Source organism: Clinocottus analis, unplaced genomic scaffold (genome assembly GCF_023055335.1).
Source record: "Clinocottus analis isolate CAN_PGR_092001 unplaced genomic scaffold, fCliAna1.0.p SCAF_7, whole genome shotgun sequence".
In the NCBI taxonomy this organism is placed as follows: Eukaryota; Metazoa; Chordata; class Actinopteri; order Perciformes; family Cottidae; genus Clinocottus; species Clinocottus analis.
The window spans coordinates 21,784,091-21,855,057 of record NW_027176229.1 but is presented as its reverse complement, the minus strand read 5'-3'; the positions used below and the strand labels follow the sequence as shown (position 1 = coordinate 21,855,057).

Genomic DNA, 70,967 nt, shown 5'->3' with positions numbered 1-70,967 from the left:
AACTCCATGACTTTTCCAGGTTTTCCATGACCGTAAGAACCTTGTATTTCCGGGTGTTGAGACGTCTTCTCGTTAGCTAAAAAGTGCCTTTAGGGTTTGCGTCCAAGTGGAAACATAAATTGCGATACAGAAGACATAGGTAAATATTAAAGATAGACGTTTAAAGTGTATAATATTATATATATCATGTTGCCGTGCCCTAACCTAAAGCACTACAATGACTTATGAATGTCTGCTGCACGAGCCCAACTCAACAATAGCGTTCATCTCAAATTCTCCTGTTTCTAAAGTCAACAGGAAAGTGCTCCAACACATACAGAGACACATCTGCTTCTCTCTTCATTCGTCTTCTCTTTGTTTCGTGCTTTCCTTTTTAAAATCCAGTGCTACTTTTGGACACTGCAGTCAAAGCTTGAGTTACGTTTAATTCCTCCTAAAACACAACAACGTTGGGTTGCGAGGACTTAACATTTTTTTGTCGTACGTAACTTTTGCTTTGGATGGATCACAACAAGTTTCAAATGAATGCGTGGACGTGTGCCATGGGAGCCAAGCGCTTAACATAACCGAGTACTTTTGTCGCGTTATATAACCAATTCTATAATTAGTATAAATTCAGGTTCTTTCCACTAAACTCCGCGAGGGGCAGCCAAACGATTATTTAAGGATTTAGGGCCCGTGATGAGCGGATGCCCTCGCTGCCCTCACAATTGCCGCTTCCCCAAGGAAAAAAAAAAAAAAAGCATGTCTTTGTGGAACACGGTGTTGGTATTAAAAGATTAACAGTAAATCCTCATTTCACATCCATGTGTCCTTGATGGAAAGTGAAGTTCCCTTTGAGGTGGGATCTGTCTGCGGCCGCAGTGAGTTTGATCTACTGTGCAAGTGATTTACAATCTTCCTGAATCAAACCATGTGACTTCAAAGCCAAATACCTTTTCTTATGGACGCCGCGTGGATTTGGCTCGGCAGCGCCGCGTCTCCGACCTGGACAGAAACCTGGAGAGACTATTTCCCTGTGTCATGTCCTTGTAAAAAGACCAATGTACCTTCTCAGGTTTTCGCCCCCAAACAAACGTCAACGTGTTCATGTTTACAAAACCCTGCCGAGACCCACGTGCCGATGAGCGTCGACCCCAAACAATAGTAAGTGTTTCTGGTTTCCTGCTTTCATCATGAAGCTGCTTATCGCATTACGCACGCTAAATAGGAGCCTTAATCAGCGCAGGAGACTGCTCGAGTTCAAACCTGCTATGTAAATAAGTGACTAGCCTTAAATTAACTACAGCTTGCCATAGAAGGCTGATAGTGCTGGTATAATACAGCCACACCCACGTGGGTAAGTCAGGTCAAAGCCGTGTCAGCGCTACACACTCACTGACACATCTTACAACTTATTCAGCCGCTTTCTCATGCCCGCACTGTGTTTGTGACGGTAAAGCTGGTTTCAATCAGTAGTTGAAATTAAGCTAAATCAAGGGACCTGCTCCAGAAATTCCCCCTGGACGCAGACTCAGACGTATCCTTCTATAACATGTGAGAATTACATAAATCCTATTCACAGCAGATTACAGTTTTTTTTCTTTCTTTCAGCTAGACGGACATTTCGATGCATTCCTCACTCCTCGCCCGGCTTGTTCCCATGAGAAAGTCTCAGCCTATGCTTCTGACACTATAAAACAGAAGAACAGCTCTGACCAGCATCAGATTGCGTGTGTGCGTGTGTGTGTGTGTGTGTGTGTGTGTGTGTGTGTTTATTGGAAAAGAGTGAATGTGTTTCTGAGAAAGTGACTACAGTGATGTCCTCTGTGATACTGTGGGAGCGATTAGGGAAGTGTTAACGCTGAGCAAGATTTAGCCAGAACCATGACAGTGCTTGTGTACATAATGTGCTTTCTTTAAAAAGTGAAGCAATTGCTGATTCATTTTCAAGTTTCAGTAACAAATCAGTATTTTCTTCCTCAGTGTACTACAGTGTTCTGCGACCTCGTCTAACTTCTGGCTCATTATTGACATTTAACATTTCCAAGCAAAAGGTCCCGGCGATTACGAGACATTCATCCCACCAGAGATATGGCTGGGAACTGATGCTCGCAGCTGACTGGGTCAACTGGGTTTACCACATGGCCAGCTCTTCCACCATTGGCTCACCAGTCTCTCCAGTTGTGTTGCTACAGCAGGAAGTGGGATGCTCAGCCAGGCAGAGATCCAGCAGCGTAGGTGCAGTATGTCAACGACCCGGCGTTCTAACCCTGACCCGTTCGGCTCTTTCTGTTTCATAGAATCCACACATTTTACGCCCAGAAAATCCAGCTATTTATCAAAGTGAGAACAACTGTTCAATACATGCAAACTCACAGACCATAAATGAGCTTTGTGGCAATAACCTTGACTCTCGAATCCTGAAAGTAGTCCAAACAGGGTCGTTGCAAAGTGTCGTCAATTGTACAAAAATTGTAAAAGATAAGGACCAAAGAAGGTAAAAGTCAGAGATCTTTTCATGCTTCTTAATTGTTATTGTAAATTATAGATTTAGTAAGACTTCTTTAGTTGGGAATCAAAGTTAAAGTTTAAGAAATTGTCATATTTGTTGAAGATATCATTGATTTCCAATAAACCAATAAATCAAATGCTCTGACATTTTATCGGAAATAAAATCTGGTGTCCTTTGGTATTGCAGGACTGTAAAAAAAGGCCGTCTAATAATAGAAAATATTTTTGTTTAAGTTCACAATGACATTTCTGTTGGCGTGGCTTTGGATGGAAGCCTGAAAGGACCATCTGTCCGCGTTGTCGACTTTCTTGCTAGATTTAGCGACCTTTGGAGATCGTGCTGTTAGCTAAAAGAGTTGTCAAGACGTCGAGTCCTAGCTTGAACTCTTATTCTCAACAAGTGTTTTATGACAATTATTTCTGGCCCTCTTTTGTTATCTGAATAAACAAACAAAAAGAAAAGTCTGTAATATATTTTTCTGTTTGTTCCCATGTCAAAAATATCAATAAAATCTAAACAAAATGGGAAATACATCTTCTATATCTTTCTACAAGCAAAGTTGTATACATTTTCAATATGAATATATCTTTAATTAAAACCTCATAATCTTTATTGTTATGAATCAAATTATGGTTTGATTTATATAAGTTGTTTGTTTCTGAGGACCTCTGCCAGGGTAACCTCTGATTATGGACTCGACCTCAGGATCTTTCCCCTGGAAGTCGTTAAAAATGAGTTGACAACTCAAACAACAGCTGAGACCCCGAGGCTGCCGGCCCGTCACAACATCATACGGCACAGCAAAGTTAACACGAAAGGAAACACATGTGACACCATAACAGTGGTGTCAAGTTCTGACGTGTGGACCAATGGGAGCTGATGGTACTCGTGGAAAATTGCCCCGGCCTCAAATGCACAGGAACCAGGTGACCGGTGTAAGTTTAGCCCGCTGTAAACAAACATGACGTGTGTAGAGTCAAAACATATATAACAAAGACCTCAAAGCATGTGACGTCTGATTGGATAATCATTTTGACAGACTAGTTTATGATTTATTGATCGTAATGCTCGACGTGGTCCCCCCGCATGCGAACACTGTTAAGTCCTTTCCGTTTGACGTCATGGTACCTCCCAAATATATAACGGTGAGCATTGTGAAAGGGCACGACAATAAATTAGACGGGGAGATATTTGGAAACGATGTAGAACCGGGAGGTGCGAACATGAAGCTTGTTGTAGCTTGTCAACATCTGGAAGCTAATTTCACATTTAAAATGCCAGCTGGTTTCAGGGGTAGGTCAGTCCAACACTTCGATCCAAAGCTAAAATATCAAAGCAACCACGGGTCGCAATTTGCTACAGATGTCACGTTTTGTCTCGTCACCCGCTAGTCACGTGACTCGTTTGTAACTAATGTCACGTGACTAGCGGGTGACGAGACAAAATAGCAACATCTCCTATTAATTTTGCACTCATTTGTAATTTTCAAGTCATGTGACTCGTTTTTAACTTGCGAGTCACTCGACTCGTTTGTAACGTTACTCTTTGTAACTTGCGAGTCACGTGACTCGCTTGTAACTTGCGAGTCACGTCACTCGCTTGTAACTTGCGAGTCACGTGACTCGTTTGTAACTTGAGAGTCACTGTACACTTTGTAACTTCGAAGTCACTTGACTCGTTTGTAACTTGGGAGTCACTGTACACTTTGTAACTTGGAAGTCACTTGACTCGTTTGTAACTTGGAAGTCACGTGACTTGTTTGTAACTTGGGAGTCACGTGACTCGCTTGTAACTTGGGAGTCACTGTACACTTTGTAACTTGGAAGTCACTTGACTCGTTTGTAACTTGGAAGTCACGTGACTTGTTTGTAACTTGGAAGTCACGTGACTTGTTTGTAACTTGGAAGTCACGTGACTTGTTTGTAACTTGGATGTCACGTGACTTGTTTGTAACTTGGATGTCACGTGACTTGTTTGTAACTTGGAAGTCACGGTACACTTTGTAACTTGGAAGTCACTTGACTCGTTTGTAACTTGGAAGTCATGTGACTCGTTTGTAACTTGGAAGTCATGTGACTCGTTGGTAACTTGGAAGTCACTTGACTCGTTTGTAACTTGGAAGTCACGTGACTCTTTGTAAATTATACCTAAACTTCCTGTGGTCCAAAACTGACGCTAGATGGGTACGTAGAGCGAAATAAGTATGTTTAAATATTGTGTTGCAGTCGTTTGTGTGCACTAAAAGCAATACAGGAAGTTGTTAAGAGTTAAAACAAAGCTAAACAAAAACACACTGTCTCACGCTGTAGGGTCTTAGTCTTGACTAATTGGGAGAATAAAATCAGCTTTTCATCTCTTGATCCATCACAAGAAGAAGTAAAGCTGCCATATCTGTCTGCCAATCTGCCCTCGAGACAAGATAATCACAGACTCATCCTGACAGTTCCGTTTCTTTACAAACTGTATGCTTTCTCCGGGTAAAAACGTGTTAAAAGAATGGTTTTATGGCCGACTTATTCTGTGTAATCCTCCACAAAGGCCAACCTTTTACTATCACAACAGTCTTCAGCAAAAAAACTTTGATTCTCAGATCAAATAGCCAACGGATTATTTGTTCAAACACTCCCATGTGAGAGCGTAGTCCTCTGAAAACAAAAGAACAGGTCCACAGCCGTCCTACTCCTCGCCTTTAAAATTCCTGGAAGATTTGGAGGACGTCTTACTTGGAAACACTGAGCGGTCCATGTGACCGTAAAAGCTTCTCGACTCTCGCCAGACTCTCTCTGACTGGCATGCCACAATCACTCAGCCGGCATCACATGAGAACTGCACGGGGTCAAAAGGCGGGAGTTGTTTTTTCCCCGCTGTGACGAGTAGCATCCTTCGAGGGGTTCGTCTCTTTCGTGACTTATGCCGTTGTGTGCGTGGACTGCTGCGACCATGTGAGCCGACCTCCTCCCGCTCTCTGCCGTTGGTCGAGACCCGGTGGGTCAGCTCGAGCCAACGTCCCAATGTGTGCGCCGCCGTCCTTTAATCTGTGAGGGCGCGTGGCACCCGCGGGGGTCACCGGCGACGCGGAGCCGCTCGCGGGCGGACAAGATAACGACGCTGCGAGGGGGACCTCGGAGAATATAATCTTAATCATAATCTTTGTGCAGTGTTACTCTGTGGGATGATGGGAAGGCACCAAACAATGCACTTTAAAAAACTCAGGGAGCAATCGAGGAATCATTTTTTGGGGGAATCTTGCTCAGACTCTTGACTTTTGATCATATTTATGCTGAAAATGAGTTTGAACATAACGGCAAGTAGTTGCGGATTCGTTAGAGATCAAGGACAATAGGTGCTGGTATTTATATCAAGTTCATATGAGCTGTCGAATAGGGCACCCGAGGGTGCAACAGGTTTCTCTGTAGGTGGAATCATTCACACTTACATGTACAAATAAAGCTTACTTACTTACATGTTGGGTTCTAGGTAGTACCTTTTCAAAGGTAAAGGTTCCACTAGGAACCAAAAAGTGTTGCCGACAAGGACAAGCCGAAGGTGTTATTTGCCACAGTGCTACTCTGCTACTAATGCAGCGCTAACTAGCTTGGCCTACTGGTGGGTTGCCATGAAGAAGTACCAGTCAAGAGACCTAAAAGACTCTTTCCTCGACTGAAAGAGGTCGTGGTTTGTTGTAAGTGGGTGGCCGATGCCATCGGGGGTGGGAGGCGGGTTAAGATGGCCATGAAACTGAAGTCAGTCACCAAACCAACACTGGGTGGTGTGTTTGTTAGTGTGGGAGGATGTGGGGGAGGGGGAGGGGGTGCAGCAGCTCCAGCAAGAGACAGACCGGTGGGGTTACTCTCGGTCTGTGTGTTGGAAGATATTTACAACCAGAGAGCATACCGAAGGGAAAAAATGTGAGGGGCAAAAAGCTGAAGGTGTGAGTCATTACAGCCTCCAGCTGCCAATACTATAACTCATATAACTCACCTGAGGTTCAACGGATAACTCTTCAGACACACCTCTTACTAATTGTGCAGGTATTTCAGTGTTGCATGATGGGGCAGAGGATGGTGCGACCGGAAATATTTGAGTTTCTGTGTTTCAGTTTTTCAGGTATGAAGCTCAAGTTCGCGCTGGCGAACGGCAAATTCCTCGTGTGGTTTTGTGACACACAAAAGGTTTTTACTGCACGCTGAAAGATGGTATTACTTTGGAATGATGCAAATACCATGCAAAGTTGTAAAGCGAAGGCTGGAAGGGAAACAAAAACCAGCAGATTTCTTGGTGAGACGAGGGCCACGTCGCAGGGAAGCTCACACCATTTCAAAATAGAAAACCCAAACTGATGAAGGGAAAAAAGGTTTAATGCCTTTTAAAAGTGTCATCATTGGTTCATCAAGTAGTTGAGAGATCGCTGAGGCTGGAACATGTTCCTCGGGTCGAATGAGCTTTTGAGACAAAGATTTGGATCACATTTACATAGTTTTATAGAATGGTTGCGCGCAAGAGTTGAAATAACCAGTAAAGCTCGTTTGAAGCCGATCAGTCGGTTTAAAAAAAAAATTAAAAAAATCCAAGTGTTGCTTGTTTTGACCTTTATTTCTAAACCAGGTAAATTCAATTGAGAACTTATTCTCATTTACAGTGAGGAGCTGGCCAAGAGGCAGCAGCTCAGTCAACACAACACAAACACAATATGACAAAATGGCTAAAAACACTGGCAAATTTAACGCCCTGTACAAACAAAGGGCGGATATGTTCCTTGATGAATGGAGACAGAGGAGTGACGGCTGGTCAGCTGTCAACTTGTCGCAGCTTTTGTTTTGAACATGTTGAGAGACGTGAGAGCTGTTTAAGTGTTTTGTAGTGACTTCCAGTCATTTTCAGCGGCTGACAGTACGAATTTGTGAAACGATGAACCCACTTGTTGCTCTGGTGATGAAGTGGTGGCGATTGCGGGTTTTTTTTTTTTTTGAAGACTCGTCTTTTTGCATGTTGCAGAGAAAACTCCTGCAGGGTTTCTCATGCGACCGTGCACGTTGGCACGCCAAGTCGCTGCTTTTAGTGAAGTGTCAAAACAGACAGCGGCTCACAGAAAGAAAAGATTATAAATACCAAAAAAACACAACGGTTTTCTACAAATAACAGGTAAATTTATTGTTTTTCCAAAAAAAAGTTATTTACATTATATACACAAATACAACCCCGGAAATAAGCCACAAACAGTAACACTATGCACGCAACCTCAGAAAAAGGTCGTGTGCAATGAGATCAGGTGTCTGTCAGTTATACAGTGTATCAGTAATCTCTCAGCAGAAAGGCACACTTCTGGGTCACAGACAAACACAACACACACGCACATAAACACCATACAGTACATGCACACACACAAAAATACTGCATCTAGGAGAAATGCATTCAACATATGCTTCATTATGGGATGTGCTCAGATAAATAACGTTGGTCTTTGCAGTGCTTGCATTTTCCTCATAAATAAAAAATATTTTAAAAATGTACAGTACAGCGACTACAACGGCTGGCGCATGTCCACTGGCACCGATCTGTATTCTACGTCACTAGTCCACACACACACGGGAACGTTCTGCAACTCCTTCGGGTCGTCTTTTAACACATTTCACGACAAGCCCCCCCTCCTCCTCGTCGCTTTACAGCCTGCACAGTATTTTATATTTTATTTCCCCCCCCCGCCTGCCATCCCGGCTGGACGAGTCTTCGTCTCCAGACACCAAAAATCGGAAGAAAAGAAAAAAACCTTCTAGGTGCATTTTTGGAGTCCAGTTGAGCTCCTCTCTCCCTGTGCGCCGCTCAATCTTCCTCCTACGAAAAAAAAAGTGCTCATATAAAAAAAAGAGACGGCGCCGGTGCCTCTCCGTGATCCACGTCGGGTCCCCCATGGCGATGATGGTGCGTCGGTTGTTACATGGCCAGCCTGTCGAGCAAACACAGGTTTCATTTAGTCACACACACCTTCTATCTTTCCTTACAAAAAAAAAAAAAAGACAAAGCGCGTTGTCCTCCGACAAGAGACGTCGGGTTTCGTACCGTTTTCTTGGCTTCACTTCCCAGCCGTCGCGGCATTTCACGAACGTTAAGGAGTCCCCGGGGGAGATTTCAGTCGTTGAAGGATCTTGGGCACAGAACGTAAACCTGCGACAATGTCAAGAAAAAAAAAAAAAAGAAGCACATCTCTGTTAATGTTTGTCAAGGATAAATAAACCCTGGTGGTGGTGTGTAGACGACGTCTCACCCCTCCCCCAACCCTCTACTCACTTCTTCTGAGTTTCCCCGGCTTTCACGCGAATCCGCCGGACGGCCAGCACGGGTTTGGTGGGCTTTGCGTTCCAGGTCCAGAAGTTCTTCTTCATGCTCTTCCACACGGAGTTCCAGGATTCGGACTCCCCTTCCCAGCTCAGACGGATCTTCAGCAGGTCGCCGATGTCCTTCTCGGTGAACACCAGGAAGGTGTTGGTGAGGTTCAGACCGATGGTCTCATCATGGCTGAAAAAAATAAAAATATATAAATAAAAGAGAACTTGCCCTCAGTCCGGTGCTTTGACACAAAAAAAAAGGTCATGCAAAGCATTTAAAAACGAGGCCTTGAGGGCCGAGCGCAGACGGAAAGCTCAACAATCTGCAAAGCCTCGCTAACTTATTGCCGCGTCATGCCTTGAAGGTAAAAGGGTAGCGACAAAGAGACACACTGAAAGGGGACAGGAGTTCCTCCTCCAGTGACAGCTTGTGGAAAGGTCAGTCCCCACAAAGTTCCAAATTTACATCACCAGGCGAGCCGCGTGCTTCTAAATATCTCGGCCAGCGTCGCTGCACAGATACGGTAGACAAGCGCTTCTCTTTTTTAACAACGGGTCGTGCCAACGTGTCAAAAAAAACAAACTTACACGTCGACAAAGATGTTGGCCGTGTCGTTGTGGGCGCCGTACAGCTTGACGTGGAAGGTGGGATCGGCGTTGTCCGCCTGTTTCCTGTTGAACACGTGCATCTTCATCTGGTAGTGGTAGCCTGGAGGGGAGGAGAGTTAATGATTGATGTGGGAAGGAGAATCGTGTGCAGTAGTAGTACAGTAGTAGTTTGCACCGACAGCCAAAGTGCGGAGAGGGTAAAAGATAAGAAACGCTGCGATTGCGCTATCGCGGAGTTACTCGAGGAAGTAAACACTGTAGTGGCGAGTGCGAGAAAGAGCGATAAGCCTCACCTCCGAAGGGCATGTCGGCACGCGTCTTCAGATACATTTTGGTGTTGCGCCTCTTGCGCATCTTCCGGGTGTTGTAGCCGATGTTGTTGCAGCGGTTCTTGCGGCAGCTGAGGCAGATGCCCTTCTTGAAGCGGTCGGGCCCCGTGCACTGGTAGGCGAAGCTCATGTGGTCCTTGCTCATCAAGGAGTCGACGAACAGGTGCACGGCGCGCTCGTGCTCGCACTTCATCACCTCCATGAAGTCTAGAGGGGGAGAGAGGCAGGTTAGACCTGGGATGCAGTTGAATTGGACGAGCCTCATAAACTAACTGGTCTTGTTGTGTGTGGACAGCTGGGGGTCCTCAAACAAAGGGCCGCTTCTTCAGCACTTACTTCCAGCCACCGCCAGCACGTCTCCCAGCGCGCACCCGGGCTGCACCTCTCCGCCGTTGGGGTAGATGTCGATGTCTCCGATCGGCTGCTGGATCCCGATGCTCACGCCCAGCGCCTCGCGAGTGTACGTGTGCAGGACGTCCACGAAGTCGGCGTCGTCGGGCGAGAGGCGCTTACGCTCCTCCACGCCCTCGAACATCGGCCCAGCCGGGTCCAGGCCTGTGGACGAAATAAAGTGGGGACGATGAGGCGTCTGCAGCGTTTAAGAGAGGGTTTTTTTTTACAGAGTCGTGAAGAAATACGCACCGGTGATTCTGCCGATGGTCCCGCGCACAAACGTCCCGGCGTAGCCCGCCACGTGGGCGCCGAGACTGTAGCCGATCAGGTGCACCTTCTCCAGAGGCAGCTGCTGCTCGTCCTGTTGGGGAAAGGAGGGAAATTATACATTTTTAAAAAAAAGAGTTGCAACTCTCCCATCAGCAGCTGCCTCCATGAACACTGAACAACTCCTGGATTTCAGCCAGTTTTGAACGGTCGTGCCTGCAGCTGAGCCAAAGCTCAAGTTAACCCGGACAGAGGACTACTGGCGGTCGCTTTTCATGCAACAGCGCCTCCACCATCTGTCCCTCTGAAATACTCTTTGTCCATGTTGCAACCGAGTGGCAGGGTGCCTGAGTCGCTGCTCAATTGTGGTTCAATTATGCGACTGTGCTGCTGAAACGGAGGAGAGAAGAGAAAAAAAAAAAAAAAAAGGACACAAAATGTTGCCTTTGCCTCAGAAGGTACCAAAGAGACGCCGATCCTTTAACAAAAAGGTAAATATCCTGGAGGTGTGACGACGTACCAGGAATTAAAAGCGAGTTGCCGTCTCGGGAGTCTGCAAGCTGACATTTAGGTTGCATGGATGTATAGAACAACTTTTCATTGCCTCAAAAAACATGTTTTGGCAGTTCTGTCACGCTCTGTGTGATCCCTTGAATCACTCAGCCGGCAAGACAAGAAAGAAGAAGAAGAGGGGGGGGGGGGCAGCTGATTTTAATGGATCTGCAGGTGTTCAGCTGCTCTTCTGTCATGCAACATCATGGCGGATGTGGCGGCCTCAGGTGACGCAGCACACCCAAATATACAACATGGGTTATACGTTTTGACAGATTTCCATGACCAAACATTTAGTGAAATGTTGACTATTTAAACTAACACTGAGATGCCTGCTTATATTTTGAGCGTCTTTCTTTTAAAAGCGCATTTCAAGGACTTTTTCAGGGCTGGAAACATTCATTTTTAAAATCCCATGACCGTACATACCCTGCAATAAAAAACACACACACACACACTCTTCCAGGATTTATGAGACCCTGCACACTGAAAGACAAAGTCAGGAGAGCGAGCTGCAGCGTGGTACACACCTGGAGCCAGTCCAGCATGCCGGCGATGTTGAGGCCGACGTCATGCGTGTGGTTGACCGCGTCCGGGTACAGCTGCTGAGCCATCGCTATCCAGTCCACCACCACCACGTTGGCCTCGCTCTCACGCTGCATCAACGCAGACACCAGCTTGTGCATCCAGCTCTCGAACATCCCACTCATCTGAGAGAAGGGAAGAAAGAAAAACAAACAAAAAGTCAGCTTTTGACCCCCGGTGACCTCTCACTCTCTCACAACCGTGCGCCTCTTCTCGTGCACGTACGGTCCAGCCGTGGATGATGAAGATGGTCTTGGCTGTGGCGTTGAAGCCACACTCCTCCAGACACTCCTTCTTGCCGGCCTGCAGGTAGCAGCCCTCCTGGTCCAGGTCTAAACTCTTCCTCATGTTGTACCTGACGCCGCCCTGCAGGGCCACGCCGTCTGTTGGCAGTTCAGAGCCACCTTCTGCACCTGTGAGGGGGCAAAAAAAATAAATCTATTATACTGCATGTCAGGTTTACTTTAATTCCCTTTACTGCATTTATGATGCATGCAATATATTAAAGGAAAAACAGAACTTTACATTTCAACAGCAGCCATTTAAAAGCATGCATTCTTGGTTGTGGGTGCAGAGCCAATGCACTTTGCTTTTGGCAGCCAATAACGCAGAAGGCTGGCGCAAGTATAACCCGGAGCAGCAGGAGACGCAGGCGCAGAGTGGAGCCCCTGCGCCGCCCTTCTCCTCCTTTTATCCCTCACACACAGCTGCAGCCAGCTCGTGTAATTACATCCGACTCCAACACTCAGGCCCGAGGGTCAAAACGGCTCAATTGATGCGTGTGACTGCTGCAAAGACGCCGGTGGGAGCGACGCGCAGCGGGACGCCGACACGAAAGTCCCAAATGTTTGGCAATGAAGCCCCAAAAAATGTTGGGCCTCGTTGAGTTTGATTGGCGGTTAATTTAAAAACCCAGTCAGGGGTTAATTCATCAATCAATTAATTAATTAATTAATTAAAATTAACTCCACACGTTTGTTTTTGGTATAATGGGCCACACAATGAGCTACAAAAACGCGGATTCGTGGCGGGTGTGTGTGTCTAAGAGAGATAGGGTGTGTGTGTGTGAGAGATTGAAAGGGTGTGTGTGTGTGTGTTCGCCGCATTTTTGCGTCAAGACTCCCGCGGCTCCCAAAAAAGGACACGTCGCAAAGTCTTGTGGCATAAATCCATCCCGGTTCTTCTGGCAAACTCTTCCCCCCAACACACTTGTTCGATTTAGTGATATTCCCCTAAAATATATAATATATATATATGAATAATGTAGATTACTCGATGGTTGGTTTAGAAAAGAAAGGAAGTAGTGAGGTTCTTGTCTCTCCATTCATACTGTTCCCACTAGCGCAAGCTCAGCCCTACTTTCCCCCCACACCTGGTGTTAAGAGTCTGACACTTTTGAGGCAAAGAAATGACAAAAATATACACAAATTAAATACAAATTAATGAACAATGGAGGCTCACCTTTCAGAGGGGCTGTGGGCGAGACGAGCGCGGCGGCACACTGGAGGAAAATCCACAGCAAAAGGGCTTCGTGACTCATTTCTCCGCCACAGGCGAGTGTGGAGGAATTGAACGCGTCCTGCCTCTGTGTGTGTGCGTGTGTGTGTTTGTGTGAGTGTGTGTGTGTTGTTGCCGGGGGGGAGCAGCGCGTGGAGAGGGCGCGCGAGAGGGGTTTTTCTTTTTAGGTCCAAGCGGGTGGCGCGAGAGCGAGGAGACGAGGAGCCGAGGAGACGAGGAGCCGGCGGGTGCGCGTCCGTTGGAAGCGCGCGCGAGAATAGTATAAACTTGCGAGCGAGTGTCTCATTAGAGTTTTAAATAGTTTCCCCCTTTCCAGTCAGCTGATCATCGGCTGATATGCCGCGCGTCTCATTGGTCAAGCCCCCGTTTGTTTACGTTGAGGGGCGTGGCCAAAGCTGAATGAAGTCGTAGTAGGCTTCTCACGCTGCGCGTGCTCTGGAAACCCTTGTGGGGCGTGACGCGCGCGCGCGAGAGAGAGAGAGCGAGAGAGAGAGAGAGAGAGAGAGAGAGAGAGAGAGAGACGGGTCCAGTGAAGTATATCAATGAGCTCTCACTCAAGTTATTGATTATTATTATTATTATTATTATTATTATTATTATTATTATTATTATAAACAACAACAATATCTGACACTTGGGGAACCCACTGACCCCCCCTTCTACGAGTTGATGGGATAATTGTGTGCATCCGTGTCTGTGTGAGGGTGTAGATGTTAGTTTTTGTGTGTATGTGTGTGCATATGTATGTATATACATGTGTGTGTAGGTGTTAGTGCATGTGCGTGTTTGTGTATAAGTGTTAGTGTGTTTTGGTGTGTATAAGTGTGTGTATGGGTGTGTGTGTTGGGTGGATGGCGCTTTGCCAGATAGCATCAGCTTAGCTTCATCGGCCGGCTTCAATTGATGAGGCATAGAATGGGCGCACTCACGCAGGCTCTCCGCCACAATAACGCCTGTGTTGTGTGAACATGTACATCAGTGCCCGCTTCCCTTTTCCTGGAAGAGTGATTGACATTTAATAAACGCCTAAAACAAACATGTTCACTGACACAAAAACACATACTTATACACACACACACACACACACACACACACATACATCTACACGTACACAGAAAGATCCATTTATTTTAGATATTAGAATAAATTTAACGTGTTTTGTGAAGCATAGAATATTGGCGGGTCCGGCGGTGTCAGAGGGCCGGTTGGTGATGGAGGTGAGTCGGTATTGGACCGGCCCAACACCATCGGCCCTCGCTATCCCCTATGGCGGGTCCGCCCCTGCACACACACACACAGGGTACACATGGGTGCACATGGGTGTACACAGGGTGCCTTAAATCAGACCTCTCACCAGCTTCACCGTGACTAGGCAGGAAATTATAGAACGTTTTCAGAAAACATCATAAAAATAAAAGGAGGGTGAGACCGCGGCTTCCAAAATATCTCATCCTATTTTTACCGCCTGCATGTATTAATAACCACACTGTATGGTTTACTGGTTTGCTTTATTCAAACAGAGCAGATGGTGGATCTGCAGAGGGCACTAGAGTTCAAGAGAGGAGCTGATGCAATGCAGCGGCATGCAAGGAGAACATGACATGCACTGTACCTGGTGCACGAGCACACACACACACACACGAGGACTCTATAAACTTCTCATTTCAATAATATCAAGTCCCGCCTGCCACTGGCAATAAACCAACAGTAGCAACATTTAGCTTAGCGAGGGTCCCACTGCATCCTCTGAGTCTGATCCTGGTCCTGACGTCAGAGTCTAAAGAGCTACAGAGTTCCTAGAAAAGAACTCAACGACTTCTCAGAATTAGTCTGTTGGACTGTCACGACACTGGCGGTAATATTTACTCCAGCGTTAATGTTGCTTCTCGTGCGGTTGTTGCTATTCTTTCCATCGAGCCGCGCCACCTGACGTCAGGCGGCCATGTTTAATCCTGCACGATGCTGACCTCATGGAAGGCCTGATTCATATAGCCGATACTCTGAGCGTAACATGACATTTAGGACGGATATATTTGTCTTATGAGCTGTGTTTTTATCTGAATTCTATATTTAAAATGTTTTATTTTAATGCTGCCTCCCAGTCAGTCTCCTACAGATATGGCAACACCTGGGCTAATAAGGCCTCGTTTACAGAAATAGACCATCACTTGACAGGGGTTTCCATCTAAGTAGGCCATAAGGTGAACTCTGTTATCGTTTCATCCCGCTCCACAGTTGTGCATCTACACAATCTTTAGCTCATCAAAAAGAACAAGTTGTGCTAAGCTACAAAAAACTCGATGTGTCAATGTTTTATGCAGAACTAATCTCGTCAGAGCGTAATAGGATCTTGTAAAGCACCTGTTCACAGGGATGGAACATTAACTTTTAATGAATACACCTGGATTCAAAGGGACCCGTTTCAAGGTCCCCGGGGGAGTCACCTCTCTGCCTCCCATACACACGTCTCAGCGCCAAAGATGAGACAACAGCGCCCCCGTGTGTTCGGCGGGAGAAGTGCAGCGGACAGTGACACAGCAGGAGGCGGCGGACGGGAGGGGGCGGGGGGGGAGGCGGTGGTGAGCCAGACCGGATCCTTCATGAGGGAAGAGGCCAGGGACAGCCAACCAACCCCGGCTTCTCTTCTCTTCACTAATAGTATTATTTGCGAGCCAGGGAACCCGAGCCAGGGGCTGCGCTAGTATCCGTAGGATGTCCCGTCATGAAGGTAAGTACGCACGGGCGGCGCGAGCAAGCAAAGGACATTTTGAAGCTAAGAAAACACAAACCGTTGACATAGCACCGCCTGCTAGCTTCGGCTAGCCGACAACGTCTTGTTTTGAAGCCCGTCCTAGCTAACGGTCGCTGCTGGTAGCAGCAAGGTTGAGGGTGTAATTTCGTGCAGGGTGGGGGGGCGCAGTATGACGAATGACGAACACACAACACCAACAACAACAACAAAAATGTGTGTGTGTCAAACACAACGGACCGTGCGGTTGAGGTGTATGTTTGAGGTAACGTGACGTTACAGCAGCCGGCGTTAAGGTGACCAAAACAACGCTGTGACATGTAAGCGGAAGAAGCTAGCTAGCTAGCTAACTAGCATAACTAGCTAGCTAGCATACCTAGCTAGCTGGTGATGCTTATGTGGGTTAACATTGAGGAGCCGGGGAGCGAGGGGGGAGTGCCGCGGATAGGGAACACATGAGAGCGGTCAATCCCGGCAGGTCTTCTCGTTCACGTTAGCTTGTCCTAGCCTCCTTCAGAATGGAAGTTGGCCTCTTTTTTTCTTTTACTCTCACCTCCACCACCCCCCTCTCTCCGCCCCCCGTCCTTGCGGCGACTCAACCTTAACGGTTCGACGTTGGTGTCAAGTGGACGTTAGTGGCGGCCGTGAGGAAGGACTGAGCTTCAAAAAAAAGAAAGAAAGTTGAGCTCGCTAGGCGACGTCTCCCGCCGCTTGTCTTCGCGTCTGGGTCAACGGGAGCCGCCTCATTCGTTATAGATAGTTAACGTGCCGCCGGCAGCGAAGGTTAGTCGGGGCCCAAGCGGCCTTTACTCTCTCCGTGCTCCGTGTTGTCAACTTATTAACGCCGGAAGGTGAAACCCGGTTGTCGACGTCCACGCGTGTCTGTGGCCGGTAAACGTTAGGGGGGATCACGGTGGGTGTTGACTGGAGACGTGAGGGACTGGAGACAGCCCGGTGTCATACAATACACCCGGACCCTGCCACGACTGTCCGAGTCAATCAAGACCCTGGACGCAGAAGAGGGTCCAGTTTACCCCACGTGACACACACACACACACACACACACACACACACGAAGTAATAGGTAGAGGAGGGCTGCTTTATGAATGAGCTGTCTGGTGTGAGAGTAGTTTTATTAAGAGGATAATGGGACAGATGTTTCAGTCTGTTGGTCACTCCAGAGTAAGAGGATTTCCAGAGTTGGTGAACAGCAACATGTTGGAGTACATGCTGCCATTGCAATAATACACACTGCTGCTTTACCTTGTCAACGTTCAACCGGTGTGCTGTTTCTACTCCAGCGTTATATCTTTTCTTTTCCTCGGCTGTGAATGCCTAAGGCACTTCATTTGAATACAAGTTTGCATGTAGCCGCCTTCTGTATTGTGTTACCGACGTACACAGGTTTAGTTTAGTTTGTGTAGCCTAAAATTACGCTGTGCCTCAGCGGCCTTTTACCATCTGTACACATACGACCATTCCTGTCTTGGGACTTTACACCGGATCAGAAAAAAAAGGGAACGCAATAGATGTCATGTGACCAGAATGACTATCGACAGTTACAGCACATTACATGAATATGACAGCCATGATCCATGGCAGGCAGCAGGACCGGCCCCAGACAGCCACTGTCGATGGCAACTTGGGGAGAAGAAGCACAGAGGCTCCCGGGAAGAAGTAGAGTTAGTAATGTGTATTGAAGATCCAGAAGAAAAGAGGGAAGAAGGCAGTCAACACACCTCACCTGTGCCCTTTACCACCATGACAATGAAACTGTAACACTTGTAATATTGAATATTATGCGAGTCAGTTCACTCCCACAACGCCACAATAGGAGTTCTGTCACGGCCCTCAATTAAAATCCTAACATCACCGTGTGTGGATGCGATATTCGTCGCGGGACTATCTTGTCGAAGTGCGTTATACTTAGCAGGTGTTTGTGTTCTGTCGACCGCAGTCGTAATGCCCTTTTTTTTGCAAGCGCAAAGTTACTATTCTGTTAAAATTATACTACTGCATAAGACTTCATTAGGTATGTTTTTCACTTGAGTAAAAATGTGAAGCGTGTTTTCATTGTAAAACATTCATTGACTATAAGAAGCATATTCCCAGATTAGTTTTGATTGACATCCCAGTTAAACCATCTACATGCAATGCCTCATAATAATAACAGAGTACATGGTAAATATCTTATATGAGCGACATGTGTTTGAGAAAAATGTTTTCCTTCAGAGCCGGAATTATTACATTTACACGTTTTGTTATATATGCTGTGTTGAACAACACAAACAAAGTTGACTTGTATCTACAACATGTAACTTCTCTTTTCCTCCGTCATGTCTCATCTCTTCCCCTCCTTCAGGCGTGAGCTGCGACGCGTGTTTGAAAGGCAACTTCAGAGGACGACGGTACAAATGTTTAATCTGCTACGACTACGACCTGTGCGCGTCGTGCTACGAGAGCGGCGCGACCACGACCAGACACACCACAGAGCACCCCATGCAGTGCATATTAACCCGAGTCGACTTCGGTGAGTGGAGTCCATGTTCACATCAGGCCGATCGGTTGAATGTTTTTAGCCACGTGAGCTTGTCTGTCAGTCAGCGTTGTGATGTGTGTTGCTGTGATTCATGCTGTTTGGTAACACTTTACCTCGGAGGGGCGGATGTTGACGATGCACTGGCAATCGGGCAAGAAAATACGGATGTTAAACATAAATGGATTTACTTTTGTGCTGCATCTGCGCGGTTCTGAGATAATAATCTCTGAACCGGACCGACCGCATCTATGAACTGACACTGACACGATGGACCACTTTGAGGATCAGAGTGATTCTGAGTCAGATGTTATCTCAACAATGAGCTATCAAAAATAATAAGTGCCCACTTTACCGGCATCTGCAGACGGAGTATGTGTGTTTGTGTGTGTGTGTGTGGTACGATTGGCGATAGACCAGTTACAAGACTGTCGTGGCAGAGTATGCAAACAACAACAGAATGAATAGCTTCACTTGCAAACAATCTGGCGTTTTTCATACCAGGGATTTTACAGTTCATACAGTGATTCACAAAGGATCAAGCTGAGATTTTCTTGCCGTGTCATCATAAAGATAAACTTCTGATACTGGCAGTTTTTGGAAACCACCCAACAGCGGCTTTAATAAGTTGAACTGGTCCAGCGTTGCGTCATCTTTCGCTGCCACCGGCTTTTGTTTTCAGACGGCTGGGCTGCTCCCAAATGGCAAAGCAGAGATTGATGTGACCCAAAACGCTTGAAGAGGTTTTTTGGGGAGTTTTTAGGCTGCTGATCTGGTTTATCTCTCCATGAATAACACAGTTTGTTGTGGCAGCAATGGGGATTGAGGTAAACTGTTCACGATTTAATAATTGGTGAATTTGATATTGCACTAGTATCTAGTAAACCTATGGTCTTGATTAAATGGACCGTTTCCTTTGCTGTTGGATGAAATTGGCTTTTATTTCATGAGTTGGCCCTGTGAGACGTGTTGATGTTCATCGTTTCACACGTCGGGAATGCTGTTATACAAACTGTTGGTGGAAATGAAAAAAAGAAACTGCTGCTGAAAACACTTTTCTCGGACGGTTGCGTTGGAAGCTACTAATAAGCTCTCGCTGTAGACAAGCGAGGAAAAGTGTTGCACGATCTGCTTTCTTTAAAGCTGCACAAATCAGTGTTTTCCTATCGAACATGCGTGATGTGAAAGAGCTTGCTGGAGTTGATGAAACTACATTGAGTTATTAACTCTGCAGATCCAGGAGCATTTTCTTTTTCTTGTATTTTTTTTGTAGCCTTTTAAACGTTAAGCTTGTGGTTCTGTTTTTCCCATCACGGCGGACACACGCACACGCACACACACACACACACACACACACACAGTTCCTTCCTCACCCGGCCAAACACCAAATTGCAGCCGGACACAGTCGGCGGATTAGCCGCTGAACAGAACGAAGCATTCGTCGACGCGCGTGCCTCAGAAATTTGTGGAGTTTTTAAAAACCGAGCTGGCAGGAAAGTGAAGACTGCATTTCATTTGTGAAGTGAACCCAAACGAAGCTTGTTGGCTCTGTTGAATGTTTGCTGGATGTGTAAATAGGCAGCTGTGGCCTCACACGTTCACCATAACGACTTTATCAGGTGGTTTATAATATAATGAATCAGTGTTGTGTTAACAGCTTGTTCAAACAAGAGTGTTTTATTATGAACAGTTGTGTCTGAATTTAACACTTGTTAATTCATCTTGTCCAAATTGGCTTGGACGTGACTTCAACCTCTCTCTCCTCTCTCTCTCTCTCCAGACCTGTACTATGGAGGAGAGGCCTTCTCAGTGGAGCAGCCTCAGGCCTTCACATGTCCCTACTGTGGCAGGATGGGCTACACGGAGATCTCCCTGCAGGAGCACGTAGCTGCAGAGCACACAGAGACCTCCACGGAAGTGGTAAGTAGGTGCCGTCGCTACACAACCACAGACACACACACAGAAGCCACACACTTCTACGAAAACCTTCACTGGACGTTTTGCACGGATCTCAAGACCTAGCGCTTTTTTTTCTCCTTCTTCTCCAAATTCAATGAATTCCATCTGTTTGTGACACTGCAGATTTTTTAACTCCGATGTTGTACTTTTACATCCTCATTGTCGCCTTGTTTTGCAGTCCAAGCCGAGTTGTGATGTCAGCTTTTGACAGTAAAACTGAACTGCGAGGGAAGTCGGGTAGAAGTGCAGCTCTATTTATAGACGCCCAGTGTTTTCCTTTTGATGGCAGAAGAGCGCCTATTTGTACATTTGAGTGCATTTGTTAGAGACATTGATGTACAGACTTTATAATCATTACTAATTATAATAATGATCTTAGATTTTTAACCATCTTCTCATAGGTAAATATTTCATTTGTGCAGCAGATATTTGCCTCAGTGTTTGGTCCACAGGACTTGCAATTGTTGACCGTGTGGTGAAGTGTACCGGTATTAACGTGTGTGCTCTCTCTCGCTCTTTCTTTCTCTCTCTTTCTCCAGATCTGCCCCATATGTGCAGCGCTGCCGGGCGGCGACCCCAATCATGTGACGGATGACTTTGCTGCTCATCTCACACTCGAACACAGAGCACCCAGAGACCTGATATCCTTTTTCAAATCGTCGTCCCCTCCTCCGCAGACTTGACTCGCTGTATCCACCGTTTGAGAAACGACAAGTTCAGTTTCCGCTTCGGTCCGGTGTGAGCTGGCGAGCGGATGTCCCAAGGTTCTTACGCGTGCAAACTGGTCGTTCATGTGCGTGCCGCGTGGATTTGACGACATTTTGACAATGGCGCCTCTTGAAGGGGTTTTATACTTCTAACTGAGATTAAATCCTTTCCTGCCTTGTTGTTCTCGTTTAAGTGTGTGTGTGTGTGTGTGTCACTCCGGTTGATCATGTTGCCACCGGGTTCGATGCAAAGAGGATGAAAGTCAAGAGTTGAGGCCTAGTGCTCTCATCTTTTCTCCCAAAAACAAGAAGAGGAGAAAGCCATGAGGAGTAGTGTAATGCTGGTGTGTGAGAGCGAGGCTTTACTAATCATATCCGGATCAATATTTACGGGGACGCTGGCATCACCACGATCCAAACGACCGATGGATACATATGTTCGCCGATTTTTAAACGTAGAACTAACGCTCGACCAGTTTTATTTATCATTTCAAATGAACGTTGATTCCACTTTTGGCCAGACAAAAACGAGCAGGTTGCGTAATCGGCTCTGGGAACTAACGACGGGGCATTTAGTGTCGTGTGTGTGTGTGTGTGTGTGTGTGTGTGTGTGTGTGTGTGTGTGTGTGTGTGTGTGTGTGTGTGTGTGTGTGTGTGTGTGTGTGTGTGTGTGTGTGTGTGTGTGTGTGTGTGTGCTTTCTGTCGGTGGGTTCCTTGACGGCCAGCTCCACGATGAGTCCAGTGGCGTGCGGCACGTGAGGAGGATGTTCCACCCTGGTCGTGGGCTGGGGGGGCCGCGGGCCCGCAGGTCCAACATGCACTTCACCAGCAGCACCACAGGGGGGCTCTCCACCAGCCAGAGCTCCTCGCAGAGCTCCAACTACAGCAGAGAGGCCATGGACCCCATAGCAGGTCAGTCCCTCTCGCACGCACACATACATGCGTACATATATGTGGAGAAGGCGTAGTGACACAGTGGACACAGCTGCAGAACCTGATGTAGGTCAGACGGCACAGTGGGGGAGAAAACAATTAAATTCAGTGTCACCCACACACATACCACACACACAACACGAGCGCTCAGCACTAAATCAAGTCAGGAAACAAATGGCTTTTCACACACACACATAAGTTCCCTGCGGCGGGCCCAAAGGCAGTCTGGGTAATACGGTAACGTGTGGACCTTGTTTATCTTGTTCCCAATCCGGTTTAACGCTTGGCTTTCGCAATGTCGGCCCCGGCTGCGCCGTAATGAGCGTTCCTGTTCAGGCGCTCCTCGCTAACGAAGCACCGGACCAGCTGGGCCGGCGACCCGGCTGCTTGGGTTCGGAGCCCAATTGTCTCCCCGCTGAGAGTCTTTTGAGTTCTTTTGCTGTAGCTTTTTGATTGTGGATCAGAGGCTCACAGATGTTAGTTTTTAGGTATAAACAACAATGAGGTTACTTTAAAAAGGTTGTATTGTTTTGATCTTGTGCCGTTACCAGTTTGCTTGATGCGCTTCAAGATCATGTTTTAATGGGAGCTACAGCTGGTGGATCTGGTGGGCAGCTAGCCTGCTAGCCTGCTAGTTTGGTGGGCTGCTAGCCTGGTGGGCTGCTAGCTTTCCTGTCTGGCGGGCTGCTAGCCTGGTAGGCTGCTAGCCTGCTAGTTTGGTGGGCTTCTAGCCTGGTGGGCTGCTAGCTTTCCTGTCTGGTGGGCTGCTAGCTTTCCTGTCTGGTGGGCTGCTAGCCTGGTGGGCTTCTAGCCTGGTGGGCTTCTAGCCTGGTGGGCTGCTAGCCTGCTAGTCTGGTGGGCTGCTAGCCTGCTAGTTTGGTGGGCTGCTAGCTTTCTTGTCTGGTGGGCTGCTAGCCTGGTGGGCTGCTACTCTTCATCCAAACTAAAGTGACCCCTCGTCTCCCTCGTCTTCCAGAACTTCTGTCCCAGTTGTCGGGGGTGCGGCGTTCGGCGGGCGGACAGCTCAGCTCGGGCCCCTCTGCCTCTCAGCTCCAGCAGCTCCAGATGCAGCTCCAGCTGGAGCGGCAGCAGGCCCAGGCGGCGCGCCAGCAGCTGGAGACGGCCCGCAACGCCACCCGGGGTGGCGGCCGGGCCAACGCCATCCTCAACACCAATTCAGCCGGCGCCAACCCAAACTCCAGCGCCAACCACAACACCAACAACCCCAGTCCCAACCCGGGCCCGCCTGAGTCCCACACGCAGCAAACGGCACATAGCTCCCAGTTTCTACTCAGCAGGTGAGCGTCCGCCTTTGGAGCTTTTGCAGAGCTAACTTGGAGCTAGCAGGGAGCTAACTTGGAGCTAGCAGGGAGCTAACTTAGAGCTAGCAGGGAGCTAACTTAGAGCTAGCAGGGAGCTAACTTAGAGCTAGCAGGGAGCTAACTTAGAGCTAGCAGGGAGCTAACTTAGAGCTAGCAGGGAGCTAACTTAGAGCTAGCAGGGAGCTAACTTAGAGCTAGCAGGGAGCTAACTTAGAGCTAGCAGGGAGCTAACTTAGAGCTAGCTATAGCGGCTGACACCCACCGACGGTCACAGCGGATTGTAACCCGACTTTTACGGTATTCTTTTAAAAGAGGCTCAAAATATCAGCAGCATACATACAGGCATCTATATAAATGTTTATTCTTTTAATCAAACTATTGTCTCTCATTCATTTGAGTCATTTAATGTTTACTGTATGCTTTGAATCCTCATTGTTAGTTTAAATACTACATTTGATCACTTTTTACTGTTTACACACACATTTCACACAATGTTTGCTCATGGAAATGTGGTTTAAAGTCCATTGGTCACAATGAGTGTGAACGTTTTGTCTCCTCCCTCCTTCCTTCCTCCCTGCCTCCTCCCTCCTTCAGGCTGAGCGAGCCGCGGCTGTCGGAGGCGGAGCGGCAGGCGTGCGAGGCCCAGTGGGCGGACCGGAGCCTGTTTGTGACGGAGCTGCTGCTGTCCACGCTGCTGGCCGACGCCGACGCCGCCTCCTCCTCGGAGGACGAGGACGAACGCCACGGCCCGTCGCGGAACTTCGCCGACTTCGAGGCCATGGGCTGCGTGGAGGTCATGACCCTGGACGTGGCGCTGGAGAACCTCAACCTCAAGGAGATGACCCCGGCGACCCGGACGGCCAAAGCCGCGGCCAAAGCCGCGCCGGCGGCGAAGAAAGAGCCGCCCGCACCGCCGCTTTGATGACACAAGCCCCGCCCCCTCTTCCCTCTCTCCCTCCTCACACCACCGTTGATCGCGGCCGACAGTCGGTCCAACTGCCAATGGATGACAAAAAAGACTGCAGTTCTTTTTGGCTTTGTTTTTATTATTTTTATTATTATTATTATTTTTCTCAACGATTGTCATTTTCAGCCCCTCCCCACGTGTCTATTACGTTGTGTACATTGAATAAAAGTTGTGAGACGAGAGAATGTGAAGGCGAGCGTGGTGCCAGAGAGAGGAAGAAGAAAAAAAATTAACTATATAAATATATTATAGAAAAATCTTTATGAAAGTTGATAATCAAGTCCACATAACCCGCGTTTCCTCTAGCGGACAAGAAAAGCGTTTTTTTTTGTTGTTTTTTTTTGTTATAAAGACACAAAACATGTCACACACACGCTGAGGGGGGAGTAGGAAGGGGGGGGGGATGCTGCTGTGTATTTATATAGTTATTAATTAAAGTTATTAATTAAAGAAGTGCTTGGATGGTTTACCACAACTTGAGCATGAGCTTAAAATCACCACGTGGCCATTTTTTAAACTGCACAGTCACCAGAAGAGGAGGTCTCTGTCTTTCTGTTCATGTCCTGGACACCTGAGTCACTGAAAAGGACACACACAGACACACACACAGACACACCGACACACACACACGGGTGCGTTTAGGGACCTTTATGTCCAGTCTCTACCCTCCTCCCCGCCCCCCCGTCCTCCCTTCCTTGTGTGACATCACCTGTTTTTGGGTCATGTGACCTTGCTTTATATCGACTTTGGGCACTTTTTTTTGGTTTGGAGCAGCGTGTCCGGTGCACACGACATGGAGGCGTCACGCGGCGCGGCGGCCACACGGAGGCCGGGCGGTCTCTTCGGCGTGACCGCTTTCACGCCTTTTTTTTTTTCTAACACAACCTGCTCGTTCACAAGGTTCTCTCTCTCTCTCTTTCTCTCTTCAAAAGGAAGACCAGACCGCCTCCTCAAGCTTCCCTTCCACCTGAAACTAATCTCCTCTCCATTGCTCATGAATGCAAACATCACTCATCATGTGACTTGAAGGAGAGACTCCTGTATTGCTCTTTCCGTTCATTTCTCTCAGTCTAACGAGCGCGTGAGATCTTTGTCTGCCTCCTCTGCTCCCTGAAGGAAAGCGACGTACGAGTGGAAGCACAGGGTACTTTCAGTCTGGAGGACAATAAACATGTTTTGGATGGAAATGAACTAACCCAACCTGCTCTCTGGTTTGTGTTTTTGTACTTTTTGTTTGTTTTTTTCTTCTCTCGGTTGCTAACTTTTTGGCGAGCATGTACAGCATATGGTTTAAATAAAATAAACGGCTATCTTACAGGTCACGTTCTCTCTCCACCCGTCTCGTATCCTGTCGATGTTCCCGTCAGATCAGCGAGAACGTCTGAAGGAGCGATGAGGCAATGCTTTGCCGTGGTTATTATTCGTCATGTTTGTTTCATTAACCGGCCTCCTGTCATTTTGCAAAGAGCGGCCTGGAGAACGCCGTCGAGCGTCTCCGAGGTCCAAGAGAAGACGAGCGTCTTTGACCCAGCTTCCATTTTTAAAAAGGACCTGAACGTCTGTCGTGGAGAACGTCGGCTATGAAATTATGACATCGTCGACCTTATGACCTCGTCGGCTATGACATCATTGGCAATGACCTTATGACATTGTCGGCTAGGACCTCGTTGACCTCATGACGTCGTCAGCTATGACCTCATGATCTCGTTGACTATGACCTCGTCGACCTTATGACCTCGTCGGCCACGACCTCGTTGAGCTTATGACGTTGGCAGCTATGATGTCGCCGGCTACGACACCGTAGGTTACGGCCTCGGCGACTGCGACGGCGGCGGCTACGACCTCGTCGACCTTACGACGTCTGCGGCTACAGCGGCGGCTATGACATTGTCGGTGGCTATGACGTCATCGGCCATGACATCGTCGGCAATGTGCGCTGTGAGGTCACTGGGTGCTTTTCGAATCTGCCGTCGGTGACGTGTCCGCCGGGTCCAACTTGTGTTGAGCCCTCCAGTGAACCCGTTCGTCATCCGGGGACGAGACCAGAGCCCGAGGCCTTTTTTTTATTATTTAATGTATTTTTAAATTTCAATGCCGTGCAGATTGATGTCATGATCTCATGAACCTGGGATGAATAATCTACGAGCTTTTTTTGGTGTATGGAAAAATCGAGTGAACGGTGCCAACGTGTCTTCGGCGTAAAGGTTGTTTACTGATCACTTTTATTAAAGCCAGAAGGTTAAACGCAGGCAGAGATGAATGTCCTCTGGACTGAGCCGGTGATGTCATCGAGGGATTTATTATTAGATTTGAACTCCTGAATGTTGCAGACCCAATAATGAAAAATAAAAAAAAGAGGAAATTAATCTGGTGTCAGCCCTGAAGCTCACTTCTTAACTCCACATCTTCCCCAGAAGTCAAACTTTTATCACGCCGGCCGCCGCTGCCTCAAATGATGTCACTCGAGGCGCCGCTCGAGGCCGGACGCGACGACCAGGTGTGTGTTACCTACAAACGTGTGGAGGCCTCTCTGACTCGTAGGAAAAAACAGATTGTTTAATAAAAGGAGAAAGTCCAAAGGACTATTAGAATTATTCATGTTTCATAACCGCTTTCATTTCTATCCAATAAAAGATTTAAACGGTTCACTTGGACCTTTATTCTTTTGACGGCGTCATCTTATTCCATGATGGGCAGGTTATAAATCATCCCCAAATGCAATGTTGCAGAGATACACACATTTTAGAGGAAAGGGGCTAGAGAGAGGTTTGTTTTCCAGTCATCGGTCATTCTTTTGTCCCAAAAATGTTCTGTTTTGTTTTGTCTCGTCTCAGAAAAGCGCTTCATAAGATTAAAGTATTATTATTATCAGAGAGGTCGATGTAACTGCATTCTCTACACACCACAAATTACACTTAAAAAGTCACCACAAACCACACGCTCGGTGTAAGTGGACTTCCTCACCACACACACACACACACACACACGCGATTTCTCACGCTGAAGAGGCCTCTGTTGTCGATTACGACACACACAAGATGAAGCCCCGCCTCTCGGCCTCCAGAGGAGACGTTTCCCCCGTTGAGCGTCCAATGGCGTCGCTCGCTGCGTGAACTTTCCTCTCAGCGTCGCTGCAGAGAGACTTCCTAAATCAAAAGCCCGGCGCGGGACGGGCCGCGGCGCTGGGAACCTGCGACGTGGAGCCGGGGGCCCGAGTCCGTGAGTTATGATCGCAGCTCAGGAAGCTTAAACAACCGCCTGAAAGGATCCATCCTGTCTGCTGGAAGAGGTTCATGTGGGAAGAGCATGCATGCAAAAGAGTGTGTGTGTTTAGTGTCATCTGTGTGTGTGTGTGTGTGTGTGTGTGTGTGTGTGTGTGGAGGAGGGGGGGGGGGGGGTAAATGTATGCATCTACACACATATAGTAAGCATCTTCTCTCTAAAATGAGACACAACACAGAGGAATTCAGATATTCTTTGTAATTTTAATTCCCATAAATCTGTTTAAATGCAGACATTTTTTTTTGTACTCACTAAAATCTTAAATAAAACATTACAGTACGATATATGCAAATCAGAAGAGCTTTAAGATTTTGTAGAAGCAGGCTACAGTTTCTTTTGATTTATTCTTTTTATGCATTCATTTGTTTGTTTGTTTATTTATTTTTTCAAACTGTTTGACAGACCGGACAGTTAAAGATAGCAGTAAACAGCAAAGAGACAACACAGAGCTTGTAAGCGCCTGCAGGCCGGCCAAGGAGCCAAGGAGCCAAGGAGCCAAGGAAGCGGACCAGAACACTGACGCCCCGCCGCCTGCTGGTTCCCAATCGGACAGGAGAGGGCGCTGTGAGAACTAAGGTCGAACAAAGGTCACGACAACTGTCCGAGCGCAACAGAAGCGCAGCGGCGCCCCCTTTCAGAGGCTCGGCGGTCCGATACCGACGGACGGGACGGAAAAAAAGAGAAGAAAAGTGTTGAACCGCGCCCTCTAGTGGCCGCGTCCGCAGTCGCACGCAAACATTATTTTTTTGGGGACAATTAACAAAACTTTGAGCATCGTAATTATCGTCTTCCGGGATGAAACAGTTTCATCTGAGATATTTGGCCTCAACGCGGTTCTTTTACTCTTTCAATCAGTCCAACTTTATAATAATGCATCACTTTATGAATGAGTCAGAAGACTTTTTTTTTTTGCGGCCTCGAGGCGGGTTTGAAGTGGGCGGGGCTCCGTTGAAAAAAAATGTCACGTGTTGTTTTGTGCACCAATCAGAGACATTTGAATCAAGGTTGTCAAAACCTTATTAGCCGACATTCCCGGCGTTTAACTGTGAAGAAATAACGCCTACTTTTAATCCGATTATCATCGCGTAACGCCGTAAAGAAACACTGAACGCGCGTTAGCTGCTGCCGATCAAATTAGTCGCGCGACAGTTTGATGCGTTACAATCTGACGCGTTTAACGTCGTCACCGTCTTCACTTTTTTCCTCCCCGTCTTGAGCAGCGCATGCATCCCATTTGGCTTATCAGGACAGAGAATGCATGGAAACACACACAAACACACACACACACACACACAAGGGGGGAGGAAAAAGACAGCGATATATAAGACAAACCGCAGAACCGTACTCAAGTTTCTACGACGGTTCTAGACGGCATCGTCGGATGCAGTCTGCCGTAAATACTGCGGTTGCATTTTTTTTTTGCTGAATGCGTGCCAGTCTGGCCTTTTCTCTGACCCACAATGCTTTGCGCAAGCGGAGCTACGAGACCAGAGGCTAACGGTGCGAGGACGCTAACGGCGCGACGAAGCCGCGCAGCTGCCGACCGAGCGGGTCAACTGAACGTGTTCACGGGGTTTTTGTTTTCTACATTTTATTTTGTTTTAGCGTCGCGTGAGATTCGTCGCTAACGCTCCTCGTGGTTCGCTTGTCAGTTACCGAGTTGCAGATTTTAATATATATATATATATATTTTTTAGAGACTTTGCCTTCGCAGTTCATGATCGAAAAGCGGTTCTATAGGGAAACAAAATTACAAAGTGTTTTTCCATCTAAAAATTCCAAAGAAAATACCAAAAAAAAGAGGTAATTTTCATAAAAATTTGATTAATTGGCAGCCGGCATGTCGACCGACCGACCGAACGGGGCTTGGGAGGAAGCGTGGCGGCGCTAGCGCTAGCGTGGCCAGCGTTGCGGCGCTAGTGTGGCGGCGCTAGTGCTAGCGTGGCGGCGCTAGCGTGGCCAGCATGGCGTGGCCCTCCGGTGTTTGGAGGCGGACTCAGTGTCACGGGACTCCGATAGCAAACTAGCCCCTCCCCCCTCCACCCACCCTCCCCCCTCCCTCCCCCGCAGTGCTCCGGAAGCTCGCCCCGGGTTAAAACTCAGATATGGTAGAAAAATATATCGTCTTGATGAGATTCCTCCAGTCGTTCTCTTCGTTACTGAACTGCAGCCACATGTCAACACATTGTAGTAGCAGAGTAAAGTGACAGGGATCATGATTACAACTCCTACAACAACAACAACAACAACAAGTCATCACTCTCTCTCTCTCTCGCTCGCTCGCTCGCTCTCTAGACACTTCAGGTTATTTATGTTTTTTTTACTTGCACTTAAAATAAAAAAAACATGGTTAATAGTTCCGTCTTTCATTGGCATCATTAGGCAACGGTTTTTATTTATTCCAGATACTCTACAATATGTTACCATGTAAACACCACAGTACTTCATTATTTGACCGTATCTGCACAAAGTAAAACATGTTACATGTTACAAGGCAAGTGGCTACTTAAGCATAGATTTGTTCAAAAGAAAATTAGGAGAAAACACACAACAAGAACAAAAAATAATTAAAAAAAGAGACCTTGCAACACCTGGCATGAAGTTTGTTCCAATAAAAATAAAATAAAAGAATAAAACGCTGTCGACTTTGTTCTTCTAGAGGTCAGGTGACCTTGTTAAAAAGCTGGTGATGATCAGTACTAAACCCCCTGATACCCGCTTCACTCAAAAATAATGATCTGAAGACGACAAGTCTTGTGATATATCTGACACACACACACACACACACACACACACACACGCACACACACTTGATACACAGCGTTTGGGTCGGTGCGGACCGCGGCGTGGACGGTGTGGCGCTCCGTCGTCGGCTACAAAAAAAAACAAAAAAGGCAAACGGATGAAGATATGAGAACGTGGACGTGTGTGCGTGTTGGAAATCTTTTTTTTAAAAATATCTTTAAACTTTACAGTTTAATATGTTCTTTAATTGATACGACAGCCTGTGTGTGTGTGTGTGTGTGTGTGAGTGCGTGTGTGTGTACTCTGGGATGAAACACACTGTATGATATGACATCATGAAGAGCCCCTCCCTCCCTCCCTCCCTCCCTACATTAAAAACAAACCGTAAAACCTCACCCTGAAACTCTTTAAGCACAGTATTTACAGTACAAATTACAGTATATTACATCATTAAAAAATATGAGATCCATTTCTAAAAACGTACAGGAGCTCCCGACCAAGAAAAAAAAACAACACAAAGAATAATCAACTCCTTTAGCGAATCAGGTTTCTGTGGCATCACGTGAACGAGAAAACAAAGAAAAAGCAGAGCGACAATCCCTCCACCTCCTCTCTCTCTCTCTCTCTCTCTCTCTCTCTCTCTCTCTCTCTCTCTCTCTCTCTCTCTCTCTCTCTCTCTCTCTCTCTCTCTCTCTCTCTCTCTCTCTCTCTCTCTGGCCAGCGAGATGATGGATGAGTTGGTTCACTGCACGCGCATCTTTTCTTCCTCTTCTTCTTTTTGTGTTTTTTTACTTTAAAAGCAAGCCGCAACACGACAAACACACGTGATCCGCTACAGCGATATGTACAGGGTCGCTTGTTTTCTGGCCTTCTGGAGCGCTGACGTCTCACTGCAGCTTCAGGTTCTTCTTCTTTTTTTTTAGTTTAACTCGTGATTTTTGTTCTTTTTTTTGTTGAAGAGTTAACGGAGGGGGAGGAAACCTCCCGTCGTCGCCCGCAGGGCTCAGGGACACGTTGGCTGCTCGCTTTCTTATGAAGAGAATAAATACGAACCGATCAGAAAACCCACGAGAGGCAAAAACAAAAAAAAAAAAGAGATCACACGAACCAAACGCCCCTCCTCTCATCCCCGTCTCTCTCCTTCCTCACTCTCTCCCTCGCTTCGTCTTCCTCCTCCGTTTTCTGTACCTCTCGACACTCGAGCTTGGATTCATTTTAACATTTTTTACCCGAGTGTCTCTCTCTTCTTCTTCTTCTTCTTCTTCCTCGTCCTCCTCCTCTTCCTCGTCCCTCAGACGAAGGGCAGGATGCCGTAGACGAACAGCGCCATGACGGCGGCGCTGAACAGGCCGGCCACGGGCACCGTGACGAACCACGCCAGGAAGATGTTCCTGAAGAGGCGCCAGTCCACCGCCTTCTTGGAGCGGATCCAACCCACGGCCACGACCGAGCCCACCTAGAGGGGGAGGGGAGGGGGAGGAAGAGGGGAGGAGGGGGGAGAGGAGACAAATCAGCAGCAGCAGGACACAACGCTTCAAAAACAAAGTCAAGACACTGAAGAGCTGCAGGTCGATGAGGCTCGTGTGTGTTTGCCGTTCAAGCGTCTCGTATGTTCTAGTGTTCGTCCATCGAGCTCTCTGTCATGTGTGTGGCCTTTAAGGGTATTTAGGACTAAAAAAAGGACAAAAAACTACACATACATCTTGCCTGTAGTGCTTTTTATCGGTCCAGATACTAAGCAACTCCCACCGAAACACTCTGGGCTGATAAAACGCTCTCCAGGTCAGAGGGAACAGTTTGGAGGTCGTTTAACTTTTAGCTGAATATTTCCTTCATATTCCCCGCGTTTCTGAGCAGAACCGAAAGGTCCACGAGGAAGTGGAGGAAAGGCCTCCGCGACAGAACCGGCCCGTGATCGGCCTTCAGCTCTTCATCCACCGGCTCGGGTTTCTGACACGTCCGCTAGTCAGAGCGAGCCCGAGTCGGATCATTAGTGCGTGTGGACGTCCGAGATCAGCAGGTCTGGTGTCCATTTTTTTTCTGTTTATAGCTGATTTTAAATCCTCTCTGCTCATGTCGGACGTCCACACGTGAACTCTTCTCTCACCTTTGTTCAGGTCATGAAATCAGAACAGTGGGATTTGGTGTTCGTGGACACGTGGCGGCGCGTCGGAGGGACACGTGCAGCGCAGGCCAGAGAAACACGAGACGCCCGCCGCCCCGCTGGAGACTAAATGTGGAAGGTCAAAAGCGGCGTCTCGCTCAGACGAGACCGCACCGAAAAAACCCTTCAGGGAGGGAAAAGGTCGCCGTCTGCTTCCCAGAAAGTGACTCTGCTTATTCCCTCCTTTGAGTGAGGATTCATTTAGCTTTATTCTGAAAATCCTGTGCGAAACTGAGACCTGAACTCTGCGGGCGACGTGGCGGTCGTTGTGTTTCTGGCGCCTGTAGAGCTTCTGGAAGGAAGCGTCACTGCACGCGTCCCACCGGCCGCCGCTCAGCTTCCTCTGCTCATCACCGGAGACGCTGCGAGGTGAAAGAGAACGCTGGAGCGAGACGAGAACTGAACGCCCGCCACTGCTCGCTGTCACACTCACGTTCACACTCATGTTCACACTCACTCACGTTCACACTCATGTTCACACTCATGTTCACACTCACTCACGTTCACACTCATGTTCACACTCACTCACGTTCACACTCATGTTCACACTCATGTTCACACTCACTCATGTTCACACTCATGTTCACACTCACTCATGTTCACACTCATGTTCACACTCATGTTCACACTCATGTTCACACTCACGTTCACACTCACGTTCACACTCATGTTCACACTCATGTTCACACTCACTCATGTTCACACTCATATTCACACGCATGTTCACACGCATGTTCACACTCACTCACGTTCACACTCACGTTCACTCACACTCATGTTCACACTCATGTTCACACTCACTCATGTTCACACTCATGTTCACACTCATGTTCACACTCACTCATGTTCACTCATGTTCACACTCACTCATGTTCACACTCACGTTGACACTCACACTCATGTTCACACTTATGTTCACACTCACTCATGTTCACACTCATGTTCAAACTCATGTTCACACTCACTCACGTTCACTCATGTTCACACTCACTCATGTTCACACTCACTCACGTTGACACTCACACTCATGTTCACACTCATGTTCACACTCATGTTCACACTCTCTCTTACGTTCACACTCACTCATGTTCACACTCACGTTGACACTCACACTCATGTTCACACTCACTCATGTTCACTCATGTTCACACTCTCTCGTGTTCACTCTCACGTTCACACTCTCTCACACTCTCTCTGGGAGATGTTGACAGATGTTGTTGGCTACTTCCTGAATTGAAAGTTACAGGAAGGAACTTTCGTTTCATTTGTTTTGGCGCCCCCTGTGGACGAGAGCGACCAGAGTGCCTTTAGGAAACCTCTCGTTTTACTGCCGCAGGGGTCCGACTGTCCGCTCGACAGTCGTGAGTAACAACTATAACAGAGACAACCAATCCTCTCTCTCGTGTGGAGAGGTGCGTATGAAATGAAGACTGCAACCAGTTCAAAGTTCCTCACAGTAACTTCAACTCAGACATCGTACTAAACGCTTTTCATGGACATCGTTAAAATGCAGATTTTGTCCAACAACGTCTGAGCATCTCCTCTCACCATCAGTAGATTTAACATTGGTGGCATGGCGGTTGATTATCTGAGGGTTTTAGGGACGGGATGAGGAGGGTGAGAGGAGGGAGTAAGGAATGGATGATGATGATGATGATGATGGTGGTGGTGACGTTTAGACAAATTGATCATCAGTAATTTAATACCAGTTTTGAGTCTCGTGCAGTTTCCCTTCAGCAGGTATTTTGGAAACATTCCCTCTAAACCACAAACACGTCAGGCTCCTCAAATCTCATCTTTTTCTTAAAGAAACTAAATAAAAAGCTGTTTTCACCAACACAATTTAACAATAAGCTGCATGTGTTACACTAAACTCCGTCCTCACACACTTCCACGAAAATATCACCTCTGTTCTTATCTGAAGCCTGTCTGTTAAATATATAGAGAGTTAGCTTAGCTTAGCATAAAGCGTGTAAACAAGAGGAAACCGGTTAATTGTTACCTGCCGCACTATTTCTCACCTGGAAGCAGTAACTCCCTCCAGTCTCTACTGATCACACGACATTATATTTCATTACCTGACACTTTTATCCAAAAGCAACTTTTTCTACAGGCTCCGCCTCGATATACCGCCGAATATCTAACAAAACTCAAATGTTCTCATCTCCGCTGCCGTGGGGGAAACTGCAGGAGGAAAATCAAAACCGCGACTGCACGAGTCGAGTGATTGACGGTGGCGATTGTGAGCTACGGGTGAAGCGGGGGCGGCTTCACCATCAATGACACCAATACCTTGCAGTGGGTGGAGCTTATTGGGATGCCCACATTAGACGCAACGAGCACTGTTAACGCGCTCATTACTTCAATGCAAAATCCGCTGCGAAGACAGATGAGTGGAGAGACACAGAGAGAGGTGGAGAGGGGTAAATAAAGGAGTGGGCAGGTGGGGTTTTTTGGGAGGGGGTGGGGGGGGAGGAGTCCTGTAGGTCAATCACAGGAGGTCAGGACCTACACACCAAAACCATGCTGCCGTGCTGAAGGGCAATAACAACACAGAAGAGAGCTGGTGGGAATGAAGCACAGGATGAGACACCATGCTGATGATGGTAGAGTGTGTGTGTGTGTGTGTGTGTGTGTGTGTGTGTGTGTGTGTGTGTGTGTGTCTGCCACGTCTTCAGGCCTGGATCCGAGGTTTCCTGGAAAAGAAACCGGGGAGAGAGGGAGGAGCTACACACTGCGGCGGCGGCGGCGGGCCGGAGAACAACTCCAACTGTTTGTAATCGGGAAAATATGTTTGTTTTTTTGTGCGTCTTTTTTTTTAATTGAGGTGTTGTCGACCCGGTGAACCACCGGGAGGCAGTGTGAGCTCCCTCTCCCCCTGGGTAAAGGTGCCTGTTGGTGGGAGGGGTGAGAGGGTGAGAGGGTGAGAGGGTGAGAGCCCGGCTGGTCGCGGGCCGCTCGCTCATACCTTGCAGTGCGTGGTACTGACAGGGATGCCGATATTGGAGGCAAACACCACTGTGAGTGCAGAGGCCAGTTCAATAGTGAATCCACTGTGGAAAGGGGGGAGGAGAGGAGGGGAGGAGGGGGGAGGGGACAAAGAGACATCCTTCATTGTAAAGTCTGGGTGGTGCAGCTGATGGCGGCACGGCCCATCGCTCATACAACACAGTCAGAGAACGACTCTTCAAAGAGGCTCTACACACAAAACATATGGCGGTCACACACTTATCTGTCTGTGAAACACACACACACACACACACACACACACACCACCCTGAGATGGAGAAACCTGCAGATTACACAGAACAAAAAGTGAGAGAGCAGAGAGGACGACGCTCACGCTGAATTCGTCGCGAACGAGAAAAAAAGGAGGCGACGACTTTCACAGACGAGTTCTAGTTATTTTACTTGAATCCTGAACTCGAACCGCCGACTAAAAGGAAGATTAGGACCAGAGTGAGATGTCCTGGTGAGCTTTGGAGGGGAGGAGGGAGGAAGTGAAGGAGGGAGGAGAGAGGAAGCTAGGGAAAGAGAGAGGGGAGTCAACAGGATGATCACGCAACTGGAACACAGCGTTTGAAAATCCCTCTCTCTCCCTTCCTTCTCTCTCTCTCTCTCTCTCTCTCTCTCTCTCTCCCTCTCTCTCTCCCTCCTTCCCTCCCTCCCTCTCCTCCCCCTCTCCGCAGAAAGACAGCGTAGTTGTCATGAAGGAGGGAAGAACAGCAAAACATTTCGTAAAGTCTCAGGAAGAAATATCATTTTTTTTTTTTTAATCTGGCAGCCGTATTTGGAGAGCAATTGTTTTCCTCTTTGGGCGAGTGAATTATCTGTTTACTATATTTTATTTCACCTACTTTTTCTTTCTCAACGTGTTGTGTAACGCAGTGTGTGTCTGTGTGCTCTGCATGTTCTCTTGCATTGTGCAAATATTTAAGATAAGACTGAAAGACGAGTGGAGTTCGGCCCTTCGCCTGGAAACTTTTCCGACCAGTCGAACACGTCTCCTGCTGGGAAAGTCTGACACACACACACACACACACACACACACACACACACACACACACACACACCCTTTAACTACACATACACACACACACACACACACACACACACACCCTTTAACTACACATACACACACACACACACACGCACACACACACACACACTCCCTTTAACTACATATACACACACACACACACACACACACACACACACACACACTCCCTTTAACTACACATACACACACACACTCCCTTTAACTACACATACACACGCACACACTCTCTCCCTTCACCTACACACACACTCCCCCATCACCTCTCCCTTTACCCCCCCCCCCACACACACACACACACTCTCTCTTCCCCTACACACACTCTCCCTTCACCTACACACACTCTCCCATCACCTACACACACTCTCCCTTTACCCACACACACACACACACACACACACACACACACACACACACACACACACACACACACACTCTCTCTCTTCCCCTACACACTCTCTCCCTTCACCTACACGCACACACACACTCTCCCTTCACCTACACACACTCTCCCTTTACCCACACACACTCTCCCATCACCTACACACACTCTCCCTTTACCCACACACACTCTCCCTTCACCTACACACACTCTCCCTTTACCCACACACACTCTTTTCCCCTACACACACTCTCCCTTCACCTACACACTCTCTCCCTTTACCTACACACTCTCTCCCTTTACCTACACACTCTCTCCCTTTACCTACATACACACACACACACACACACACACACACACACACACACACACACACACACTCTCCCTTCCCCTACACACACCTGTGTGAGCGTCTCAACCACACGAGCTCGACACAAAGACTCGCTGATCTGCAGCAGTTCGTCCCCGTGGGGGTCAGGATGAACATCCACACATAAATTATTTAGAAAAGAGCCGCTGCTCGGGCCTCCGACTCCAGACACACAACTACGCCCACACTGTGCCGCCCTCGCCCACACAACTACGCCCACACTGTGCCGCCCTCGCCCACACAACTACGCCCACACTGTGCCGCCCTCGCCCACACAACTACGCCCACACTGTGCCGCCCTCGCCTACACAACTACGCCCACACTGTGCCGCCCTCGCCCACACAACTACGCCCACACTGTGCCGCCCTCGCCCACACAACTACGCCCACACTGTGCCGCCCTCGCCCACACAACGACGCCCACACTGTGCCGCCCTCGCCCCCAAAACGAGCCTCTTTTGTCCGAGCGATGCTTGGAAACAGACACGGAGGAGGACAAGAGGGCCTTTTGGAAACGGCAGAACCGGATCAAATCTGTCTCCGAGTCCTGGCAAAAAAAAACAAACACAGAGCCGGTGATGGAAAGGGGGCGATTAGGAAAGAAAGAAAGAAAAGAAAAGGAGGCGCAGAGCGAGAGAGGGGCCGAGGAGAAAAGGGATGAAATGGAGACAGAGGGAGAAGTAATGAGAGCGGGAACAAGCGCTGAAGATTTAGAGGTGGCGATGAAAGAGGACGATGGGGGGAGAAGTGAGGGCGAGAAGAAGAAGAAGAAGAAGAGGGTTAACCGCAAAATTAGATTTACCGGAGAGGGTAGGAAGAAGAAAAGAGGAAGAGAGGAAGAGAGGAAGAGAGGAAAGAGAGAGAGACGCAGTCAGACTGGCGTGCCTCCCCGCCGGGTGGAGAAGAGAAGTTCCCACTGAGCCCCTCCCTCACCCTCGCCGCTCCACTTCTCCTCACCCAGACTGCCAAACAACTTCCTGTTACCCTGTGTGATGTCCCCGCGCACACACACACACACACACACACACACACACACACACACACACACACACACACACAGACACACACACACACACAAGAACTTGGGATAATTAGACTGCAATCTGCACGCTTGCGTGCGCGTACAGCACATTCACCGCACGGCGACCTGCAGGCGGAGAGCCTCGCTTTGCTCCGGCTGACACGCAACCCTACTGAACACGCAACCTTGGCAGACACACAAACACACACGCACACAGAGAGAGGGAGAGATGCACACACACAAGATCGATCGGGAACGAAGGAGGGGCGGCAGCGCTGCGTGATGTCCCATGCTGAGGTTGCGGGGACGCCGTGCCCTCTGGGTAAACGCGCCGCGCTGCGAAAGACGACTTATGTATTCAGAGCGGTTACGCAACAAGGTGGAAGGGGCGAGCGACAAACAGAGAGAGAGAGAGAGACAGAGAGACAGAGAGAGAGAGAGAGAGAGAGAGAGAGACAGTATCCGTTCCGGCTTCGTTCTCTCTGGATTTCTACACAAAACAGTAAAGAATTAGTTCACTTTCAAAGTGTAGGAAAAGTAAAGTTATATTGTTTAGTACTCAGGATGTATTCATGAAGTCTGGGGAGAAAAAACATTTAAACTTTTACTGCTTCTACTGCCCGTAATCACAAAAACAAATACAGAAAAGGTCGTCCCGTCTTCACGAACGGGACTATTTCGAATGCAGCCGGCATAGAAAACCGGTATTATATACTGTGTGTGTGTGTATATATATATATATATATATATATATATATATATATATATATATATATATTAGAACCGTGTACTTGCAGGTTCCTCGTGCAGAAAAAGGGCCGTTTGGCCGGAAGTGGGAAGCGGAGGCCACCACACGCTCCAGACTAACGGCATCGATTAGTTGTTAACATTTAACAGCCTTATTAAACGTGTGTGTGTGTGTGTGTGTGTGTGTGTGTGTACAGAAACACTCACCAAGGACGTCGCTCCACCGGATGTCCAGCCTTATTGGAGGTTAGTCTCTCTCTTATCCAGTTCCTTCCCTCTCGCTCTTGCCCCCCCCCCCCTTTTCTCCCCCTTTCTCCTCCCCCCCCTCCCCTCGTGGTGCCGTTCTCACCTTGAGGGCGTGATGGGCGTCAGGTCCTTCCCCATGGTCTGGATGACGCGGCGGCCCCACACCCACAGGCCGGCGCAGATGCCGATGCCGCCGTAGAACAGCAGCCAGAGCGGGGTGGCGGCGTCCTGCATCACGCCGCCCTGGTCGTAGATCATCCACAGCGCCACCAGAGGCCCGATGGCGTTACTGCAGGAAGGGGGAGGGGTGAGGAAATCGAGGGTGACTTCAGGCGTCCGCCTCTAATATTCACTGAACGAAGACGGTTTCCCTGTGCTTGTGCGCGCAAATGTTGTACTTTCATCCGCTGCTAGCTCTTGGCTAGCTTTCCGCTAACTCCCTGCTAGCTCCTGGACAACCACCGCGAAGGTAGCGGGACCAGCCCCGGCTCGACGCCCGACTCGGGCAGCGGGGACGCGGGCAGTAGCAGCTAGCGGGGAGCTAGCAGCAGCGCTAGCTTGCTACAACGGGGACACCCACTGAAGGGAGGAGCGGCTTGTCACCCGACTTTCACGGAGTATATTCACACACACACACTCACACACACACACATCAGCTGACAGCAGGAGGCAGCACCTGACATCGTTGCCTCCGTGGGCGAAGGAGCCAAAGCAGGCGGTGAGGATCTGCAGGAAGTGGAAGAGCAGGAAGACTTCGGGCTTGTCCTTCTCCTCGCTGTCGTCGTCCACCAAGTCCTCCAGAGGCACGGGGGCCGGCGCCCCGTCGTCGTCCTCCAGCTCGGTGGCCAGCTTCATCTCCACGCCGCCCTCGTCCGCCTCGATCTCCGCCTCCGCCACGGCGTTGCAGTACGACGAGTAGCTGTCGTAGCGCACCCGCTTCTTGGAGTAGGACACGCTGTTGCTCCGGCCGCCGCCACCGCCGCCCTCCCCCACCAGCTTCTCGCTGTCGTCGCGGGACTCGGCGCGGACGAGCGGCTGCACGGGCATGCCGCATATGGCCGCCGTGTAGCAGGTGTAGCTGTTGTTGCGCCGCAGCAGGCGGTAGTTGTTGTCCGGCTGGCCGGCGTTGGAGGCCGAGCTGTCGTCCATGCGGCCCATGTGGATCTTGTGGAGCAGGTCCTTGTACAGGCCCGAGTCCTTGTGCACGGTGTGGTACACCTGCCCGTCGCTGCGCACGTGGTTGTGGGCGTCGAAGCTGAAGCTGCCGTTGGAGAGCGGCGACTTGAGGCAGCCGTTGGTCATAGAGTGCGTGCGGCCTGGGAGAGAGGAGCTAGCATCAGATCAGCTAGCATCAGGTCAGCTAGCATCAGGTCAGATAGCATCAGATCAGCTAGCGTCAGATTAGCTAGCGTCAGATCAGCTAGCGTCAGATCAGCTAGCATCAGATCAGCTAGTGTCAGATCTGCTAGCATCAGGTCAGCTAGCATCAGATCAGCTAGCGTCAGATCAGGTAGTATTAGATCAGGTAGCGTCAGATCTGCTAGCATCAGGTCAGCTAGCATCAGATTAGCTAGCATCAACTCAGCTAGCGTCAGATCAACAGAGCCACAGATAAGTGATCTGCTGCCACATCTGGAGTTTATAATAAAACATATATATATAATAATAATAATAATAATAATAATAATAATAACGTACCGTACGCCCTGCCGTTGGGCAGGATGCTGCCCCCGTTGGCCGGGTTGGTGAACTCCCCGTTGGACTCGGCGCCGCCCCCCGTGAGCGGCAGCACGGCCTCGTCGCTGCCCTTCGCCCCCGGCAGCTCCTTGAACACGGGGCTCTCCTCCTCCTCCTCGGGGATCTTGTCCAGGCTCTCGTCGGAGATCCTGGAGAGGGCCTGCTCCTTCTTTAGGCGGCCTGCGAGGAGAGCTCGGGTCAGAACACGACTAGTGCTGGTACACGGCGGCCGTCTGTTCGAATATTTACGAGACAGACGTTTTACATTTAGAGTCCGACAGCAATGCTGGTGGAAAAAGACAGAAAAAATTATCCGGATTATTTCCAATTATGGCAAACCATAATGCATTAGGAGCTTCAACCCTTACCCATAATGCATTAGGAGCTTCAACCCTTACCCATAATGCATTAGGAGCTTCAACCCTTACCCATAATGCATTAGGAGCTTCAACCCTTACCCATAATGCATTAGGAGCTTCAACCCTTACCCATAATGCATTAGGAGCTTCAACCCTTACCCATAATGCATTAGGAGCTTCAACCCTTACCCATAATGCATTAGGAGCTTCAACCCTTACCCATAATGCATTAGGAGCTTCAACCCTTACGCCTAATGCATCAGGAGCCGTAACTCTTACCCATAATGCATCAGGAACCTCAACTCTTTCCCATAATGCATCAGGAGCATCTTTCCCATAATGCATCAGGAACCTCAACTCTTTCCCATAATGCATCAGGAGCATCTTTCCCATAATGCATCAGGAGCCTCAACTCTTTCCCATAATGCACCAGGAGCCTCAACTCTTTCCCACAATGCACCAGGAGCCTCAACTCTTTCCCATAATGCACCAGGAGCCTCAACTCTTTCCCATAATGCACCAGGAGCCTCTTTCCCATAATGCACCAGGAGCCTCAACTCTTTCCCATAATGCACCAGGAGCCTCTTTCCCATAATGCACCAGGAGCCTCTTTCCCATAATGCATCAGGAGCCTCAACTCTTTCCCATAATGCACCAGGAGCCTCTTTCCCATAATGCACCAGGAGCCTCTTTCCCATAATGCACCAGGAGCCTTGACTCTTTCCCATAATGCATCAGGAGCCTCAACTCTTTCCCATAATGCATCAGGAGCCTCAACTCTTTTTCCCCATGCTGCATTGCAGTAATATCAACAATAACTAATCAACAATAACTAATGAGAACAAACTTACCGTAACACTCCATCAGCTGATCCAGACTAATCCCAGTGTTGACTGACCTCATGCCCCCCCCCCCCCCCTCTACCTCCCCCACCCCCCTCTTCCTCCCCAAAAACACCCCTTGGTACAAACACAAGCAGCGATTTCCAGATCAGGAACCGAAGCGTCGCCTTTAAGCCGTCAGCATTCAGAGTTCACGAGGCGTTGAGCAACAGGTCGAGAACACGTGAAGACAACACATTCACAGGACTTTTACTACACTTTTGGGATTTGATTTTTTCTCCAAGGTCTTTCTCCAGGCCTGGAAATAAGCATTTTTTAATTCCATGACTTTTCCAGGTTTGACTCCTAACCTCCGCCTGAAAGCGCTCTCCACTGCGGGGATGCGATCTTAAACCCCCTGATGCGTCTGGCCGAGTAATAAAAAAAAAAAAGCATCCGAGTGTCTGTAAAAGGGGAAAGAAGCGGCGCAGAGTTCAGCGGGTTTTTCTTTTTGGGGCTCTGGCAGACGCCCGGCGAGCAAACACATGCTCTGGCGCCGGAGGAGGAGGATGTGTTGTTTGTCAGGGTCAGAGAGCCGGGCTTTCAGATGCCGTGAGAAAGACTGGACACACACACACACACACACACACACACACACACACACACACACACACACACACACACACACACACACACACACAGATACCTACTTGCTATTTTCCTCCTCATCCAGGGACAGACCAAAAACCAGACCAGAGCTGCACAGATCAGCGACTCCACTAAAGTGATGAGGAAGATGGCCCACACCGGGAGCATCTGCAGCCCGAGCACTGCAATGAACACACACACAGAGAGAGACACACACACACACACACACAGAGAGAGACACACACACACGTCATAAGTAAAGAACATCTTGAGGAGTTTTTTTTCATAATTCACTCCTGTTAGACCTTCAGAAGGAATCTGGAGCGAGTGAGCGGCGCCGGTGACACCGAGGAGAATAAAGAACGGAGAATAAAGAACAAAGACTAAAGAACGGAGAATAAAGAACGGAGAATAAAGAACGGAGAATAAAGAACAGAGCGGCGAGACACTTACGCGGAGCTCCGGTGTACAAGATGGAGAACGTGTTGATCCCGATGGTGGAGGCGTAGAAGAGGGGCAGCGCTCGCAGGCCGTTGGGGACGGAGTCATCCTGCAAGGACACACACACACACACACACACGCACACACACACTTTACTGTGTGTGGTTTTGTTGCAGTACGTGTCACTGTGGTTAAAAACCACAGCTTCCTATCAGGAGTTCAGCTTCGGTCGTGGAAACCGCGAAAGCAGGAAGTGGTTCGGCATCAAGAGCCTGAGACGCCATGCGAGGTTCAACGTCTCCAGAAGGAGCAAAACTCGACAGGAGAAGACGTATTAAAAGCCGTGAGCTCACCTTGTTGAGGATGAAGTGTCTGATGAGCAGGAAGAGGACGCCGGACATGAGTCCAGAGAGCAGAGGGGAGATGAACCACGAGGACACTGCGGAGGAGAAACGGCCATTGAGAGTAGTGATCAGTATGTTATATATACACATTTTTTAAATATATATATATTTTTTAACCATCTTTCAACTGTTAAGGAACAACCAAGGGTCATACACATTCTGACCAATGGATTTCTAGGACTTTTAACCACATTTCAATGACTTTTAACCACATTTTCATGACTTTTAACCACATTTTCACAACTTTTAACCACATTTTCATGACTTTTAACCACATTTTCACAACTTTTAACCACATTTTCACGACTTTTAACCACATTTTCACGACTTTTAACCACATTTTCACGACTTTTAACCACATTTCCATGACTTTTAACCACATTTCCATGACTTTTAACCACTTTTCCATGAATTCAAACCAAATGTCCATCAGCAAACGTCGTGAAATGTGTGTGTAAACATTAAAAAGTGATAAAATGTAGTATTTAAACTAACATTGAGGATTCAAAGCATACAGTAAACCTTAAATGACACAAATGAATGAGAGACAATAGTTTGATTAAAAGATTAAACATTTATATAAATGCCTGTATGTATGCTGCTGATACTTTGAGCCTCTTTCTTTTAAAATCATATTAATTATTTCAAACTCAGCGTAAATGAACGCCATGAACACATGAATATAACACATTTACAGGACTTTTACTACACTTTTTGGATTTTTTAAGGCCTAGAAATAACCATTTAAACTTCCATGACTGTTGTTTTAATTACGCTGTAGTTTAAACACGGGTTCTCTCCCTCTTGTCGAGTTTATTTTACCACAAAGTGCGTCCTGCGAGTGATTCGACGCTCTTAAACGGAGAGAGGGAATCGGTGACTGCCGCTGTTAATGTGCATCACTGTGTAAAAAGGACTCGAGGGAGTCGTCCTCGCTGAAAACAAACTGCACCACAGACGCAGTCGGGGGGGTTTCGGACACGAGGATATGAAAAAAAAAACACACACGACGCGAGCTTCTCCTCACCGATCTTGACGAGCTGCATCCACTGCACGCCCCGGGTGCCGATGGCCACCATGGAGAAGCCGATGGTGGCGCCGACGATGCAGTGAGTCCCGGAGATGGGCAGCTTGAGGAAGGAGGCGATCAGCTGCCAGATGGCCGAGCCTGCGATCCAAGCAGAGGCACACACACACACATATCTCAGAAAAACACACTTTCACATCTGCAACAGTGTCGCTCTGCAAACATTTTGCTCGGGAAGTGGTGGGATCGCTCTGTCGTTTGCGTCACTGGATCGGAGAGCGGGATTACGGCCGCATGTGGCATCTTAAGTGCTGTTTGGGGATGCTAAATGGTTGCTTTCGGTTCGTCCCGAGGGAAACCGAGCTCAACCCCTAAAACCGCAGACGCCTATCCTCCGCTCGCGTTGACTGTAAACACCGCCGCGAAGAGACCTGAGCGCGAAATGAGAGCGCCCTCGACACGACGGAGTATTAGCAGCTGCAGCAGATAGTGATTTATATAAATAACCGAACGATCAAAAAGACAAATATCACTTTTATTTGAATCACAGGAACTCCAAAGCCTCACTGTCAGGCTGCGGTGGTTGTTTTTTCCTTCTTTCAAATCTATAAATAAGACATAAGACATGGATATAAACCGCATTGTGCCGTTTTCTCAGTTTTCTGTGAACCTGCAGGAAGCATTCCTCCTGTTGTCTAATCAAACCCAGAAGTTCAAACATGTTAATTCTGTATCAACGATACTCAAACGTTTTCCTGTCCGCGGCTCTTTTGGCACACCTGAAATTTGACGGCGACACAAAAGGAGATAATGTGATCATTAAATTGTCTGCCGTCTTCCTCTGAGGCGACGCGATGCCACGGTGCCGCTGTTAATGCGTCCTAACGCATTAACAGCAGCACCCTCCTAATAATCTGGAAAACAGATTATTAGGAGGGAGCTTTGAGACTTTAAAAAGGGACAAAACTCATTTTTTTAGAAGAAAAAGTGGTTTGGAAAAAAACAGAATGGATGATTTCCAAGATAACTTTTACCAACTGGAAAATATAACTATCTATCTCTCTACTATATATAGAAGATAGATAGACAGAAGATAGATAGATAGATAAAATATATATATATAAAGTTAGATAGATAGATCTATAACCAAAGATTAGAACCTTTCACTGGTTGCAGCTTCTCCAATGTGATGACTGTCTGCTTTCACCTCGTTTTAACGTCACTTTTAATTCATCATTTTGGCTTTTCAGCCCGCTGATCTTCCCCGATGTCACCGAGAAGGAAAGAAAAACGGTCGGGCGCGACTCACCGACCATGGCGCTGACCTCGCCCGCCATGAGCACGGGCACGGTCTCGTTGTACAGGTTGACGTCGATGATGCCCTTCCGGATGGTCTCCCCGACCTTGGCCCCCAGCAGCATGGAGCCCAGCGTCTCGAAGATGGAGGCCAGGATGCAGGCCTGCTTCAGCGTGACCACGCCGGAGCCCACCGCCGTGCCGAAGGAGTTGGCCACGTCGTTGGCGCCCACCGAGAACGCCAGCACGAAGGCCACGATGAAGCCGAGGATGACCATCCACAGGTACCCCTCCATATCCATCTTGATGGGATTTGTTGGTTTTTAAATCCAAGAGGAGGAAAAAAAACGCTCAAATAAAAATTTTAAAAAGCGCTTCTTAGCAGAGGGCTTGATGAAAGCCCAGGCCTCTTTTCTTTTTCTCCTTCGTCCCCTGGTTGTAAAGAGTTCGAGGGGAGAAGCCCGGCCGCTAACTAAGCGTTTGGAGCTCAGTCCAGAGACGGGAAGCTAGAGATGGCGGCCGCGGGGAGCATTCCATAGCGTAGTGCGAGACGGCCTGTCCACGCGACCCTTCACCTGCCGGAGAGGAGACACAAAGGGGGAACGACGGAGGCAGATTAGTGTCACGAGCCACGACGGCTCTTTATCAACATCTGACAACACCTCCCCAAAAATGGAAAGGGGAGGGGCCTGGAGTGAGAGAGGAGGAGGAGGAGGAGAGAAGAAAGAGAGTCAGGATGGAAGATGACAACGCAGAACCGGCTTTGATAAAGTGTCTCACACAGCAACAGCACAACATCACAGCCTGCACTTCAAAGCAATCAAATTCAGAGCGCTCAAGAGGGCCCCGCTGTTAGCGCCGAGACTATAAAAAGACCCGCGGCGTTTGAGGGGGGTGATATCGGGACGCCAGCGACACTTTTTCCCCGATATCAGAGTTATAACACTTTATCCGACGTCTGTGCCAAACACGCTTCTGTTTCACATGGCATCCCCTCCTCTCGCCACACTTTACTGAGTTCCCATGACAGAAGAGATATATATATATATATATATATATATATATATATATATATATATATATATATATATATATGGTAGGTATATCTCACTTTTACGTCTGACACAGTGATGCCAAAAGCACGATGTTCGAGCTCGTTGCGTCCCACCTCCCAGTCTTTGCTCTCTTCGAAGCCTCAGCAAAAAAATAAAGTTTTTGGAACAAGCTTCGAGAGTTCAGACAAATAGTGAAAGCTTTGCTGCAGTACAACATAATATAAAAAAAAGAAAAGTGCATGGGTTTAAGTTGAGACTGCAATGCAGTGAGAGAGCATCGTCTCTGATGATTTACTGGAGGGAGCTGTGTTGGGTCTCACCTCCATTAAGACGTTTATAAGGAAATTAGCAGGACTTTAACGGCTGTGACGTATTGCAAACATCCTTTCAGGTGTAAAAAGCTCTACATAAGTCATTAAGTCCATATATAGTCTGACAATACGCATGCGGTGTAAAGGATCAGTGGTTTGGATTGATCTGAGAATATGTGAATACGGAGCTTTTTGTTTTAAAGAAAACCTTCCAAAATCGTTGGTTTCAGCTACAATTTGCTGCTTTTTTGTTTTTTTTTAATACATAAACTAAACCCCGGAATCGGCAGACGTCGTCTTCGCCTGTAGGAGCTCGCAACGGATAATTCCAGTTGCTATTTTACGACTTTTTGACGATGAAACCGGTGAATCAAATCGTCCAGGAAGAGTCGCGGCTCTCGTTTTAAAGGGCGGACGGTCGATCTGATGGGAAAAGCGGATCTCGCGGCGGCTTCCCACGTCCCGGCGAAGTCAAACGAGGCGCATTTACACGCAAACGATCGGCAAACGGGCTCTAAGTGAGGAAGAGAGGACCAGGCCACCAACGCTGAAGCCTCTGGGGGTCCCAGAGAAACCTCCACACCACAAATGACTCTCTCTTTTGTCTCGGCCACATAATGAAAGTCGTTCACAGGGGGGTTAGTTAATAGCGTCGCATTTCCATTTTTCGGTGAGGCTAATTGTTGAATGTAAACAGCTTGTGGCGCATTCCCTGGGCATGAAGCGACTGCGTGCTCCCCATCGCGTGGGGACGGGCAGCTCCTTCCTAAAACAGCCCTCGGCCTCAGCTGGTATCCCGACCGAGAGCTCCATCTGGAACAGTTGAGGTCATGCACCGCTATTCTTTACCACAACACACACACACACACACACGCGATAATAACTCCATGCTTGGTCAGGTCTGCCCACGACCTCCCTGCAAAAGGATCTAGTAGCTAAAGAGACAATCTGAAATCGTTTCCCTCACATTACACTCAACAGATAATGGGTCAGTTCTTTGTTTTTGAGGCAAATTTACAAAAGAAAAAGACTTGAGTAAAGAAAATGATGCGATACTTCACTGATCCCTGAAGGGAAATTGTCTTTTCCCCCCTGCTTCCCATCCAGACTGAGAGCAGAGCGAAGGATCTTAAAGGTCTTACAGATTCAGAGTCTTCAGACGTCGGTCTAAGACTCTCAGGCTAGAAGTTCATATACAGAGTCATGAACTCATGTCCATCAGGATAAACTAATAACGTATGACCCAAATAAACAAGTCTCTGTCTGAAATGTATAATGCAATTAATATTTTAAGTGTGGTAGTTTATCAAAAATGCCACAATACGATACCGTAAGATATACCATAAAATAAAAATGACTGAAACGTTATCTTATTGGATAAAGTAGGTTGACAGGGATGGTTTGCAGTTGAAAAAAAGGTAATAAAGCGGAATATATCGCAATACTCAGCATATTGCAGTATCGTGATAATATTGCATCGCAATAATATCATATTGTGATAATATCGTATGACGATATTATCATCTTGTAATAATACTGTATTCTAACAATATTATATTGTGACAATATTGTATTGTGAAAATACTGTATTGTGATAATAGTGTACTGTGACAACATTGTATTGCGATAACATCACATTGTAATAATATCGTGATAACATTGCATCGTAACAATATCGTGTTGTGATAACGTTGTACCGAGATAATAGTGTACGGTGATAATATCGCATCGTGATAACATTGTATCGTGAAAACATCGCATGTGATAATATCATATCATGATAATATCATAGCGTGTTGATATCGTATCGTGATAATATCGTATGGCCATAACATCATGATAATATCGTATCATGATAATATCGCATCATGATAATATTGTAGCATGTTGATATTGTATCGCGATAATATCGTATCGTCATAACATCGTGATATCATATTGTGATAACATTGTGATAATATATCGTGATACGATAATACCATATCGTGATAACATCGTATCGTGACAACATCACGAGAATATGGCATCGTGATAACATTGTGATAATATCGTATCGTGATAACATTGTGATAATATCGTATCGTGATAACATTGTGATAATATTGTGTTGTGATAATATCGTATCGTGATAACATCATGATGATATCATATTGTGATAACATCGTCATAATCTTGTACCGTAATAACATCGCAACAATATTATACCGCGATAACACCGTGATAATATCGTACCGAGACAACATCGTGATAATATCGTATCGTGATAACATTGTATCATGATAACATCGTGATAATATCGTATCGTGATAACATTGTATCATGATAACATCGTGATAATATCGTATCGTTATAACATTGTATCATGATAACATCGTGATAATATCGTATCGTGATAATATCGTGATAGCATCGTATCGTGATAACATCATGATAATATCGTATCATGATAACATCGTGATAATATCGTATCGTGGGACTTCAGGTGATTCCCACCCCTACTAGTTTGTTACAAAGCTAAGAGAAGCCAGATGTACGGGCACGATGAGTGGCATCCATCTTTTCGTCTATCTCTGGGGAAACAAAAGGGAAGGAATGTTTGGCCGAGATGTCAAACTATTCCTTTAACTTCCTGGGATGGCAGGACACCAAAGTGCCCCGCGGGAAAATCAAGTAAACGTAACGCTCGTGTTACAAAACCCACCGTGAATAAAGGAACAGCAGAAACTAAGCTCCACAACGTCTCCAGCGCTGCTGGAGCGAGGAACACACAGCTTTGACCTTGAGAAGCAAATCAACAGCCGCATACGATCATTTTTTGTTACATTCAGGAACGTTTGTGTGTCTGTGTGTGTGTCTGTGTGTGTGTCGCTCACAAGGATGAGTCACTGGAACCTTGAAACGCCTTAAGAGTCTTTTGACTAAGATACATAGAGACGAAAAACAAGAAAAAGAGTTGTGTAAAATGTTACGCAACCGTCGCTAAGGTTGTCTTTTCAACCGGGTGAGAATGCGCGTCATGATTTATGCTGCTGGTCAGAAAAGATGCTTAAAATGGTCAAACGTTGAATTTAATTTACAAAAAAAACGGACGTCAACAGGGGTTTCTTCACCAGAGGGGAGAGGAGGGGACAGAGGGCATAAAGTATGACTTGAATAGTCGTTGTAGAAGTGGAGAGCGATGATACTGCGTCAGAGAGCACAACACGTAGACTTTCTCTTTATCTTCGCCTCCTTTCCGCTCAGAGGAATCTTCTCAGCTCCGGCGCTGTCCGAGGTGCTGAACCCGAGACCGCCGGGCCGAGCGGGAGCTGTCCGAGGTCGACCGCTCGCTGCGCACGCTCGACGCCGACATTTCACTCCACGCGAGCGAAAAAAAAAGGCCTCGGATTCTACCTGCCCAGGTGATTTCAGGGTTTTACGTGATATTCACTGTAATCGTGTTGTTTTTGGGTCATTGTGAACCTCCGTTTGTCTTATTTTGCCAATTTCTGTCACCGTTTGTGGAATACGACCTTTACTTTCCGCGGAAGCAGGCAGTGGCTTCATGTGGTCGTCCTGAAACCGCGAGGTGGCCGGTTCGATCCCCCATTAGTTTGCATGTCGAAGTGTCCTTGAGCAAGGCTCTGAACCCCTATATATGCTCCTCAATAGCTATGGATGGGTCAAACGCAGAGACCAAACGTCCTGAATGGATGTAAAAAGTATGAAATCAGACAAATACAGTTTCTTCTTCTCGTCAACACGTCAAAGTGCAGCTCAGCGCTGACATCGAAGTTGCTCCGAAAGGGCGGGCCGGCACCTCGCCACGGCAGAGGTGTGTGTGTGTGTGTGTGTGTGTGTGTGTGTGTGTGTGTGTGAGGCAAATCAAATTAGTTTTTTGTGCCGTGAGTGCGGTTTGTTCACCGCCTCAAACCGCTCTACTCAAAATAAAAAACCCTCGAAAGCGACGGACTCTCTGAGGCAACGAGCTCTTGAGGATTAATTCTGGCGGACACATTTTTTTCCTTCTTCCTGCGTGTGTGTGTGTGTGTGTGTACGTGTGTGTGTGTGTGTGTGTCAGGTGGTAAAAACATAATGAGTGCAGTGACTGACGGGTAAAAACAAGACCAGGCACCTCTACGTCCAGAGGACACATCCGCGGTTTTTAATGAGGGAACTGGTGCAAGTGCATGTGGAGAATATCAGCAAATATTTTCACTACGCAGCTGCATCACGTCCCGAACAGAGCATCGTTACCGAGGGTCACAACATCGACCTCTGGAGAAACGCCGCCGCCGCCGGCCGGCCGGTCGCGTCGTGCCGTGCGGCCGCTCGCTGCGTGAGCTTCTCTTCTCATTAATCTGCCCACGGAGATGCCGCTGCACCACAGCCGGCGCAGAAAAAACACACTGTCACGAGCTGCAGTCTGCATCGACACGCGGCTGCACGATCCGCGAAGAGACTCCCCCTCCTCCTCTTCCTCCTCCTCGTCCTCCTCCTCTCATCATCAGCTGGGCACAGAGCGAGAACATGCACGGCCGCGTCAGATCGGTGACTCACGGCCGGCAATCGCACCGTCGCCGCCGTCGGGCGATTGTTACACCGGCGGCGTACGCGGCCGCAGCGCGCGCCTCCAAGGACAACGGGGGCGCTCGCGTCTTCCAGAAAGTATGAATAAAATTTAAAAAAAGAGAAGAAAAACAACGACGGAGGGAGATGTGGTTACGCACGGCCCCGAGAAAAACAACGAGGGGAAGAAGGAGAAGAAAAGAAAGAAAGCCTTGGAAATGAACTCCACTCACCTTCACGTCTCCTCACGTCGGCGGAGAGGGTGAGAGAGAAAAGGTGGAGGGACAACGAGTGGATGTCAGAGACGAGGAATCGCGGAGGAACGACGAGGCAGAGAGAGAGAGAGAGGGATATTGGATAGATGGATAGAGAGCGAGAGAGATGAAATGGACAGGGGGAATAAAAAACGAGAGGGAAGCATGTGACGTGACAGCGGCGGCGGAAGAGGGGGATGGAATTCTGAGTGGAAAAGAACAGCTGATGACAGGAGGAGAGAAAAGAAGAGAGAGGCTTAGTGAGAAACTCAGCAGGTTGTGGCGCTGTTGCGAGAGAGAGAGAGAGAGAGAGAGAGACAGAGAGAGAGAGAGAGAGAGAGAGAGAGAGAGAGAGAGACGCAGCCAGCTGAGTCTAGACTGCCTCTTAAAAGGGAAGTATCCTCAATGGCGAGCGATGGGGGCAGCCAGTAAGAAAGAAGAAAGGAAAAGAAAAGGCACGCCGATGGATCAAGGGCATTCGGAGCGCCGGCGGCGTTCCTCCATCGGTCGCCCCCTCGGTCGCCCCCTCGGCCGCCATTTAATATGATATAAATTAATATAATGCATGATAAAGAGAAGGAGAGCTCCAGTGAGAGTTACACAATCGGCGATGATGCTGCACGTGATGAGATGAACCCGGCCAACTCTGATTGTGTTTCTTTCTTGGGGACACACACACACACAGAGACCCCCAACACACACACACACTCACACACACACACAAAGTTTTGTTTTAACTTCAAGAAAGTTTTACCACTAAAATAAATTGAGACTCTTCGCCTCGCACAAATTCCTCCAAGTCGTTTTTTTTTTTTTGTCGTCTATAAAACACAGACAGTAAAAATGAACTCACGCGCAGCACCGAGGCTCAGGTCCGGTTCGGTTCCCCCCTTCTTACCTCACGCACCGTGAAAAGGGCTTACAGTACCTCATTTGTTCGGTGCCGTCTGAAGGGTCTGATCAGGCGTTCCCTCTCTCACTCATCCTCTCTCTCTCTCTCTCTCTCTCTCTCTCCCTCTCTTTCTCCCCCTCTTTTCTCTCCCCCGGCTGGCCCCTGCCTGCTAAAAAGCCGATCTGCGTCAGCTGCACCTGCTGCCTCTGACTCTCTGCTTCGCGGCGGGGAGGCGCTGTCTCCTCGAAAACACACACACACACACACACACACACACACACACACACACACACTGCGCACACACACACACTCTGCACGGTGTTTGAGATCAGTCAAGCCTCCGAGGGGTGGTCGCCGAAGAATGACAACAACCCTGCGAGGAACGTGTTGTCTTCAAAAGACTCCTTCCTCTCTCTCTCTCTCTCTCTCTCTCCCCCTCTCTCTCTCTCTCTCTCTCTCTCTTTCACGCTCTCTCACTTCAACAGATCCCCTCAGTTGTGGCGTTCATCTCTCCGCCGCCGTTAGAGGTCCGCGTCGCGGCGGTGAGTCTTTTTTTTCCCCGATTTCCCCGCATCACGAGCAGCGACGCGTCCGGTTCGTCCGTCCCCGCGGCCTTCAGGGAGAAACGTCTTCTCGCTCTCTGAAAAACTGAACCGCCTCTCGACGTCACGCTTCATGAATATTCATCGTTCGCGGTCGAGCGAAGGGGGCGTTCGACGGCGGGAACCGACGGCGGGAACCGTTGTGTTTTTGGGAGATACCGATAACTCCAAACGCTAAAAATCGATCAACGACGCCGACGCATTCGACTCAACGTCCCGTTCACACAGTGAATACAACCAGTAAGACAGACCGACTGAGCTGGGACGAAACATCAGGGTTACGTTTATATTCTTAGTCAAGATGGCGTTGGATCACTGGTGTCACTGGTGTCACTGGTGTTACTGGTGTTAGTGGTGACTTTACCCACTCAATGATGACCACAAAGCTCAGTTGTGTAAATATTTGATGGAAGCACCGAGCTATTCCTCAAAAAAATGAATACAAATAATGTAATATTTGTCTCTTTCTCCAGTTTAGAGAAACTGGAGGACTGTGTCGTAAAATGTATGTTGAGAACGAATAATACTTTGAGTACTTTGACACATCTTTTTCAACTGTACCTTGAATAAAGGAAGTAGCACTTTAATCACAGGACTTCATCGGACGTTTTATCAGTAAGTTAAACTAAACTGCAGCCTGCGGGGTCAACTCCTTCAGGGAAGCATCTGAGCCTTTAGCAACACGAGGGCCGGCCGTGTCACAACAGCAAACAATCCCCCCTCCCTCCCCCCTCTCCCCCCCCTTCTCCCCCCTCCCTTCCCCCCTCCCCCCAGTATTGAGTAAGGCTTATGTTTAAACGCTCTCCTAAGGTCAGCTCTCTCTGGTTTCAGCTGCACGGTTCCACTCGCTCCCTCGCCCCAAAACGGCAAAGTGACTTGGAAAGAGCTCCCCCTCCCCGCCCTGTGTGTGTGTGTGTGTGTGTGTGTGTGTGTGTGTGTGTGTGTGTAGAGAGAGAGAGAGAGTGATACAAAAAGAGGACTGCTTGACATTTCTACAAAGATTCTCGTCAAGTTAATAAAACCAGGCGGAAATTTGAAATAATTATCTGGAAAAGTCCAGCTGAGAACACACACACACACACACACACACACACACACACACACACACACACCATTAAAAAACCCTCTGGCTTAAAAAAGAGAGAGACACACACACATCGAATAGAGGGACACACACACACATACATCGACAAAGAGACACACACACACACATCGAATGGAGACACACAGAGAGAGAGAGAGAGAGAGAGAGAGAGAGAGAGAGAGAGAGAGAGAGAGAGAGACACACCATTAAAAAACCCTCTGGCTTAAAAAAGAGACACGCACACGGAGAGAGACACACACACACAGAGACAGACACACAGACAATCACAGACACACACACACACACACACACACACACACACACACACACACACACACACACACACACACACACACACACACACACACACTAAAACCCCTCTGGTTTGAAACAGCAGCAACACAAAGGGTGCAGCTCTCAGAATGAAGCTCTTCGGCTGGTGGAAGCTGTTCGTCACCTCTGAGAAACAACCAGAGCTCAACGGGGTCCAACTGACCCCGACCCCTCAGGTCCAGACCACGTCCCCCATGCCCCTGAAGCCCGGCCCCCTTTTGAACCCTCATCCTGATCGCTCCTCATCTCAAGATGCGGAAGCAGAGGATTGTTGATCTGGCTCCATCGAACCCTCTCTCTCTCTCTCTCTCTCTCTCTCTCTCTCTCTCTCCCTCTCTCTCTCTCCCTCCCTCTCTCTCTCTCCCTCCCAGCCCCCCCCCCCCCCCCCTTCCTCCCTCCCTCCCTGTCCCCCTCTTTCTCTCTCTCCCTCTCTCTCCCCCCTCATTCTCTTTCTCTCCCTACCTCTCCCCCTCACCCCCTCTCTCTCTCTCCCCCTCGCCCTCTCTCTCTCTCTCTCCCTCCCTCCCTGTCCCCCTCTTTCTCTCTCTCCCCCTCTCTCCCTCTCTCTCTCTCCCTCCCTCCCTCCCTCTCCCTCCCTCCTTCCCTCTCTCTCCCCCCTCATTCTCTCTCTCTCTCTCTCCCTCCCCCCCTCACCCTCTCTCTCTCTCCTCCTCCCTCCCTCTCTCCAGGGTGGAGGCTGAGTAATCTGCCGCTTGGCAGGCCCGCGTGGTATTAAAAAATGTGTTACTGGGGCAAAGTGGGTGCCGGTATTAGCGGCAAATGAGGACGAGAAACTCTGTGAGAAAGCACAAACACGAGTCATGATGTTCCCAGACGTCTCGTCCTCGTCCTCAAAGTGTTTGCCTTTGAATCCCATTCGGGGAGTCGTGCAAGACTCTTTTGGGGGGAGCTCGTCGTCCATTTTCTAATTCACAAATAAAAGAAATGTGCTTTACAAGGTGCTTCTTAATGCAAGTAAGGAGGCAGAGCGCTTCAAGCTTGACCAATAAGAGCTAATAATGCTAATGACAATAGCATCAAAGTAAAGGGCTACACAGTGCTAACATGCTAACAGGTAGCCGTGAAGGTTACGGAGTGAGACGTGTGAATAGAGTTTGAAAGCATCTGGATATTTACCGTGTGTGGACATATTTAGGAAGATAAAGGGGGGCAAGAAGGGGGGGGGGTGTACCTTCAATAGGTAAGGACAAAGAAAATCTAGCGAACAAACCAACTGTGGATATTCGTTGTGAAAGTATTATGACGACAAGCGCCTGTTTGCATTAACTCTGTGAGCAACTACAGCGGGGCGGGCGACTGTGACCTTACGACCTCCCAACATGTGAGGTTAAAAGATGAGGACAGAGAGAAAGGGAGGGAAAGAGAAAGAGACCCCCCCCCCCTCATCCATCCACGCCAAACTAAATCCAGTGACCTGTGCTCTCCTGGTCCTAATCCTGGCTTCCAGCACATGACCCGGCTAATAGCATTACGGAGCGCTTTGATTAGACCTGCTGCTGTGCGCACGTAGCGCGCGACGGAGCGAGAGGTGGGCGGACATCGGGTCCTTTACTCTGCCACCACTTTGCAGGAATGCCAGGCCTCTGACACTCATCCACGCACACGCGTAGACACACACACACACACACACACACACACACAGAGGGCGTATTAACCATACGTCCAATAGCAGCCTTCGCACGGAGACACACACACAAGGCCGGCCGGATTACGCGGTCAGTGAGTCAGCGGATTACCACGTCGCTGTTATTCTAAGGAAACTAAAAGGGTAATGCTGAAAAATGTGCCTGCTAGCATTAGCCGCGGACCCGGCGAGGCCCACCCTGAGCACCCTGAGCACCCTGAGCACCCTGAGCACCCCGAGCGGTCGCAGCAGGAGGCGGTGCTCACGTGGCGACTTCAGCAGTCGGCCATAATCGCATCAAAGAGTGGTCTCTCAATGGAAACGTTTATTTTAAGTGCATGAACTGGCAATTGATAAACATTTAAAAAAGGGTTTAGGTAGTGATCTGCACCACAAGGTGGCAGCACTGGGAGAAAGTAGAAAGAGTTGGCCTCCAATGTTGAGGTCGGATTTCCTACATTTTAATTGTATTTCTTTGGACCAATGGATTTCCATGACTCTTAACCACATTTACATGACTTTAAACCAAATTTACATGACTTTAAACCACATTTACATGACTTCAGACCACATTTTCATGACTTTAAATCACTTGTCTATTACTTTTAACCACATTCCCATGACTTAAAACCACTTTATAGTACTTTAAACACATATTTCCAGGACTTTAAACCAAATTCCCATGTCTTTAAACCAAATTCCATGACTTTTAACCAAATTCCCATGACTTTAAACCACTTTTATATACTTATACCACAAATTTCCAGACTCTAAACCAAATTCCCATACTTTAAACCAAATTTCCATGACTTTTAACCAAATTCCCATGACTTTAAACCACTTTTCTATTACTTTAAGCAAATTTCAGGATTTTAACCAAATTCTTATGACTTTTTGTCGCCCCGATACTTGTATTTAAAGCTCACGACACTCAAGTGCTTGCCCTAACAGACACCATCAATTAAAATCACAACATTTTGGCGCAGCTGCGTCGTCTTTTGATGTCTCTTTTTAGGAGCGCGAGCGGCGGCGGCGGCGGCGGCCATCGCTGGAGGCTGCGTGACATGTGCTGCTCCCCTTTGTGTCTGGGCTCCACGCTGAGGAAAACTCGTTGTGACAAGCGGTCTGCTGGCGTTCTGGTGACGGAGGGTCACCTCTAATCCCGCTGGGATGAAAATTGTTTCTTTGAGAGTTTATTTTTATAGAGAGATTCAGACTTTTCAGCCCAGCTACCTGCTGCTTTTATGGACAAAAAAGAAACACCACTGCCAATTTTTGGCATCAGAACTATTCATTCAAGCATCGAACCCTGAAAGAAGGAAAAAAAAAAACACCTGCTGTGTTAAAGCCTTTTTAAACTTTCCCGTCACAGCTCACGCTCTGTGAAGCCTCAGCAGGAATGTGTGAAACATTTTGAAGATGTCATCACCTGTTCAGCGCAGCGGGGTTTGCGATACTCAACCCTCACCCCCCCGCAGTCCACCGGCCTATAAAACACACTCAATGATGCTAATTTCTCCGTTTGGACTGTCATATATCTACAACCAATTATGCAATTTACCATTATTTAAAAAAAGGAGGCCAACAAGACCTTTATCAGACCACTAATCATCTCCTCTTGGTTTTGAATGCCCCGATTAATCCCCCCTTTACAAAGAAATAAAATCCCCTTAATGCTGTTAGGCGGCCTCAGCTTGTTACGCGTAATGACACGATTCAGCGCATGTGATCACAATAGTATTTTTCTCTGTATAATTAAAATGTCTCACGGGGTGACATCAAAGAAATAATTTGCTGTAATCCCCGCAGTTCGTTTAGCGTTTTTGAACTTTCAGCACGGTTGAGACGAGCCGCTGGAGATGTTGCGTTCAAAGTGGGAGACGTTTTTTTTGGGCCAATAGCGCGTCAATGATGCCGACTCAAACAGCTGGATCGGGTATCTGTGACGGGTTGCACCCCAGGGTTTCAATTCCTGCTCATGCTTTGAAGAATTTGTTTCCCATTTTTAAAAAAAAGTACATTTAGGTGATATTTTTTTTGGGGCTATGTAAGTAACTTCAATTGGATCGGCGACAGAATTTGCATTCGTACAGGCCACCGCCAACCTCAACTACAGCCTCAACCCCAACTACAGCCTCAACTACAGCCTCAACCCCAATGACAGCCTCAACTACAGCCTCACTTACAACTACAACCTCAACCCCAACTACAAACTCAACTACAACCTCAACTACAAACTCAACTACAACCTCAACCCCAACTACAAACTCAACTACAACCTCAACCCCAACTACAAACTCAACTACAACCTCAACCCCAACTACAAACTCAACTACAACCTCAACCCCAACTACAAACTCAACTACAACTCCAGCCTCAACTACAACTACAACCTCAACTACAACTACAACCTCAACTACAACTCCAGCCTCAACTTCTACTCCAACCTCAACTCCAGCCTCAACCTCAACTACAGCCTCAACTCCGGCCCCAACTACAATCTAAGCCTTAACTTCTGCCTTAACTAGAACTTCTACTCCAACCACAACTACAGCCTCAACTTCTACTCCAACCTCAACTCCAGCCTCAACCACAACTACAGCCTCAACTCCGGCCTCAACTACAATCTAAGCTTTAACTTCAACCTCAACTCCAACTCCAACCTCAACCTCAACTTCAACCTCAAGCTCAACCTCAAGCTCAAGCTCAAGCTCAGCTCAGGCCTCGCAGCTTTCTGAGGTGTCACGTATCCGCTGCTCGCTCTTGTTGCTAAAGGCCGGTGGGGGGTGGAGGGATGATTTCGGCCAGAAATAGCAGCGTCACATGAGTGTGTGTGTGTGTGTGTGTGTGTATAAGTGTGTACGGTGACCAGCCTGCCGGCTGCTCGTCCTTACATGGAGCCCTGCCCCATCCGCACAAATGAAACCGCAAAAAAAAACAAAAAACCACGGCGGCGTTGTCGTCAACACGGCGCGCAGCGGGACGGACGAGGTCCCGGCCGCCTCCCTCCCCGTCCGGGGGAAGAGGCGAGAGTTCAGACACGGACACGTGAGCTCACACCTGTTTAAACAGCACGATTTCCACGAGGAACAATGAGGAAACACAAGCGCTTTGTTCACGAGGTTGTGTCTGTACGACTATTTGAGGAAAGAAATATGTACTTTACAACTGAATCGTCTCCATGAGAGGGAAGCTACATTGAGGAGAAGTCTTTGGTGCTTTCTGACGATTTCTTTTGGCAATTAGTCAGGTTTTCTTTTTACATTTCATGACTTATTTCAAGTCAATTCTATCAGCTCATCAATCAATCCAGAAAACCTTATGAGTGTTAGTCAGGTTTTTAATTGCTGTGGTAGGAAAACAGCCCTAAAAAGTTGCCTCATTCCCACCAGACTGTCTCTAGTAATCCACACTGATATGTTAGATTATTAACAAATTAAATTGTTATCTCAACCACAGTTTTGCCAATCCTCTCCTGATTTAAAAACTACCTCTTTTGGATAATCAGAGGCAACAGGAGCATAGATTTTGTATCCACCAGGAAAAAAAACAACTAAGCGCATTGTGGACGGGACGAACCTTCCCGAAAACGTCGCTAATCACTTTTTCCTCCCGTGCTTCTCATGGTGCTTTGCAAAAAGACTCTCCAAAAGCCCGACGCTGACCCCACCATCCCCCCATCCTCATCCTCCCCTCCAGGGAGCCCCGGTGGCAAATATCTCAATATCATGAGTCATTAAAGTCGAGCTCCTGAGCAAATGTACTTTGAGCGAGAAGAACCCGGGGGGGGAAAGCAATGTCCATTCTACCGGCCGTAAATTTAAAAAAAAAAAAAAAAAAAGCACAATGCCTCACAGTTCAGCAAGTAAAGCCTGTCATTAGCATAGTTAACACCGGGCCAGCACCCAAAACAAGAGACGCTCTGTGCGAAGGCGCTTTGATACGGACCCTGCCGCGCACAGAAGGCCACCAGAAACACTACGGGAGGAGGAAAAAAAAAAAAAGAAAAGGAAAGAAAACGGCTCTCATGGCCCCGAGTGGAGAGGACAAACGCTAACCCGAATCAAACTGGTCAGAGGGAAAAGGAGAAAGAACACAAGCAGTCACACGCTACCTGCGGGTAATAAATGGCTAATTGCTTTCATGCAAGTTCTCGTTTTTATGGGGAGAAACCTAAGGGCCCCTGACTTAGAGGATAGGACGTTTAGATGCGTCAGCCTCCACCGATTTAGGTCGAAGAGGGTGGGAGGAGGGTCTCGCTTCAAAGCGATCGAGGCGGTTTAGAGAGGGGGGAAGACTACCGGGAAGACTACCGGGAAGCCTACGGCCGCCGGCGTGATTCGACAAGCTGAGTCAACGGCGACTGTGAAAACGCTGAGAAGTCAGCGGAAAAAAAAGAAAAAACCCCCAAGAGAGAAGACCGCACGCCGTTGTGCGAGGACCGAACCGCCGGCAGAGGATTCGGGAGCGTCGCTGCGAGACATTGGGAGAAAAGACAAAAAAGGCTCACTTTGGGGTCGACGAAGAATGAGGGCAATTTTAAAAAATGTAGACATGTGTGCAGACCGCAAGTATCTGAGAGTTTAAATGCAGCAAACTGAGATCTGGTTGAACACTTGGACTTCAAACTGAGGCTGTGGTTGTAAAAGTAGTCTCATTAAGAGCTGAGGTGGTTTGAATGATACCATGACCCTGAAGCAATGCTGCAATTAAATCATCAGGAGAAAAGCTGTTTCCTCAACTTTGTTTTCAGCCACTTGCTTAATGTCTGATCTTCCTCTTCAATGTGCGCTCTTCATCCTTTATGTGTGCTCTTCCTCTTCAATGTGTGCTCTTCCTCCTTAATGTCTGCTCTTCCTCCTTAATGTCTGCTCTTCCTCTTCAATGTGTGCTCTTCCTCCTTAATGTCTGCTCTTCCTCCTTATTTTTCCTCCTTAATGTGTGCTCTTCCTCTTCAATGTGTGCTCTTCCTCCTTTATGTCTGCTCTTTTTATTCAATGTGTGCTCTTCCTCCTTAATGTCTGCTCTTCCTCCTTATTCTTCCTCCTTAATGTCTGCTCTTCCTCCTTAATGTCTGCTCTTCCTCCTTATTCTTCCTCCTTAATGTCTGCTCTTCTTATTCAATGTGTGCTCTTCCTCCTTATTCTTCCTCCTTAATGTCTGCTTTTCCTCCTTAATGTAAGTTCCTCCTCGTTAATCTTCCTCCTTCCACTTCCTCCTTAATATATGCTCTTCCTACTTAATCTCCCTCCTTAATATCTGCTCTTCCTCCTTAATGTGCGTTCTTCCTCTTCAATGTGCGCTCTTCCTACTTATTCTTCCTCCTTAATGTGCGCTCTTCCTCCTTTACCTTCCTCCTTAATGTGCTCTCTTCCTCCTTAATCTTCCTCCTTAATGTCTGCTCTTCCTCCTTAATCTTCCTCCTTAATGTCTGCTCTTCCTCCTTAATCTTCCTCCTTAAAGTGTGCTCTTCCTCCTTAATCTTCCTCCTTAAAGTGTGCTCTTCCTCCTTAATCTTCCTCCTTAAAGTGTGCTCTTCCTCCTCCTTCAACACAAACCCGCTCCCTTCTGTCCAGTGTTGAGTTTGATCTTTCTCGATAATAAAAAGCGTTATCAGCTCCACTTGATCGATGACGCCCTTACTGCTTAACCAGTTTTTCTTTTTTTCAATAACGTGGATTGAGCAATGCTGTTTACAAGCAGACACACACACACACACACACACACACACACACACACACACACACACACACAGCTTCCCTCTCTCCCTGCGCCATCATGTGATGTTGTCATGGCGAAGGAGGACTCAGACATAACAGCGTGATTGTGCCGCTGAGGGCGGCGAGGTGGGCGGCGATCAGAGAGACGGACTGTTCTCCCCGTCAGTGACACCGCCAGCGCCGGCGCCGGGGCCGGGGCCAACGGACGCCGGCAGGAGAGGGCCGACCCGCACGCCGGGCCCCTACCGCCATGGAAACCAGAAGCCACCGCGGTGCATTTTCCCATACGTCGCCTCCGTTCCCACGGCTCGACAGGAGACGTGGGAACGCCACGTCTTCCTGGAAAATGTGCATTTGATTCTCAAGCCTAAAGAGCGGAGTTTGGTTAAAAAAATGGAGATCATGTACAGTACAAAACCATCCATCGAGAGATTATACACACACACACACACACACACACACACACACACACACACACACACACATATTGATTAATAAGCCAGTTTAGTCCAAATAAGACACGTCTACAGGCTTTGATTATAAAAATGTAGATAATGTACAATACATTACACACACATAGACCCACAGAGAGACAGAGACACACACACACACACACAAAGACAGACACACACAGAGACACACACACACACACATAAGCCAGTTTAGTCGAAATAAAACACATCTTCAGGCTTTGTGTAAGACTGTATTGGGACTTTGAGCTAAGTGCTAACGTGTCCTCCTGTAGCATGCTAGCACGCTAACATTTGCCGTTTAACGATATCCTCAAAGCCTACAACCGAGGATGATGGGTGGATGACACGGGATTTGCAGGTATTTCGGTTATAAATTGAAAAAACGTGGACACGACGAAGGCGCTACGGGGAAAGTTAAAGGACCAGTGCGCTCTTTGCAAAAAACTAAAAGTCTCCTGTCAAGCTTCAAGGCAACCCGCGAATACGCTCTCGCTCGAACCTCACAGTGGCGCTAAAAGAAGAGCAAAAGAAAGAATGTGAAAATGAATTAAGATCAACGTTGTGGCGCTCTTGACTCATGATGCAGCAGCATTAGCATTAGCAGCAGCAGCATTAGCATTAGCAGCATTAGCAGCAGCGGTGGTTGCCCCCCTCTCCGGACTGGCATTTAAACCAACTGGAACAGGTGCCGCAAAACATGGCAACCGACGTCAGAGGTCGACCCGAGAGTAAGCACAAGTATGCTGCAGGAAAAGTCAGGGATCACCAAAGTCATAAAGGTTCATCCTCTGGGAGGAGGAGGGGGATCACAGGAGTCTGAACAAAACGTCCTCCTAATCCATCTGATAACTGTCGAGACATTTCTGTCTGGGCCCTCTGGGACGCACAACGCGCCGGCCAGAAACGTCAACAACACTGGGCAAATCCGTTTGTCCGACAAACAGTCCAAAGCCGGACCGATCGAGGCGTTGTCTCGTGCAGAGAGCGGCAGAAATGTGTCAGAGGGTTTCAAGACATAGAAGCGAAAGAGAGGCAACGGATCCCCGGATTTGAAAAATGCAGGAACAGCAAAGTGTTTTTGCCATTTTTTTGTGCGACGGCATTCAATCAAAAGTGTGTGTTGTTGTCGATCAATTTACATGTGCTTTGACGAAAGTCAAGGGAAAGAAAAAAGGTGCACCTTGCACAGAGGGAGGCCGTGCAGTATTAAGTCACGGAGCGAGAGGCCCGAGGTTTTATTTAACGTTGACCTAGACGGCAAGAAGTTCCCAGAAAGCGTACCCCCGCCGGCATGTAGCGCGTGTCCTGAGAAAGCACACCTCTGTGCCGAAAAAAAAAAAAAAACTAGTCCGACTCACTCGCTCGTGTTACATCATGTTGAACATGACAACATTATGCAATGTGGACACACACAGACACACACACACAGACCTCCCATGACTTCCAGAAACACGAGTGGAAGCCGGCAGACCCGGCCGCCGTTTGTGCGCCGGCTCGAGCGCTTTGGATTCGTAGGTTAGCATCAACAACAACAACAACAACATCAACAACAACGAAAAAGACAGTCTGTCGTCGGTCTGAGCTGCACCCCGCCGACGCAGTTCAGTGTTTACTGTGAATCACTCTGCCTCCAGTGTTTGTTTTTTTTTACCTTCCAAAAGGATTACACTCACAAAAGAGGGCAGGTCAAAGTACAGGCAGAACAGAAATGGTTTCCTTCTCTTTCCGTGGACAGAATTCAACCAGGTAGCGATAGAAAAACATAATTATTCTCATCGGAAAGTCTTTTTTTATGATGGCTTTTCTTCGTTTCTTAAAAGTTTAACCGCTTCTTTTCTTGGAGAGTTTTTAAGACTCGTGTGTGGGCGAGTGATAAAGGATCTTCTTCAGGGGAGTTTCTATGAATGCCGCATCCGAGGCGTAGACAGGAGCGCAGCGGCCTCGGATACATTCCTGTGCCGTTTTCCTAACGGCTCATTTCACAGATAGCTGGGAATGCCTCCCGAAACACAATGGAGAGAGGGAGAGGCTGGTCCTTATCTCACGGGGTGGTCAACAAAACAAAGCCCACGGGACCGTTTTGCGGGTATAAAACAAAAACAAAGAAAAGAGGAAAAAAAAAAAAAAGGTGGGGAAGTCATTAATCGGCCTATCTTATCACAATACTGATTTCATATCTGTCTTGTAACCTTTATGGCGGGACGGGACGCCGCAGTCGGCTCTTCTCAACTTCACGAGCCCTCGCTGTGTGAAAGGAACAAATGACATAAAAAGCTCTGACATTTCCTCAGCAAAGCTTTTATGAGAAAACAAATGTGGAAAGGTGTGGGGGGGATAAATGGCATTCTTGTCGCTCTTTCTTATCGTAATAAGCTGATTAATCATTAACTCAAGCAATATGTGCTTCCACTGCCTATGTAGGCCATAGGATAAGAGTGTCAAGGGGCTGAAATATGAAAGAAAAACATTGAATGTGACATGTTCTAGTGTAATAGGAACACGTGACAATCCAATGAAACCCATACCAACAGGCGCTCAATGAATAAATCTGATGCTACAATACTGCAGCATCTGCGTTGCAGCAGGGACGCGTACTTCAGCATAAACTTGATGTACTTGTATTTTCCGTGTCATGCTACTTCATACCGTTACTCCACTGCATTTTAAAGGTTGCTATTGTACTTTTCACGCATTGGTCAGCATGGCTAGCGACTTTGCAAATACAGATTTTACTTCTTAAAAAAAAAATACATATTTAATATATTGTTATAGATTGAATTACCTGAGTAAAGTAGTGCGCTAATAGCAGTAAGTTAGCTGCTGCACACACGCTAATGCATAGAAATTACACATTAATGAATGATAATCATATTAACACAATATAAAAAAGCACAGCTCTCACAGTGTCTTGCCCTGCATTACGTTTGTGCACACAAAACTTTAAAAGGTTGACTTTTTAGTTTGCAATATATACTTTATTAAGCGATCATACAATGCTTAATTTGCAGTTCTGTCCAGCCCTCCATGTCGCCCCTGGTCCAGTGGTGGTGACAATATTTATCTATCGTGGTTGACAAAGGAAGAGGCTTGGCCCGAGGGGGGAGGCAGCTGTGGAGCAACATGTCACAGTGATTGTCTGGCGTCCTTTATCGCGGACACGAAATTTGCAGGTGATCCGGTTTGCTTGCCATGTGTTTGCTAAAAAAACACACACAATGGGACCATCTGCGGGTTAAATAGCACGAGAGGACAACGTGACAAAATACAACAACAAAAAATCTCCCTCGGGGAGATGTAGGCTATATAGTTTCACCCCAAAACTTCGTATTATTTGTGGGCAACGGGGCGGCGCGTAGTGCGCATGCGCCGGTGCGTTTGTCCCGCCTCGTCAGATCTAAAGAGCTAAAGAAGAGTGTAATGAACTCGCGTGATTAACTTACAAGTGAAGTGATTCTAATGCTCGTGCCCATGGGCCAAGCGCGCGCTCTCTCCCTCTCTCTCCCTCCCCTTTAAGTTCCCCCACTCTGGTTCAGACCGGTAGACAGACCAGTGTGTCTTTACTGGTGCTCCCGTGATACTGAATCGGATGTGGAGTCACACACACACACACACACACACACACACACACACACACACACACACACACACACACACACACACACACACACACACACACACACATACACACACGTGTAGCGGCTCCATTCACTCGGTTGACCAGTGGCAACAATGTATCGAGCACGCGAAGACCACGATGCGAGCCACTTGTGGCCGATACACGACATTTAACAGCCGCGTGACGTTGTGTATGTATACTTACACGCGCACGTTTAACATTGCGTGGCCACGAGCTACCGCAGCAGCAAACACACACACACACACACACACACACACTGGACATTTTGTATTTTAACGCCATAGTTCACACTCACCAGGCCCCGTTCCTCCTCCTCCCCGCAAACGCAGCACGCAGACACGCTCACCACAAAGAAATGCGCGAGCAAAGTGGCTAAACAAGGTAGAACCCCGACGAGGCGGAGGGAGAGGAGGAGGAGAGGAGGGGGGAGAGAAGAGTAGAGGGGGGGGGGAGTGGGAGACACACATTTTTTTTTTTTTGCCAGACAAAATGTACTTACCAACGAAATAGGACACCGCAGAAAGAGGGGGGAAATGTGCCGTTCCTCTCCGCCTCCACGCCTGTATCGCCTTGCCTGCGTGTGTGTGAGTGTGTGTGTGTGTGTGTGTGTTCGTTTTCTTCTTCCCAGAACCGCTCTCTCTCTCTCCGTGGGTCGCGTCGAAAATGTCACAGATTCCAGCAGTGGCTGTTGTCGTCGTCTGCTGCTGCTGCTCCCCCCACCACCAACACCACCACTAACACCACCACTGCCACCCGGAACGGACTGGAATGGTTGTCCTCGACTCACGCGACCATGTTGCCCTGACCGTCGCCTGCTGCTCTCATCCGGGCGTTTAGGGATCGAGCTGCCGTCTCAGCGCTGCTCGGGATGACAGCTAAAGGGATGAAGGGGGGAGAGGGAGGGAGGGAGGGAGAGAGAGAGAGAGAGAGAGAGAGAGAGAGAGAGAGAGAGAGAGAGAGAGAGAGGGGAGGGGTGGTGGTCAATCTGTTGCGGGCATGGTGACATGGGGGGTAATACCATTAACGTGTTAAAGGATGTCCCGCAACGAACAAATACATTAGCATTTAAATGAAATCGGACTTAATTATTCAGAATATATAGAATTGCATGGTCACAATCGTTTTATTTAACCGCAATAATTATAATTTTGAAGGACATGCACTCATAACTGTGTTTTTTTTAAATATGCATATGCATGTCTCTTAAAAAGCCTTTATAAAGACCACCTAATGCATTTTAAGTAAGCATGAAGGCTCAGTGAGAGGACACACGTGGTGCACACGGCTCTTTGGACCGAGCCCGTATTCTTTACGCATCGGTGCTGAAACGCGCCGTGCGTGTGAACATCACGGTGGTAATGTTTAATCCGTCAAGAATATGGCCAGCTAGTATTGCTGTGGCCACGTGCGTAAAGCATACATGTGTTACGTAACAGGCCAAGTCAGTCAACAACGGTGGGAGGAGAGAGAGAGAGAGAGAGAGAGAGAGAGAGAGAGAGAGAGAGAGAGAGAGAGAGAGAGAGAGAGAGAGAGAGAGAGACAGAGACAGAGATAGAGGGAGAGAAAGGGGAGAGAGAGAGAGATGGGGAGAGCAAGACAGAGAGAAGAGAGCAAGCCAGGAGAGAGAAGGAGACAGGGAGGGAATAGAGAGAGACACAGAGAGAGAGAGAGAGAGAGAGAGAGAGAGAGAGAGAGAGAGAGAGAGAGAGTGGGAGAGGGAGAGAGAGAGAGAGAGAGAGAGAAACAGAGAGAGAGAGAGACAAAGAGAGAGAAAGGGAGGAGAACAAGAGAGAGAGAGAGAGAGAGACTAGTCTGGAGGTTAATTAAACTCCACAGTGTGATTTAAACTCAGCACATGTAAAATACACATTTAGCAGTTTATTGTATTGCTTTATATATTTGCGTCTGGAGGTTTTTCCTATAAATTCACCAGAAGTTGCCATTAGCGAACGCCTCATTTGCATATTTAAATGTAATATTTCAGAAAGAAAAGGAAAAGTAATACAATACATATCATCTGAATGTTAGTAAACTGTAACTGTGGATGTTTCATGGTGATATATTATATCAGCAATTATAATTAACCAGTTTTTGTTCCTCTGTATATTATGAAGGACGTCATTCATAGCCGGATTTATACAACATTATATTCCTAAAAACATAGCAAAACTGCTTTTCTTTTTTATGGCTGTAATAAAAGAATAATAAACAAAATACTCCCAATAACATGAAAAAAACTCCAAAGTACATAGAATAACTAACACACACACACGGTGACCTTGAACGTCTGCGGCTCTCACCTTGAAAGAAACGGCTTCAGGTTTAAAAGGATGACTCTCTCACCGCATGTCACGCTCACAACTTCCCTTTTGACGCGTGAAGCATGCGTGTTGAGACAGAGCTCTGGAACAACTGACTCTCACTGACTCTCTCTCTCTCTCTCTCTCTCTCTCTCTCTCTCTCTCTCTCTCTCTCTCTCTCTCTCTCTCTCTCTCTCTCTCTCTCTCCAGACTTCCACCCACGCCTAGCGGAGGCCCGCCTCGTTATTCCACGCCGGCGTCACGGCCTCGTAAAGCTTCTTCCACCTCCACGAGGCCCCGAGCCGCAAGCTTTTCACAAGACGACGCCAAAGTGACCACGCAGCGGTTTTTGTGTTGTTGTTTCATTAGGTCACCTCACCCGGTCCGATGCCACCTGACAAGCGGAATAAAAAACAAAACTAAGGAAAATGTCCGAGATGCCTGATCGTTTTTGACATTGATAAAATAAAGTGAAAGCACAAAAGGTATCAGCACCAACATTATACTTTAAAAGGGTGATGATATATTTTTGTGTGGTTTCAACATGTGAAGAGTCAACGTTCATGTATTTGTACCATAACTCACATCTTTCAGTTTCAGCACTTCCGTAGTTATTTTAATCCAAACAACTCCCTATTCCTAAACTTAACCAAGTACTTTTGTTGTTTAAACCTAACTAAGTACTTCATGATCTTTTCCTAAACCTAACTAAGTACTTTCCGATCTTTTCCTAAACCTAACTAAGTACTTTCCGATCTTTTCCTAAACCTAACTAAGTACTTTACGATCTTTTCCTAAACCTAACTAAGTACTTCACGATCTTTTCCTAAGTCTTTACGATCTTTTCCTAAACCTAACTAAGTACTTCACGATCTTTTCCTAAGTACTTTACGATCTTTTCCTAAACCTAACTAAATACTTTACAATCTTTTCCGAAGTACTTCGCGATCTTTTCCTAAACCTAACAAAGTACTTCACGATCTTTTCCTGAACCTAACGAAGTACTTCACGATCTTTTCCTAAACCTAACTAAGTACTTCACAATCTTTTCCAACAGAGTAGTTTTTTTAGAACAAGCAAAATTGACACGATTTGCTGGACTTTTAGAGGAAAACATGCAAAAAAAACGATGGTAATTTTGTAAGAAATGAAGCGCTAATCTAAACCTGCAAAGTACAATATATACCATAGAGACAAATCAAGTGAAGCATCGTACAGGTAGCTCAAAATTGCACTTAAATGCACTTATGTAGTCACATTCCACCCAGCAGCTGTGTGCAGGAGGAGGACAAGACAAACATCGGTACAGAATGAGACATCTCGCTAAAAGCGAGGAGGAAGAGGAGGAAGAGGAGGAAGAGCAGTCTCCAGCACCTCACCATACAAAGACTGTCCTACTTCTTTCTGGCTCTATGAAGTACAGTGACAGAAGAAAAAAAATGTTAAAAAGCCGGAAAAATATGAATTGCTGGGACTTCTGGTTGCAGCCGGTTGGTTCAAACCAGATTCAAGATGGCGGATGATGTTCAGGCCCCTCCCCTGTAAAGTCACCTTCCCAAGTCACAAAGATTCAACGATGACAACTTTTTTTTTAAACGAAATTTATTATCTTCCCGCTCAGTCGCAACTCATTTTCTTCTTCAGCGGCAGTCGTCGACCGAACCCTCGACACCTCGGCTCCGTCGGTCGCAGTCACACAACAAATATCACAGTTTGGTCCCGTTTACAGGAACTTGAATCCTCTCCGTTTCTCGCTTTCCCGGAGTCTCCTCATGCCGTGCTTCTGTAATATACAAATGAATGAGAACATGTTAAATATTGTTGTTTATCAGCAGGTCCAACGCAATTATGAACAGCAATGTTCTCACTGAGAGTCAAATGTACTTTTTTTTTTCTTTCTTGTTGCGCAACGGGCCTGTGGATTGGCAAACAGTATGTAAAAGCCATTAATTAGGTAAACTGCAGCTTAGCTTTTGTCACACGGGATAGCGAGTACATTCTGTATGGGTCTCGTGTTGGGGCAGGCTCGGCTGGGCGCGGTGTTTACCACATGCTCCGAGTGCACTCCCGCCGCTCAGACAAAAGCTTTATTGCTCTGAACCTGTCATGTTGATCAAATCAAC

At 47.6% G+C, this 70,967-nt stretch overlaps 3 protein-coding genes across 8 annotated transcripts; 1 reads left to right on the top strand and 2 right to left on the bottom strand.

Annotated features, from left to right (window-relative positions):
• Positions 1 to 8,210: 8,210 nt before the first annotated feature.
• Positions 8,211 to 13,311, bottom strand: lipg (lipase, endothelial). 2 transcript variants are annotated; one of them, XM_068604660.1, is made up of 10 exons: positions 13,014 to 13,311; positions 11,778 to 11,965; positions 11,498 to 11,677; positions 10,398 to 10,509; positions 10,092 to 10,310; positions 9,720 to 9,962; positions 9,406 to 9,526; positions 8,780 to 9,007; positions 8,552 to 8,656; positions 8,211 to 8,438 (listed from the first exon to the last, which is right to left on the bottom strand). In XM_068604660.1, the coding sequence occupies exons 1-10, from the start codon at positions 13,090 to 13,092 to the stop codon at positions 8,426 to 8,428; spliced, it is 1,488 nt and encodes a 495-aa protein (XP_068460761.1). In that variant the 5' UTR covers positions 13,093 to 13,311; the 3' UTR covers positions 8,211 to 8,425. The 2 variants fall into 2 exon arrangements, with proteins under 2 accessions (XP_068460761.1, XP_068460762.1); XM_068604661.1 differs by lacking the exon at positions 13,014 to 13,311 and adding an exon at positions 12,078 to 12,103.
• Positions 13,312 to 15,650: 2,339 nt separating this feature from the next.
• LOC137805018 (E3 ubiquitin-protein ligase KCMF1-like) lies at positions 15,651 to 25,571 on the top strand. Its single transcript, XM_068604662.1, has 7 exons — positions 15,651 to 15,798; positions 18,182 to 18,349; positions 20,136 to 20,275; positions 20,854 to 20,955; positions 21,753 to 21,933; positions 22,931 to 23,252; positions 23,871 to 25,571. The coding sequence occupies exons 1-7, from the start codon at positions 15,783 to 15,785 to the stop codon at positions 24,196 to 24,198; spliced, it is 1,257 nt and encodes a 418-aa protein (XP_068460763.1). The 5' UTR covers positions 15,651 to 15,782; the 3' UTR covers positions 24,199 to 25,571.
• Positions 25,572 to 29,875: 4,304 nt separating this feature from the next.
• Positions 29,876 to 67,419, bottom strand: slc20a2 (solute carrier family 20 member 2). Of its 5 annotated transcripts, none has more exons than XM_068604714.1 (11): positions 67,044 to 67,419; positions 46,004 to 46,565; positions 44,695 to 44,835; positions 43,617 to 43,702; positions 43,276 to 43,372; positions 42,885 to 43,004; positions 40,956 to 41,174; positions 39,934 to 40,573; positions 39,361 to 39,546; positions 35,403 to 35,487; positions 29,876 to 31,726 (listed from the first exon to the last, which is right to left on the bottom strand). In XM_068604714.1, the coding sequence occupies exons 2-11, from the start codon at positions 46,290 to 46,292 to the stop codon at positions 31,562 to 31,564; spliced, it is 2,028 nt and encodes a 675-aa protein (XP_068460815.1). In that variant the 5' UTR covers positions 46,293 to 46,565; positions 67,044 to 67,419; the 3' UTR covers positions 29,876 to 31,561. The 5 variants fall into 5 exon arrangements, with proteins under 5 accessions (XP_068460815.1, XP_068460819.1, XP_068460818.1 ...); XM_068604718.1 differs by lacking the exon at positions 35,403 to 35,487 and adding an exon at positions 34,727 to 34,811; XM_068604717.1 differs by lacking the exon at positions 67,044 to 67,419 and adding an exon at positions 66,840 to 66,926.
• Positions 67,420 to 70,967: the final 3,548 nt, after the last annotated feature.

What these genes read in the sequence shown, in the direction of transcription:
- lipg (XM_068604660.1), bottom strand. Translation starts at nt 13,092, where the DNA reads ATGAGTCACGAAGCCCTTTTGCTGTGGATTTTCCTCCAGTGTGCCGCC. An exon ending in GACCATCGGCAGAATCACCG is followed by an intron (nt 10,311 to 10,397) that starts GTGCGTATTTCT and finishes TTTCGTCCACAG; the next exon opens with GCCTGGACCCGGCTGGGCCG. An exon ending in GCCGGGGAAACTCAGAAGAA is followed by an intron (nt 8,657 to 8,779) that starts GTGAGTAGAGGG and finishes ACATTGTCGCAG; the next exon opens with GTTTACGTTCTGTGCCCAAG.
- LOC137805018 (XM_068604662.1), top strand. An exon ending in CAGAGACCTCCACGGAAGTG is followed by an intron (nt 20,276 to 20,853) that starts GTAAGTAGGTGC and finishes CTCTTTCTCCAG; the next exon opens with ATCTGCCCCATATGTGCAGC. An exon ending in TCCCAGTTTCTACTCAGCAG is followed by an intron (nt 23,253 to 23,870) that starts GTGAGCGTCCGC and finishes TCCCTCCTTCAG; the next exon opens with GCTGAGCGAGCCGCGGCTGT.
- slc20a2 (XM_068604714.1), bottom strand. Translation starts at nt 46,292, where the DNA reads ATGGATATGGAGGGGTACCTGTGGATGGTCATCCTCGGCTTCATCGTG. An exon ending in CACGGAGGCAACGATGTCAG is followed by an intron (nt 39,547 to 39,933) that starts GTGCTGCCTCCT and finishes CCCTTCCTGCAG; the next exon opens with TAACGCCATCGGGCCTCTGG. An exon ending in TCAGTACCACGCACTGCAAG is followed by an intron (nt 31,727 to 35,402) that starts GTATGAGCGAGC and finishes CTCCCCCTCTAG; the next exon opens with GTGGGCTCGGTCGTGGCCGT.